This window comes from Hyla sarda, chromosome 7 (assembly GCF_029499605.1).
Source record: "Hyla sarda isolate aHylSar1 chromosome 7, aHylSar1.hap1, whole genome shotgun sequence".
Taxonomy (NCBI): domain Eukaryota; kingdom Metazoa; phylum Chordata; class Amphibia; order Anura; family Hylidae; genus Hyla; species Hyla sarda.
In genome coordinates, this window is record NC_079195.1 from 10977124 (window position 1) to 11048690 (window position 71567).

Below are 71567 nucleotides of genomic sequence, written 5' to 3' on the forward strand. Positions count from 1 at the left end.
ATTGTATGTGACTCCACATCCTAGTGAAGTCACAGACTATGAACATGTAAATTCCAGCGGAATTCTGCAAGCGGAAATACAGAAGTGTGAATGGGAGTGCGGAAGAAGTCTATGGGCTTTAATTTGAGGCAGGATGACTGCACCCTCAGCTCTGCCTCCCAGAGACAGCAGGTGCTGGTCTGCAATAAATATGATGATACCTGGCGCCACTGAACCGAGACCTCTGACCTAACTCAAGAGCTCCCTCTTCTGGCAATTGCAAAAAAATAAAAATTAGGATGGAAAAACAGAAGAGAAAAACACCCCATTTTTTGGGACTGTTCGTAAATTTACAGTAAGTTGGTAAGTTGGGTCTGTGTATGTACCATATGTATGATGTATGATGTGTGTGTATGAATGATATATGTTGTGTAAGCAAGATGTATGTATGTATGATGTGTGGAGATGTGTGTAAGCTAGAAGGATGTATGTATGTATGATGTGTGGAGATGTATTATGCAGGGGGGGGTCTGAAGGTGGCGGGTGTATGAATCATATGTGTTTATGTATTATGTGTGTATGTATTATGCATGTGGGGGGGTGGAGGCGGAGTGTGTTTGAATGATATTTGTGTATGTACTGTATGTATGAATAATGTGTGTGTATGTACTGTATGTATGATGTATGAAACGTGTGTGTATGAATAATAGATGTGTGTAAGCAAGATGTATGTACTGTATGATGTGTGAAGATGTGTGTAAGCTAGAAGGATGTATGTATGATGTGTATGTATGATGTGTATTATGCGGGGGGATCTGGAGGTGGCTGGTGTATGTATGATATGTGTTTCTGTATGATTTATGCGTATGTATGATGTGTGTATGTATGATGTATGTATGTATGTATGATAGATGTGTGTAAGCTAGATGTGTTCATGTACAGTATGTGTGTGTGTGTGTGTGTGTGTAATTGAGATATATGTAAGCTAGGAGGTGATTGGGTATGGGTCCGGACTTTGGGGTTTGGAGAGTTGGGCAGGAGAGCCTGTAGTGGAATTTGTGTGTCGGGGGAGGGGGTAGAGGAGCCTGGAGAGGACTTAGTGGTCTAGGAAGGGGTGAAGAGGAGCATGTAGGAGGACTTATGAGTCTGGGGGGGGGGGAGGGGGATTGGAACAAAGGAGCCGCGAGGAGGACAAAGGGGTCTGGAGGAGGACAGGTGTGATTCAGCTAAACTGAGAAGAAACAGTGTGTAACAGTATTAGTATTATTATTATTATGGAGGGATTATTATATTTGGAAGGTACAATGTGTGGCAGGTTATATGCAGGGGGAACAGTAGGTGGCAGTATTATATTCAGGGGGTTCAGTGAGTGGTGGTTTTATATTCAGGGGGTAAAGTGTATGGTAGTATTAGATGCAGGAGGTACAGTGGATGGTAGTATTATATTCAGGGGGTACAGTGGATGGTAGTATTATATTCAGGGGGTACAGTGGGTGGCAGTATTATATGCAGGAGGTACAGTGGAAGGTAGTATTATATTCAGGAGGTACAGTGGGTGGCAGTATTATATGCAGGAGGTACAGTGGAAGGTAGTATTATATTCAGGAGGTACAGTGGATGGTAGTATTATATTCAGGGGGTACAGTGGGTGGCAGTATTATATGCAGGAGGTACAGTGGAAGGTAGTATTATATTCAGGAGGTACAGTGGATGGTAGTATTATATTCAGGGGGTACAGTGGATGGTAGTATTATATTCAGGAGGTACAGTGGATGGCAGTATTATATGCAGGAGGTACAGTGGATGGTAGTATTATATTCAGGGGTACAGTGGGTGGCAGTATTATATGCAGGAGGTACAGTGGATGGTAGTATTATATTCAGGGGGTACAGTGGGTGGCAGTATTATATGCAGGAGCTACAGTGGATGGTAGTATTATATGCAGGAGGTACAGTGGATGGTAGTATTATATTCAGGGGGTACAGTGGGTGGCAGTATTATATGCAGGAGGTACAGTGGGTGTCAGTATTATATTCAGGAGGTACAGTGGATGGTAGTATTATATTCAGGGGGTACAGTGGGTGGCAGTATTATATGCAGGAGGTACAGTGGGTGGCAGTATTATATGCAGGAGGTACAGTGGATGGTAGTATTATATGCAGGAGGTACAGTGGATGGTAGTATTATATTCAGGGTGTACAGTGGGTGGCAGTATTATATTCAGGAGGTACAGTGGATGGTAGTATTATATTCAGGGGGTACAGTGGGTGGCAGTATTATATGCAGGAGGTACAGTGGATGGTAGTATTATATTCAGGGGATACAGCATATGGCAGTATTATATTAAGGGGGTACAGTATTTAGCAGAATAATAATGACTATTGTCTTCATACAGAGGATGAGGATCTACTGACATAGTGAGGAGCCTATGATGTCTGGGTGTCAGACTCTTCAGAGAAGATGGAGCTGAAAGACGTCCTGACCAGATGGAGAAGAAAAGGCAATGTGGTGGCCCCATACAGGAGTTGCACCCCTGTACCCTTGCTCCCCTGTCAGGCAGACTCCCTACAGTGTCCCCTGGGCCCCATTGCACCTGTTCCCCTTATACAGTTATCTTTATGCCGTGTATTGTATATAAAAGTGTTCTGTCTTAAAGAATAGTTGTCATGTGATTAACCTGTTGTCATGTGATTGTAACCCAGTGAGGTATCAGTGTGACCTAAGGGTGACCTATGGGACCCCTCAGAGTCTCCCCCATATAAGGCCTGGGTGGAGCTAGCTCTCTCTTTTTCTGGTATGCTGAGTTGCAGTGAAGTCAAGTCCTGCTAGAGTGTGTCTGGAGCCCAGAAGAGGCCTAGAGTCAGTCAAGTAGCCACGGATTCTCAAGTTCATTGCCCCACAGGTCAAGTCAAAGCCTGGTAAGCTACAGAAGGGGTGAAGACAGTCATAGTCTGGCATAGTCAAGTGAGTCCAAGTCATACTGTCTCAAGTCAGTGTGGTCTGCGACCAAATTGTCCAAGTCTACAATAAATCCCAGCCAACCCTAAGGTCTCTGAAGTCACTGGTCATCCCCTTGGGCCTAGCCAAGCTGTATAAACTGTTACACCTGTCTGACTCACTAAAGCTGCCGTTGTTGGTGTCGGAGTCATTATTTGCCCCCATGCCTAGCCAAGGATCCAGCGGTATTCCATCAGGTGGAGTAGAGGATAAACCACGCCCTGGCATCACGAACACAAGGGGTTAATTCCATCTGCCCTCATCACACCCTCACCACAGAAAGACAAACAGAGAAAATGTCACTTAGGTCACTGATATCATTGTGTATTCTGCCTGACTGTCCCATCAGAGCCGTAGTCACTGATATAATTGTGTATTCTCCTGACTGTCCCATCAGAGCTGTAGTCACTGATATCATTGTGTATTCTCCTGACTGTCCCATCAGCTGTAGTCTCTTGTAAGTTCCGCAGTGGTGATGGGTGACAATGTACGCCAATCTGGGGCAAAACTACAACTCCTATAATGCCTGAGGCTCTCCAGACATGATGGGAGTTATAGTTTTACAACAGCTGGAGAGCAACTGGAACCAAGTTGGACCCCCCACCAGAAAAATAGGCTTCTTATTCTTAAATGTCAGTATTGTCTGTCTGGCCCTGCCTGTTAGTCACTTATATCGTTGTGTATTCTCCTGACTGTGTCCCATCAGAGCTGTAGTCACCGATATTTTTGTGCGGCCGAGTAAGGGGTTGTCCGGGATTGGGGATTGTGGCAGTTGCTATACATCCAGTGACTACAGGGGGCGTCTTCTCTGAGTGGAATCTTTTACGGTGCATTCACACCATGTTTCCGAGATCCGACTGGGAAATTTCAAAACTGGCCAGCCCCGAATCTGGCGTCAGATAGTGATTCGGCCGGCTAATTTTTGCCCCGTATTCTGTTTTGTTGGCGGACTAAAAACCGTGGTATGCTATGGTTTCCAGTCCGGCCACAAAACCGGACACGGGGCAAAAATGACCCGACCACAGTCACTATCTGACTCCGGTCGGCACATTTAAATGAATGAGGTTCAGCGCCGGTCCGGTTGGGATACGGCAGCACCCGGTTTAGAAATTTCCCAACATGATGTCTTCTTCCATCCACAACTCTTCTCTGCAGTTTGGTGCCTGAACATCTTTAGCTCCCTACTTCTACACCCACACTATTCCCCACCTCTACACCAACCCCCATCCTACTGCCCCGATAACAAGGGGCCAACATACACGGTAACAGACGGCAGCAGCTCCCATTTATATTAATGGCCTGAACGGGTGCAGCGAACGACCGTCTGTCCCGGTTTCACATGGCCGTCTGTCCCGGTTTCACATGGCCGTCTGTCCCCGTTTCGGTTCAGTTCTTGAAGACTGTTAACGGATTAAAAACGGTTTAAAAAAAAAATCTTATTCTTGTCAAAGGGATTTTTTTACAATCCGTTTACATCCCTTTGTACCCGTCTGCACTCATTTCCACATTTCCATTTTTTTTTACAGCAGAAAAAACGGCACATGCAGTATTTTTTCTTCCGTCAAAAAAAACGGAAGAAAAGACGGATACAGTAAATTTAACATTGAAGTCTATAGAAAACGGATGAGCCTTTAATGTCATCCATTTGCATCTGTTTTTTCAATCCGTTTTTTTTTTATCCGCTTTTACTTCTGAGCATGCTCAGAACTCCCCAAAAATTTTTTTGGGTTTATTAACTGAACAATAACGTATCCAAATGGATACAAACAGATAACATCCGTTTGCATCCATATATCTATCAAGAGGCAAAACGCGATAAGAACTGAGCCATAGGCTGGTACACACTGCATGAGGGCTTCCGTCAGACGTATCCGTTGCCATGACACCAAAAATATATAAGCTGATATATACTGTAATGGAGCACTATGGACGCCATTCATTTCATTGGCCCAAAATGAGTCAACGTTCGGGCTGTATGCATTGCAGTATTTTTCAGCAGACTCAAAAGCGCAGTCTGCTGCGTTATCCAGTCCGTTGGAAATAACGCATACATCTCAAACGTTGGCTTAATTCAGGCCATGGAAATAAATGACATCCATTGAGCCTAAGGGTAGATCCCCACTGTGTTCCTGTCCCTGTCAATCGTAATGGTCAGCACTAGTGTTGAGCGGCATAGGCCATATTCGAATTCGCGAATATTCGCGAATATATGGACGAATATCCGTCATATATTCGCGAATATTCGCATATTCGTTATATCCTCGTTTTATTTTCGCGTATGCGAAAATACGTGCATGCGAAAATTAGCATTTGTGGAAATTCGCATATGCGAAAATTAGCATATGCTACTTTTCGCATATGCGAAGTTTCGCACGCCAGTCTGACACAGTAGTATTACGGCCTTCTTTAGGCTGGGTTCACACTACGTTTTTCAACTACGGTTCCCGCATACGGTTTCTATCAAAAACCGTATGGGGAAAAAAACGGATGGAACAGTATGGGAAAAAGTAAACCGTATGGGTTTTTAAACAGTATACTGTTTTTAAAAGTGCATACAGTTCCGTCAGTTTTTACAGAAAAAAAACCCATACGTTTTTGAAATTTTTGTCCATTTTTAATGGGAGGGGTCTTGGGTGGGGACTTTAGTATTCAAATGCGCATGTGCAAAGTAAAAACGTATACGTTTTTCCCGTATGGAACAGTATACATGTGCGTTTCCCATTGACGTCCATGTTAAAAAAAACGTATGCGGTTGCAGTACGGTTTTTAAACCGGAGTCAAAACTGTGGTTGACCACGATTTTGTCTCCGGTTTAAAAACCGTACTGCAACCGCATAAGTTTTTTTTTAACATGGACGTCAATGGGAAACGCATATGTATACGGTTCCATACGGGAAACACGTATACGTTTTTACTTTGCACATGCGCATTTGAATCCTAAAGTCCCCACCCAAGACCCCTCCCATAAAAAATGGACAAAATTTTCAAAAACGTATGGGTTTTTTTTCTACAAAAACGGACGGAACAGTATGCACTTTTAAAAACAGTATACTGTTTAAAAACCCATACGGTTTACTTTTTCCCATACTGTTCCATCCGTTTTTTCCCCATACGGTTTTTGATAGAAAACGTATGCGGGAACTGTAGTTGAAAAACGTAGTGTGAACCCCTTACACCACACAAGCTGGAAGCAGAGAGGGGTGATCACTGTGATGTGTACTGTGAAGAAAAAAAAAAAAAAACGAATATTCGTAATTACGAATATATAGCGCTATATTCGCGAAATTCGCGAATTCGCGAATATGCGATATTCGCGAATAATATTCGAATTGCGAATATTCGCGAGCAACACTAGTCAGCACCCCACCGAAAACAGGATGCTAATGTATACTATTAATGGGAGCAGCGGACCCCATTCACCTCTAATGACTCGTATCTGCTATTTTAAGTGCACTCATGGCGGGGTCGGTCAGCTTTTGAAATAGCGCATACGTCTGGAAAGGGATGCCTACATTCGGCCATAGAAGTGTATGGGGTCCGCTGCTCCCGTTAACAGTTGGAATTCCCTTTTCGGCGGAATGGCGACCGATTCGATTAACAGTGGCAGAACGGTAGCGCGTTCATACCCTCAGCGGACTCAGCTGTTGCACAATTTCGCATATGTCCCAAAAGGAGTCACTAGGGGGGTGGGGGGGGTTGGGGGAATTTATCAAAATCTCTGCAAAGCAAAAGTGGAGCAGTTGCCCATAGCAACTAAACAGAACGCCATAAAGGCCATTTAAAAAAAATAATTGCAGCAATCTGATTGGTTGCTATAGGCAACTGCTGTACTTTTAATTTGCTCAGATTTTGATATACCTCAACATAGGTGTCATCAGAACAGGCCAGAACTGGGTAGATACAGCTGTGTGTAATCTGCCCCACCTGCAGAGGGCGGTATTTATACTGGGGGTGGGGAAAGGTGCAGGATCAGCTGCTGTATGATTCAGGATGAGGGATCTGTGGCTCCTGGTGGTGGCCGCCATAGTTGTGTCTGTGGGAGGTGAGTGTCCTGTATATGGGGGATATACAATGGTTTATACATTACTACCATAGGGGTAAGTGTTCTATATATATATATATATAATTACTACCATAGGGGTGAGCAGTGTCCTGTGTATGGGGATATACAATGGTTTATATATTACTACCATAGGGGTGATGGGTGAGTGTCCTGTATATGGGGGATATACAATGGTTTATATATTACTACCATAGGGGTGATGGGTGAGTGTCCTGTATATGGGGGATATACAATGGTTTATATATTACTACCATGGGGGAGGGGTATACAATGGTTTATATATTACTACCTGACGGGTGAGTGTTCAGTATTTTTTTATTTTTTTGGGGGGGGGGAGGGAGGATATACAATGGCTTATAAATTACCCGACCTGTGTGTTGGATTGGAGGTATTGGGCAAACTGCGCCAAACTTTCAACAGTAGGTGCCAAGAAATACTAATCCCGAACTATTCTACTTTACATGTTGTGTAGACAGAATCTGCCGCATCTTACACAGGCCCCATATAAGATCACAAACCTTTTTTGACTAGTTTAAGAGCAAGTTTATACTTATCCTGTATTATACTCGACCTGCACTTGCTATTCTGCTGGCAGGGTCCTGTGGGTTGGTGTATTGGATGTGACTGGATGAGGAGACCTATTGGACGCCTCAAGGCTGAAGCCTCTGATTCAGTTCCTGTGTATAAAGAGATGATTAACCCTGTAATAGTCTTGTACGGTCACTTATCCCTCTGCCCCGTGTTCCTTCAGCTGGAGAGATCTGCTATGACCAGCTGGGATGTTTCCCCAATGCCCCTCCATATGCCTTCACCCCACAAAGGCCCATTGGCTGGTTCCCGTGGCCACCGGAAAGAATCAACACCCGATACCTGCTGTTCACCAGAGAGAATCCGGAACACTTCCACGTAAGTTAATAAGCGGTGATGGAGTGGAGATCCTTCTGGGTTACAGATTCCCATGTAGGGACGTGCGCACATTGACCAGAAAGGGGCCTGAGCCACTGCCCTTATGAAACTAGGCAGTGGGGCATCATGTGGGCATATAAATAATTGAGGTGCCCTTTTTCACTTCAGGCCTTGGGGGGGGGGGGCCCCCCCCCAAATGTCTGTGCACGTCCCTGTTCCCATGAGAAGCTGAACCTGTAGCTGGATTATTGTTTGGTGTCCTGCGTGTTTCTGGTCTGATGAGCCAATGGGTGTCACTTTGGGTCTTCAGGCTGGGCCTATGTCCACACTACAGACACAAATACACTTGTAATTTGCCCATTTGAAACCAGCCTTAAAGGGGTACTCCACTGGCCAGCATTCAAACTGTTTTTGTGCTGGGAGGGAGGGTGGGGCATTAAGGGGGTGTGGCCATGTCCCAAGGGGTCAGTATAGAACAAAGTTTCCCCTGCATATATGTAGCCAGTGATGTTGCGCATATATAGTTATGCAAATTAGCATGGCCTGTGTGTATATAATATAATTAATAATATAAATAAAATATATATTTATATTGTGTTATCAGATGCGATTTCCTCCATTCAGTGCTATATGGAGGTCATTGCCAACATTTCTAGTCTGGTGCCATAGGGCAGGTTGTACACTGGTTGCGCCCCGCTCACTGTTCTGCTGTACGAGTCCTTATATGTTCTTGTTACCTTAGGAAATCCAAGCACTAAACGTCTCTACAGTCTCAGCTACCAAGTTTTGTCCCAAAAGGAAATCCATCTTTATTATCCATGGGTTTCTGGAGGCTGGGGAGAATAAGTGGCTGGTAGACATGTGCCAGGTAAGTGTGCGGGGTCATTGGGTTAAGCCATGTGATCTCCTGGTAATTCTTGCTATTCACCTCTATTCCAGACCCTGCTGCAGGTGTCTAATGTGAACTGCTTCGCTGTAGATTGGTTTGGTGGGTCGGTCGCTCTGTACACACGAGCTGTCAACAATGCCCGTGTCGTGGGCGCAGAACTGGCCAATTTTATCAACTATCTTTTGGTGAGTTTTTGGAAGTTCTATAATAGTAAAGGGTCTATTGGGATACAATGGGTGGCACGACTTCCTGTCTAATGGCACAAATGTTTACCAAAGCGTGTGGTGTCCAAAAATACAAGGACAGAATATAAAATATTTGGTACAGTCCTAAGATCAGTATCTGAGTAAAGAGATTTAGGGGTCATTTTTCAGAAGACTTAAAGGGGTACTCCACCCCTAGACATCTTATCCCCTATCCAAAGGATAGGGGATAAGATGTCTGATCGCTGGGGACTCCTGCAATATAGCATGTGGCACCCACCTGTTTCTGCGCTGGAGGGTCTGGGTCCCAACCACCAGAACGGAAGTCCGTGACGTCACGACTCCGTCCCATCCCCTCAATGCAAGTCTATGGGAGGGGGCGTGACGGCCATCACGCCCCCTCCCATAGACTTGCATTGAGGGGATGGGGCGTGTTGTGATGTCATGGACTTCCATTCCAGTGATTGGGACCCAGCGCTTCTGGAGCAGAAACAGGTGGGTCCCCAGCGATCAGACATCTTATCCCCTATCCTTTAGAAAGAGAAGTGCTCCTGCCGCTGTACAGAACACTGGTGAGACCTCTCTTGGAGTATTGTGCGCAGTACTGGAGGCCGTATCTCCAGAAGGATATAGATACTCTAGAGTTCAGAGAAGATGGTAAACAAGGTTTTTCTCTGTAAGAATATATGGGGCACCATAGGAGTAAACAAGGATGTAGAAACCTATAGGAATGACCAAGATGCCCACGGCCAATGAAAGCTTCAGGTGCCACCAAGGTGTAGGACAAGAACACGGTGCAGTGTGGCTAATCCACCCCTTGGAGGGTCTTTATGGTCATATTCATCTGTAAATAATGAAACTGTTTTACCAATGTCTTCCATGAGAACCAAAAACATCTTGCTTGTGTCTATTAAAAGCTAAAACAGTCTCATAAAGAACTCAGAACCTATTGTGATGGATTTTGTTTCACTTGTATCCATTACTGATCTCCATAGGGTCACTACAGGTACTCCCTGAGTAACATTTACCTGATAGGACACAGTTTGGGCGCTCACATTGCTGGTGAAGCTGGGAAGAGGCGTCCAGGAATTTCCCGGATATCGGGTGAGTTTTAGTAGTTTGGCTGACCTTATTGCAAAAGATTAAAAAAATGTCTTCGTACAGACTGAGTATTAAAGGAGCTATGGTGGACAGTCCTTATGAATGCATAATTTTGACCATCAGTCTTGTCAAATGTCCTCTGTGCCCCTGGTCTACCACCTCTTGGCTACTAAACATGGTTATCCTCTTGTAGGGTTGGACCCAGCCGGCCCTTACTTTGAGAATACCCCACCCGAAGTGAGGTTGGACCCTTCTGATGCACAGCTTGTGGATGTCATCCATACTGATGGCTCTGACACTATTCTTGGTCAAGGTGGGTATTTTTTAGGATTCTGTGTATTGCAGTGAATGGAGCCGATTTATAATAACACATACAACCTGAGGACAGGGTTGTTTTGTGTTTGCTTTTACGGGGTGTTTTTTAAATTATTTTTTTGGTTCTCTGGAAACACTATCACGCCCCCCCCCTCCCATAGACTTACTTTGAGAGGGCGGGGCTATGATGTCACAAGCTCCTGGCATGAGCGTTCGGAACAGTTTGTTCCAAACGTTGAGCAGCAGAGTACCCCTTTTTAAGAAATGTTGCTGACTCTAGACTGAACTGGTTTGGTTCCAGCACCCTAGTGAGAGGGTGGACTAGGGACTCTTCTCACAGCCTTTTACATAGAAGCTTAGCTGGGGGGCATGTGGTGAATCACTCGTCAGAGCTTGATGCAAATTCTTAACCCTTACATAGCCATTACAGCATACACTTAGTACCCCATCCACAAACTTAGGCTTTCTGAGCCAAACGAGCTTTTTAAAGCTGCTTTACATACTGTCCTAAGCATCACTGTTGCCAACATTAGGGTTACAACCTAGCCCTGTGCCTGCTCTTATGTATTCCAGGACTAAGTGGGTTTGGGATGAGCCAGTTGGTCGGTCATCTGGACTTCTTTCCCAATGGAGGGAGGCACCAGCCTGGGTGTCCTAACTTTTATCGCAAGCTTGGGGACCTGGACCGAGTCATAGAAGGTAATGTCTGACCACATGAAGACTTTGGATTTAGGAGGTGTCTGGGATCTCTAACCATTGTGACATTTATCTTTAAGGACTTGAGGAGATAATCTTCTGTAGTCATCGAAGGAGTGTCTCATTCTTCTTAAATAGTATCCTCCATTCTGATGGGTTTATCAGCTACCCAGGACCCTCCTACAGTGATTTCCAAAAGGTAGTTATGTAGTCGAAGACAAGTGATAGATTGTCCCTAAAACTAAAGGTGAATTTCTAGGGTAGTGATGTTATGGGGAGCTGTAATCTGGGGTTTTGTCCTCTTCAGGGTGCTGGATTCCCCTGTTGCAATGGAAGCTGCACAACCATGGGATACTACGCGGACTCTCACCGCCATGATCATGGAAGTCCAACCTTTTTCTTGAATACTGGTGACCCTGAGAACCTTCTTCGTAAGTGGAATAACATTGTGGGTAGGCAATATGTGTAATGAACCTTAGCTAATGGGAAGGTCTTGTGCTCCAGACCGTGCACAATAACAGTGGGGCACAAACTTTCTAGTCTGGGTACTGAACTCGACTGTGAGTAGATATATTATGGAGATCAGTGGTGTCCATGACCTCAGGCTTCTCGCTTTGAGACTGGAGAGTCTAGCCACGTGGGGGATATGTGTTCTCTTTCCCCCCCCCCCCCTAAATTTAATGGCTTCCCAAAATTCTGAGCATTCTCAATTGCCCGGTGTCCATAGGTTGGAGGTACAAGGTGTCGGTCAATCTTACTGGATCCACACTCTTCATGGGGTCGTTCAGTGTCTCTCTGTGCGGGAAGGACTGTTCTCCTCAGTACATCATACACAGGTCGGTCCTCATTCAATCTGCTCATAGTACCTTTATGGTAGTTGTGTAATGTGATGGTTCTCTGGTTCTGTTTTAGTGGACTTATTCAGTCCGGGAGAACTTACTCCTCCTTCTTTGATGTGGAGATGGATGTTTACCCCGTCATCAATACAGTATTTACCTGGCACAAGGAGGGCATTAATCTCATCCAGCCAAAACTTGGGGCCACAGCTATGGAGGTTCAATATGGACCCAGTGGGGCAATGTAAGTATCTTCTCTGTTTTGGGAGCCACAAACCAGTTTAAGTTTTTAACCCTTAATGGAATCTGCCAGTTGCAGATACCATTGGATAAAGTATAAAAGAAAATTGCCTCTGTCCTGGAGCTGATGGTGGCTGCCAAAATGCCCCTGAGAATGGCCATCAGGCATCTGGGTCTATAGACGATGTTCATTGCCCTAAGCATGGATAGACTTGGTCTGTTCACATGCTGGAATTTCCGCATTCCGAATTTTACCTCAAATTAAAAGGGTACTCTTGAATTTTGGAAGGTCTGGGCACAGAAATCCAAGGGCAGAATTGAGAAGATGTTTGGGCAGTACCTGGGCATAGCCTGGTTTTACATGCACTACATTTGTGGTATATGGGGGTGTGTTGCCGGGCAGATGGCATTAACCCCTTGCCAGGGTGTGGTTTATCCTCAATACCACCCGAAGGTATAATGCTGGATTTTGGGCTTGGCATGGGGGGGGGGGGGGGGGGGCAATAATGACCCGACGTCAAGTTACAGATAACGGTAGTTTTACTGAGGGTAGACAGTTGGTAAAGTCTAAACAGTTCAGACAGGACCACAGAGGTGACCAGTGACTCGGAGACCTTAAGGGCTTGCTGGGACGTGTAGTAGATGAGGTCAATTTAATGCAGACCACACTGACTTGACAAATGACACTGGCTTACTTGCAGGTTTGTAGACTTGTGGCTGCAGACTGGACTTGAGGTCCCCTATGACTCTGGACACTCAGGCTTAACTTGACCTCGGCAGGAACAAGAGAGCGAGCAGAGGCTCCACCCAGGGCTTCCATGGGGAGGCACTAGGGGGTTCCCATTAGTCACCCTTAAGTCACTGATACCTCCTGGGCAACAATCACATGACAGCTCACATGGTACAGTCTGTGACATTTTCTCCACACATTACAGTATAAAACATAATACACATATTTACATGGGGGACCCTGCCTGACAGGACAGCAGGGGTACAGGGTAACACCTCCCGTCCTGGGCCACCACATATTGAAGTGTCCAGTCTCCTGTTCCTGACATCTGAGGATATGCTCACACCACAGAAATTCTGCTGTCTGAATGTTTAGATCAAGCTGCAGTAAATTACGGTCGGAATTCTTCTGTGGAACATACCCCAAGTCTTCAATAAGATGAGGATATCCCATATTTCCAGAACATTGCCTTAATTGTTTTAATTTTGTCTATTCCAGATCCTACTTCTGTGGCAAGGCGTTGACCGAAGACAAAATCCCCCAAACTCTTGAACCTTGTAATATGAACAGCAGAATAAAATCCACATAAAGTGCAACAATGTCTTGTCTGAGTTTATCCTGGAAATGTAAATCTCTGGTCCTGACACGTAAAGGAGTACTCTAAGGGCCAGACTGGGTGTGAAAACGGCCCCATAGTGTTGCGTCATTATACCAGCACATCGTCTGCCATAACAGTAGGTCGTGCCCCCGGAGCGGTGGTCGAACACTGAAGATGATGTGCCGCTGGTCACTTACCATGCATGCGTCCTCCTCACTGCTCTGCTCTGTTCCTACGGGCACATGCATGGGATGTCGGTGACGTTCCTGCGTGCACTACCTCCCAGTGGGCCCCTGCATTTTAAAGTGAACGCAGGGCTGGCAGCCACAGAGGTGACGGGGCAGGCGCTCTATTAATGCCAATGATCCGGCCCTGGCGGCCGCTGGAGAGGAGAAAAAAAATGCGCACAGCCACATCTCAGTGGCCCACCGGGAAATTTCCCGGTAGGCCATTATGGGCCTGACTCTAGTGCTGACTATTCCTTCTCTGTTGTGCCAGGGCTTAAAAAATGGAAACTTTTTTTTTTTTTTTTTTTTTAATCTTCCTCTGCTCCCCCGGAGTGCTGCTATGGCTCATCGGTCCTCCGGTCTGGTCTTTTGCCGCCTTCTGTATGCACAGATCACATGGCATTCAGGCTATCGATGGCCACGGCGGGACATCCGTGCACAGGAAGAAGGTAGAAAATGGGACTGGAAGACCGATCAGCTGTGGCAGCGCTCCGGGCACAACAGAGGACAAATAATCGGCACTAGAGTACTCCTTTAACCAGTCCAAGCAAGGATATTGGGTTAGATCAATGAGGTCCCTGACCTTATTGTGGTCCCTTTTTTCCTCTTTTTATATTTAAATGGCCTTTTGTGTTCCATCCAGTCCAACTACGCCACTTCTGGACGATCAACCATTGTAAGGAGGGTTTCCAATTAGGTGGGAATTTCACATGGTACCTCCATGTTGGCGATCCTGTGATCAGCTGTGGTAGGAAGTGTTCAGTTCTCTGCAGCGCCACCACAGGGGAAATTAAGTATTACAGATCTGTAGAATTCTTTGCTGTGGTTTAAGGATTCTGGGTGATTTCCTTTGTATCATCTACACGACATAAATGTTCATCCTGGTGGGCAAAGTCCCCCATCACATCAGGACATTTGTGTCTAGTGGGGGAGATATAACCTGTGCAGAGGAAAAATTGCCCATAGCAACCTATCGCTTTTGTTTTTAAAAGGTTTAAAGTTAATCCTATTGGTTGCTATGGGCAACTGTTCAATGTTTCTGCACAGGTCTCTAAATCTACCCCATTGTCCTTAAGGGGTTAAGAGGGTTTTTTTTTTTTTTTTTTCCCTTTTAATAAAAGTCCCCATTATAGGACCTGTTCAGATGACTAACTCTAAATGATACGCCATAGTATAGCATTATTCACTCAGAGCCTGTGTATCAGCAGATCGGAGCGGGTGTGTAAATCAATAGGCCCCCCACATACATTTTGCAGGGGTGCAGTTTGGTTAGAGCAGCCATTGCCATAAACTACAGCACCTAAGGGGTGAATGAGATGGCGGTTCTGTCATTGACTGCAGCTTCTGACAGCTCTTGTGCTTGTTTCATAGTCAGAACACATTAGGACAGTGGTCTTCAACCTGCGGACCTCCAGATGTTGCAAAACTACAACTCCCAGCATGCCCGGACAGCCAACGGCTGTCCGGGCATGCTGGGAGTTGTAGTTTTGCAACATCTGGAGGTCCGCAGGTTGAAGACCACTGCCTTTGGACATAAATGTACGTCATTGTGTATTAAAGGGGTACTTTAACTTTCTGGCACTTGTTGTTTGTATTTTTTATTTGTAAATTAAATTCTATTAAAAAAAAAAATGCACTTCCTTCCAGTACTTATCCGCTGCTGTATGATCCACAGAAGTAGGAATTTCTTTTGGATACAGGCAAGAAGGTAGCTGCTCGGTACCAGGGTAGGAGGTTTTTAAATATACTGATTAGAGATGAGCGAACTTACAGTAAATTCGATTCGTCACAAACTTCTCGGCTCGGCAGTTGATGACTTTTCCCCTGCATAAATTAGTTCAGCTTTCCGGTGGGCTGGAAAAGGTGGATACAGTCCTAGGAAAGAGTCTTCTAAGACTGTATCCACCTTTTCCAGCCCACCGGAAAGCTGAACTAATTTACGCAGGATAAGTCATCAACTGCCGAGCCGAGAAGTTCTGTGACGAATCGAATTTACTGTAAGTTCGCTCATCTCTAATACTGAGCGGTCACCAAAGCATAAAACATGTAAATCTTTATTGGGAGTACAAACTATATAGAACATAAATATATATTCACAGTGAACATCGCTGGGCAGACTACAGGATATGTAGACTAAACATTGGTACAAAAGGAAGAGGAAATAGGCATCAACCAAGCCGGATAAAGCACAAATATGAAGTATACAAGCATAGAAAGAATCAATCGGAATGATTGAAATAAAAAAATAAATGGAATATACAAGCAAACCGCTGCAGAGCCAAACACCACCTGCACTTATCCCAACATATGTTTCGTGCAATAGCGTGAAACGTACATTGGGGTGAGTGCAGGTGGTGTATGGCTCTGCGTTGGTTTGCTTGTATATTCATTTATTTTATTTTTTCAATGATTCCGATTGATTCTTTGCTTGTATAATTCATATTTGTGCTTTTTCCGGCTTGGCTGATGCATCTTTCTCTTTTTTGCACCGATGTTTAGTCTATATATCCTGTAGTCTGCCCAGCGATGTTCACTTTACTCATCTTTTATGTTCTATATTTTGTACTCCTAATAAAGATTTACATGTTTTTATACTTTGGTTGCTTTTTAAGTATTTCTCCTGTCGATGGTGACTAGAGATGAGCGAACTTACAGTAAATTCGATTCGTCACGAACTGCTCGGCAGTTGATGACTTTTCCTGCATAAATTAGTTCAGCTTTCCGGTGGACTGGAAAAGGTGGATACATTCCTAGGAAAGAGTCTCCTAGGACTGTATACACCTTTTCCAGCCCACAGGAGCACCGGAAAGCTGAACTAATTTATGCAGGAAGTCATCAACTGCCGAGCCGAGAAGTTTGTGACGAATCGAATTTACTGTAAGTCCGCTCATCTCTAATGGTGACATTTATGGGTTTCCAGCAACAAATTATCATAGTGTTGGGTGCAAATATTCGCATTTAGAATTTTTATTGCAAATTCGCAAATATAGTCACTATATATTTGAAATTGCATATCTGTTTTTTTTTCCCGCATATTCCTTCTTTTCACTTGTGGGCCAATTAGAATGATGCAAATACACTTGTCAGAGGTTATCATCCCTAGCAACCAATAAAGTTGCCCACCCCTCAATACACAAATATAACAAATACTTGAAATTCACGAATATTCATCTATATATTCACACATTCAAATATGGGCAATGCCACTAATGACTTAATTACAGGGAGGGACAGGAAGAACAAACATGGGCTCCTCCGAAGAGCGGCGACGGCTCAGTTTCGCAGCGAACCGGCTTGGTGTGACAACCCCATAGCAAACCTATCCTGCGGGACCGTTCCTGACATGGATAGAGAGCACTGTGGTCAGACAGGAAATTCAAAAAGAAAATAACATACTGTGTATCATACAGCAGAAAAGTACTGGAAGGATTAAGATTTTTTTTTTAATAGAAGTAATTTACATATCTAACTTTCTGGCACCAGTTGATTTAAAAAAGTTTTCCAGAACATATATGTGTCCTGAAGGGGTTAAATCATGTATGGTAATTGGTGTAAAACAATATCAAAAGGAAGTTATGGCTCTTACAAGGAAAACTCATGTTGACTTGAAACTTCCGGATCAAGACAGAGGCACAATTGAAAAGGAGAAGTTCTGGAGCCTCAAGGAGAGGAGCTTCCAAAGGTGCAAGAAATTTAGGATGTCAAAAGCCTGCCTGTAAATGGCCACCCTGATCCCTTTCTTTCCTCCTGGGTTAGACTTAAAAGACATTTGGGTCTTGAACCCAGTGCAATATGCCCCATCTCTACATTTACTACCCCCAGCAAAGTAAAAATTGTTATCCTTAAACTGCATCGGTGTATTAATTACCCTGCACCTTGCCCAGGAGAAGCTATCTCAAGATCAAATAACAGTGCCCTGGCATCACAAACTGATCTATACACCCTGCACACAATCGGAAGTGCGCCACATTTACACATCCCCCCCTCTCATGCCAAAGCCTTAAGACCACTGGTCTGAGAGTTGCTGTTTGAAGAGGAGCTGGTTAGAGGTTTATCAACCAGGATATATCTGCTGTGCCGAGTGATCTGTGGAGTTGGAGTGACTACGTATAGTGTAAGATCATAGATTGACAGTGACAGACTGGGACTGTGCCCTTAGTAATAAAAGTACACAAGCTAAATGGGACACTTTTAAGAACATCCTAAATAGATATTGTGAACAACCTATACCCTAAAAGAGCTAGTAATAGGAGAAAAACTATTTGGCTATCTAAAACAGTTAAGGAAGCAATAAACTATAAGAGGAAAGTGTTTAGACTACGAAAACAATAAGTTAATGGGGAAACACAAAAGAAAAAACAAAAATTGCAGCAGAGAGAATAATTGCTATAGAAAGTAAAAAGAACCCAAAATATTCTTCACCTACATAAATAAATTTAAAATTGAAAATGTTGGCCTATTAAATAATATGGGGCTAATGGTGGAGGAGGATGAGGAAAAGGCCAATCTACTAAATGACTAAATTCTCCAGCAAATCTCACCTGTTTAAACCAAGAAAAGGTGTGGTGCTGCCTTAGTAACATAAAAACACACAAATCACTGGGTCCAGATGGCATCCATCCCAGGGTTTTGCAAGAATGAAGTACCGTGCTACAGACCCTTCTATTTAAAGATTCTATAATAACAGGGATTGTTCCACAGGAATGGCGCTTAGCAAATGAGATACCAATATTTAAATAGGGATCAAAAAGGGATCCAGGGAACTATAGGCCTGTAAGTGTAAATGTCTGTAGTGGGTAAGATTTTTGAAGGTTTTCTGAGAGATGCTCTTCTGGATTATCTTAATGACAATAACATTCTGACACAGAACCGACATGGGTTTATGCAGGATCGGTCCTGTCATACTTATCTGATCAGGAGATCAGTTATAGATTGGATCGGGGTGAAGCTATGGATGAGGGATCGATCAGATTAAACTATCATCTATGAGGAGATCAGTTATAGATTGGATCGGGGTGAAGCTGTGGATGTTGTATATCTGGACTTTTCTAAGGCATTTAATACTGAGCCACACAAAAGGTTAGTACATAAAATGAGGAGCTGGGACTGGGGGAGGACATATGTAAATATATATCTTTTCAATATGTTTATTAATGACCTTGTGCAGGGATTACAAAGTAAAATTTCTATATTTTCATATGACACCAAACTGGGTAGGGTGATTCCCACAGAGGATGATAACATAATATTACAGAGGGATCTGGGGAAGCTGGAGGATTGGGCACATACATGGCAAATGAAGTCATGGGGCAATTGGCATCAGCCTCATGGGGGGGGGGGGGTTTGCCTTCTTCTGGATCAACACAGTAGGGTTTTTGGTTGAACTTGATGGACTCTTATCTATTTTTAACCTTACAAACTATGTTACTATGACCTCAGCCAGTTTATAATAAAGAAAAGGGTTTTGTGTGGAAACCATCAGCACAGTTAGAACTAAAGCACTCTGAGGAAACATGGCATCCCAGACACACACTTGCATGTACCATTATTATCTTGTTCCTGTAATTTCCCCCCCCCCCCCATACTATTATCTTGGTCCTGTAATCCCCCCCATACCATTATCATCTCGGTCCTGTAATCCCCCCTCCATACCATTATTATATTGGTCCTGTAATCCCCCGCCCCCATACTATTATTATCTTGGTCCTGTAATCCCCCCCCCCCCATACCATTATCATCTCGGTCCTGTAATCACCCCCCCCCATACCATTATTATCTTGTTCCTCTAATCCCCCCCCCCCCATACCATTATTATCTTGGTCCTGTAATCCCCCCCATACCATTATTATCTTGTTCCTGTAATTCCCCCCCCCATACCATTATTATCTTGTTCCTGTAATTCCCCCCCCCATACCATTATTATCTTGGTCCTGTAACCCCCCCCCCCATACCATTATCATCTCAGTCCTGTAATCCCCCCCATACCATTATTATCTTGGTCCTATAATCCCCTACATACCATTATTATCTTGGTCCTATAATCCCCCCCCCATACCATTATTATCTTGGTCCTATAATACCCTCCATACCATTATTATCTTGGTCCTATAATCCCCCCCATACCATTATTATCTTGGTCCTATAATCTCCTCCATACCATTATTATCTTTGTCGCCTCCTCTGCACCCTCTCCAGTTCGGCCATGTCCTCCTTATATACAGGGGCCCAGAATTGGACCCAATACTCCATATGTGGTCTGACAAGTGATTTATACAGAGGTAACTATGTTCCCTAGCGTCCCTCAGCAGCACAATGTGGGGTGTCTCCGCCCCTGTGACCTAATAGAACCTGGGATTTTTTTATGAATTAAATAAATAAATGCAAGGACCTCCCTTTAGGGATATGTAAACGCCCTGCTCACATAGGACAGTGACGCTCCTACCTCCCCTTTCAGTTTTTTTTCCCCTTATTTTCTTTTTCCTCAGGGTTTTCATCAGTAGACGCTCCTCGCTTCTGTTCCGGTGCACAACGCCATCTTGAGGAAGACCGGAAGCTGCATAGCCGGAGCTCTAGGGTCTTCTGTCGTTTACGTCAAGGCGCCTTCTTGCCGGAGACCAACCTCTGTAGCATGACGTGCCTTACTTTGACGGTTCCAGAGATTCTTTCACTCCGGGGCTGTGGTGATGTAATTTAGGGGGGCTAAAGTGCAGGGCCAGATCGCTAGTCCTGCAGAATGGAGCAAAATGTATTTAGATCGTTCTTTTTCCAGCATATTATTGTTTATAATTTTTATCTAACTTCCAGACCGGAAGTGGACGGGGCTTGTTTTTGATGGCGCAAACGCCTATTTAACCCCCCCCCCCCCCTTTGTTTGGCTCACTCTCTTGGAGCCATTATAGGTGGTATCAGAGTATATTGCTGCATACTTCTGTCTTTTTCTAAGAGCTTCTATACTAAAGCTGTACGTCTTATCTTTCCCAGGGGGATCTACTTTATCTTGTTTTTCTTTCTACTTGATATTTAATTTTTTATCATATATTCCTTATTTTAGATGTCTTCTATAGATTCTGGTGGATCTGGAGGGTGCAGGGAACCTCATGGGAAATCCTCCCATAAACGCAGACATCTTGAATGCAATACTTCCAAAGTTCCTTTACCAGATGGATATCATTACCCTATCTGTCCATCCTGTCTCCCTCGACTACTGCCAAACCAAGAACTGTCCATGCAGGACATGTTTGTATGAGTCAAGGAATTTGTCGTTGGTTCTATTAAGGAATTGAAGGATTCCCTTTTAGTTGCCCCTCCTCCAAGCAGGAAACATAGAGGAGCAGATACTCCCGTTATTATGCACTCAGACGAAGAATTCTGAGTACTGGATGAGACAGTATCATCCGGTTCTGAAGACGATGAGGTGCAAGGAAAGATGTATTTTTCTTCAGAAAAGTTTCCTAGGTTTATTAAGGCTGTACAGACGGAGGGAGCATCAGCAGATCAGGGAGAGGTCACTTCTACATCCAAGGGCCTTAGAGTTTTTTCCCTGGACGATGCAGTATTAGATCTAATGAAGGAGGAATGGGTTAACCCTGAGAAAGCACCGGTGCTTAATAGAAGATTTAAGACTCTTTTCCCCTAGGATCAGTCTAAATCCAAAGAACGGATAAATCCACCAAAGGTGGATTTTGCTATAGCGGAGCTTTCTAAGAGAACCATCATCCCCTCTGACGATGGGTCCAGTCTGAAAGATCCCATGGATCGGCGATTGGAAGTGACCCTCAGAAGGATCTTACTCTGCATCTTCCAGCCAGTTTATGGTTGGTAATGCTTCGGTAAAGCTATGAAGTCCTGGCTGTCTAAAGTTCAGGATGACACAGATTCTGGGGTTAGCAGACAGGAGATCCTTTAAGTATATTATCTAGGCATAGATTATCTGTATGACACCAACTGTCAACAACTGAAGTTGGCAGCCCGAAATATGGCCTTATCCTCTGCTGCCAGGAGAGCACTTTGGTTAAGACCCTGGCCTGATGACAGCCATTCCAAGTATATCCTCTGCAACCTAGAATTCAATCCTGGCAAGTTATTCAGTCCTGTATTGGATACTATCATGGAGGAACTTTCAAATAAGAAGGGGAAGAACCTTCCTTTGTCAGATAGATCCTTTCGTGGCCGATATTCCCAATCAAGAAGAGAGCGTTCTCCACAGAGAACAAGGCAGAACAGGAACTCCAGACATAGCAGAGAGTCCGGTTCCTCAAGAAGAGGATCTACCAGAGCAGGAGGCCCAAAGAAACCCGAGTTCTGACTCGACCGGTTTGCCGGTTGGCGGCCGTCTCCAGTTTTTACTTCCAGCATGGCAAACTCTAATAAAGGATGTTTGGGAGATAAATATTGGGAAGAGTGGTTATTTCCTTCCCCTAATGTCCCTTCCTCCGGAGAGGTTTCTGACATCCACAGTTCTGAAATCTCCAAAACAAGATTTCTTGAAGGATTCAATATTAGAGCTCATTACAAATTCTGCAGTGGAAACAGTCCCGCTAGCCGAAAGAGGCAGAAAATTCCTGCGGATTGCAGTATATATCCGTAGAGTTCTCCATCACCTCCAGTTCAGAGTCCTTCCGTTTGGCATCTCTACAGCCCCATTTGTATTCACGGAGGTAGTCTCTTCCATGATGGCGGTCCTCAGAGTCCAAGGTATAAGAATAATCCCTTATCTGACCGATTGGCTCATATTAGCCAGGACCAAGGAAGAACTACACCTTCACACTTCTGTGACTCTACAGTTACTCCACAAATTGGAATGGTTAATCAACCTACAAAAATCTTACCTAACTCCTACCAAGGAGATAACATTCTTGGGGTTTCTCTTAGATTCTCACAACATGAAAATCTTCTTATCCCCAGCAAGGAAGGACAGGATATCCAGAGGATATCAATTCCTTCGAGTCCCACGCAAGGTATCTCTGAGAACTCTTATGAGATTCCTAGGCCTCCTATCTTCCTCAGCGGAAGCTGTTCTGTAGGCACATGAGGCCTCTTCAGGCAGAAATTCTTCAAGCTTGGGACAGAAGAATTTCCTCCCTAGACACTCCCCTCAGACTCTCTCCTTCGGTCCACAGATCTCTGAATCGGTGGGCCGTTCCCCGAGACGGCATGTCCCTTTCAGAACCTCAGTGGTTGCTCTTGACAACGGATGCCTTAGGGTCCGGTTGGGGAGCCCACCTGCTGGGGAGGAAGGTGGCTGGGAAGTGGAGTCCAGAAGAACTCCCTCTTTCATCCAATGTCAAGGAACTTAGAGCAATTTACTATGCACTCATTTATTTCACCCACCTTCTTTTAGGCAAAGCTGTCAAAGTGAGGACAGACAACATGTCAGCTGTTTATTATATAAACAAGCAGGGAGGAACGAGATCTGTTCTACTACTTCAAGAAGTGGCAAAGATCTTCCATTGGGCGGAGACTTCCAGATTATGTGCAATCCATATAAAGGGGGTGCAGAATATCCTTGCGGATCGCATGAACAGAGACAGAGCGTTACCTGGAGAATGGGCTCTAAATCAGGAGGTATTCTCTCAGCTCATAGACCTTTGGGGTCTTCCAGAAATAGATCGCATGGCCACAAGAGCCAATCCCAAGCTAGAGCAGTCCTGCTCCCTATATCCTATGGACAGACCCCATTGGATAGACGCCATGACAATTCAGTGGAATTTCAATCTGGCCTATATCTTTCTGCCAACTTCCATGATACCCAGGGTATTAATGAAGATCAGACGGGACCAGGCATCAGTAATTGCATAATCCCTTAGAGCCTGGTTTTCACAGCTCATTCAGATGAGCAAAGGAGTTTATTGGAAGCTCCCTCTTAGTCGGAATCTGGTATCTCAGAGCACTCATCTCTGTCACAACCTCAGAACATTCAATCTGACTGCATGGAGGTTGATAGGTCCTTACTGAAAGCCAGAGGGTTTTCGGACCATATACTGGAGACACTATCTCAATCTAGGAGTGAGGCAACTAACAAGACCTACGCCAGAATCCTTAAATGGTGTGCTCTCAAGAAGATTGATGCTACTTCTCCTTCTACTCTCCTAACTCCATCGGAGTACAGTTAGCCGCTCTATCCGCATCTCTACAAAGATGTCTCACACAGGAGCCGGAACTAAAGTCTTTCATCAAGGCCATCAATAGGATCCATCCTGGATCCATTAAACCTATCGCTCCATGGTATCTGGTGTTGGTCTTACAACAACTCTGTGCTCAACCCTTTGAACCTCCAGAGGAAGTGGAACTTAGGTTTCTCACTCTTAAGGTGGTCCTGCTATTAGCTGTCACAACAGCTAAAAGGGTTAGTGAACTCCAGGCTCTTGCAGCTGATGAACCTTACATTATTTTTCTACCAGGGAAGGTCCTCTTGAGATTTATCCCATCCTTTTTACCAAAAGTTGCAAATACTAATCAAGTAATCAACAGTTTTCTCCAGAATCTGGATCTTCTCAAAAGGACCTTGTTAACCTTGACCTGGTAAGGTGTTTAAGAGTTTATCTTTAAAGAACTAAATCCTTCGGGAAAACCTCCTTGTTATACACCAAGGGTCAAAGAGAGGTGCTAAGTCATCTAAACCCTCCATGTCTAGATGGATCTGTGAGTGTATAAACTTATGCTATACTTCTAAGGGTTTAGCTGCGCCAGAGTTCACTAGGGCACACTCTACAAGATCAGTTTACACCTCTTGGTCTGAGCCTAACTGTTCTCCAGCTTCCCCATATCCCTCTGTAATATTATGTGATCACTCTACCCAGTTTGGTGTCATCTGCAAATATAGAAATTCTTCTTTGTAATCCCTCTACAAGGTCACCATGGTAACCCTTTTCCATATGCCCTCTCCCAGTCCCAGCTCCTCATTTTCTGTACTTTTTTTTTGTGTGGCTCAGTATCAAACGCCTTAGAAAAGTCCAGATATACAACATCCACAGCTTCACCCCGATCCAATCTATAACTGATCTCCTTATAGATGATCAGATTAGTCTGACAGGACCGATACTGTATAAACCTATGTTGGTTCTGTGTCAGGAGGTTGTTTTCATTAAGATATTCCAGAAGAGCATCTCTCAGAAAACCCTCAAAAATCTTACCCACTACAGATGTTAAACTTACAGGCCTATAGTTCCCTGGATCCCTTTTTGAATATTGTTACCTCACTTGCTAAGCACCAGTGGAACAATCCCTGTTATTATAGAATCTTTAAATACAAGGGTCTGTCTAGCATGGTACTTAATACTTGCAAAACCCTGGGATGGATGCTATATGGTCACGTTAATTTGTGTGTTTCTATGTTTCTAAGGCAGCGCATCACCTTTTCTTGGTTTAAACAGGTGAGATTTGCCGGAGAATTTACTTTTAGCCATTTAGTAGATTGGCCTTTTCCTCATCCTCCTCCACCATTACCCCCATATTATTTAAGGGACCAACATTTTAAATTTCTTATTTATGTAGGTGAAGAATATTTTGGGGTTCTTTTTACTTTCTATGGCAATTCTTCTCTCTGTTGCACTTTTCTGCTAGTTTTATTTCTTTTTTACACATTTTATTTCTCTCCCTATAATTCTAGTGTTTCCCCATAAACTTCTTGTTTTAGTATTCTAAATGCTTTCCTCTTATCATTTATTGCTTCCTTAAATGTTTTAGATAGCCAAATTGGTTTTCTCCTATTTCTAGCCCTTTTATTCCTGTAGGGTATAGATTGTTCATAATATCTATTTAGGATGTTCTTAAGAGTCCCGTTTAGCTTGTGTACTTTTATTACTAAGGGCACAGTCTCAGTTTGTCACTGTCAATCTATGATCTTACATTATACGTAGTCACTCCAACTCCACAGATCACTCAGCACAGCAGATATGTCTTGGTTTTTAAAACTTTAACCAGCCCCGCTTCAAACAGCAACTCTCAGGCCAGTGGTCTAAAGGCTTTGGCACGAGGGAATTTTTTTTTTTTACTAAATAAAATGTGTAAATGTGGCGCACTAGTGCTTCCAATTGTGTGAAGGGTGTATAGATCAGTTTGTGATGCCAGGGCACTGTTTGATGTTGAGATAGCTTCTCCTGGGCAAGGTGCAGGATGATGAATACACCGATGCAAGTTTAGGGATAACTATCTTTACTTTGCTGGAGGTAGCAAATGGAGACATGGGGCATAGTGCATTGGGTTCAAGACCCAAGTGTCTTAAGTCTAATCCAGGAGAAAAGAACATGATCAGGGTGGCCATTTGCAGACAGGCTTTTGACATCCTACATTTCTTGCACCTTTGGAACCTTGCACCTTTCCTTGAGGCTCCAGAACCTCTCCATTTCTCTTGTGCGTAGCCTCTGTCTCAATCCAGAATATTCAAGTCAACATGAGATTTCCTTGTAATAGCCATAACTTCATTTTGGCCTTTTGATATTGTTTTGCATTTATTTACCATACAGGATTTAACCCCTTCAGAACACTTATGTTCTGGTACTTAGAGTACTCCACTGGAAAACAAAAAATGTTTAACTTTCTGGCACCAGTTGATTTAAACAGATTTTTTTAAATAGATGTAATTCCCAAAAGTCTTAATCCTTCCAGTACTTAACTGCTGTATGATCCACAGGAAGTGCTTTTGACTTTTCTCTGACCACAGTGCTCTCTGCTGACACCTCTGTCCATGTCAGGAACTGTCTAGCGCAGGATAGGTTTGCTATGGGGTTTTCACACCAAGTGGGTTTAGCTGCGAAACTGAGCCGTTGCTGCTCCTCTGAGCAGCCCATGTTTGTTCTTCCCATCCCTGCATGTTACTAACCGAGATGTCTTTGAAATAGAGAATCCACCAATTTTTGCAACATTGGGGTGAGTGCTATGTTTCATTTTGCTTTTCACATCTGTTTTCTAGATGATTGAGCACCACCTGTTGCCCTGTGTATGGTCTCTACACCGCTCAGTATATGTAAATATTCCTGCCACTTGCTACCCTAATGCCGAGCAGCTACCCTCTTCCTACTTCTGTGGATCGTACAGGAGCTGATAAGTACTGGAAGGATTAAGATTTAATAGAAGTAGTTTATCAACTGGCTCCAGAAATTTAAACAGACTTGTAAAGGGGTACATTTTTCTTCTTCCTTAAACACACAATGACGTACATGTCCTAAGGGGTGTTCTGACTATAAAACAAGTGCAAGAGCTATCAGCAGCTGTACACGGTCAATGACAGAACCACCATCTCATCATTCACCCCAAAAGGGGTACTCCACCCCTAGACATCTTATGCCCTATCCAAAGTATAGGGGATAAGGTGTCTGATTGCGGGGGTCCCACCACTGGGGACCCCCGCAGTATAGCATGCGGCACCCACCTGTTTCTTGTCTGGAAGCGCTGGAGGCTCTGGGTCGCGACCACGGGAACGGAAGTCTGATGTCATGACTCCGCCCTGTGTGACGTCATGCCCCATCCCCTCAATGCAGGTCTATGGCTGTCACGCCCCCTCCCATAGACTTGCATTGAGGGGGATGGGGTGTGACATCACACAGGGCGGAGTCATGACATCACGTACTTCCATTCCCGTGATCGCAACCCAGACCCTCCAGCGCTTCCAGACAAGAAACAGGTGGGTGCCGCATGCTATACTGTGGGGGTCCACAGCGGTCAGACATCTCATCCCCTATCCTTTGGATAGGGGATAAGATGTCTAGGGGTGGAGTACCCCCTTTAAGTGCTGTAGTCTATGGTGATTATGGCAATGACAGTGCTCTAACTAAACTGCACCCCTGCAAAATGTATGTAGGGTACATATTGATTTACACGCCTGCCGGAGGCCTTCACCTGCTCCGATCTGCTGATACACAGGCTCTGAGAAGGTATATGCGGTAGAATAGCATTATTCAGAGTTAGCAATCTGAACAGTGAATAAAGGCCTATATGGGGACTTTTTTAAACAAGCCCTTAAGCCCCAACATAGGTGCAGTACAGTTCCCCCACAGACATACAGCCTATGGCTGCAGGCTGTATGCCTGCTTACTGCCCCACTTCAATGTTCCGACCAGTGACACGATCTACAGCTATGGCCTAGGGGCCATAGCAGTAGGTCCGGGGGAGCGGAGGTCGGAACACTGAAGATGATGTGCCGCTGGTAACTTATCATGCGCACGTCCTCCTCGATGTTCCGCTGTTCTCCTATGGGCGCACAGCCTTGCGTGCGCTACCTCCCGGCGGCCCATGCATTTTTTCAGGTTAATGCGGGGGCCGCTGCAGAAAGGTAACCGCCGGGACATCCTTGTGTCCTGAAGATTTTTCGGGACACAGCGATGTCCTGAGTGTGATGGGGGCCCCTGTGGGCACAGAGCAGGCGCTCCATAGCGCCAATGATGATCCGGCCCTGGCTATGGGCAATTTTTCCTCTACACAGGTTTTAATGCGTCTCCCCACTAGACACAAGTGTCCTGAGACTATGCATCATCTACATGATGTAAATGTTCATCCTGGTGGGCAAAGGAAGTCACCCAGAATCCTTAATAAGCCAATGCATGACCCCCCCCCCCCAACCCAATATCCTTACTTGGACTGGTTAGAGGAGTACTCTAGTGCCGACTATTTGTCCTCCGTTGTGCCCAGAACGCTGCCACAGCTGATCGGTCCAGTCTTCTGCCTGTGCACGGATTGTCACATGGCGCTCGGCCCATCACCAACTGCAGCGATGTCCCGCGCACAGAGAAGACGGAACCGGAGGCCCGATCAGCTGTAGCAGCACTCCGGGGTAAGAGGAAGGTGAGGGAAAGTTTTTCATTTTTTTCAGCCCTGGCCCAACAGAGGAGGAATAGTCTGCACTAGAATACCCCTTTAAGTGTCAGGACCCGAGATTTACATTTCCAGGATAAACTCAGACAAGACATTGTTGCACTTTATGTGGATTTTATTCTGCTGTTCATATTACAAGGTTCAAGAGTTTGGGGGATTTTGTCTTCAGTCAACGCCTTGCCACAGAAGTAGGATCTGGAATAGACAAAATGAAGACAATTAAGGCAATGTTCTGGAAATATGGGATATCCTCATCTTATTGAAGGAAGACTTGGGGTATGTTCCACAGAAGAATTCCGACCCTAATTTACTGCAAAGTGATTTGAATGGGATTCCACATTCAGACAGCAGGATTTCTTAGAGAACACAGAATTCTGCCTTGTGAGCATATCCTCAGATGTCAGGACCAGGAGACTGAACACTTCAATATGTGGTGGCCCAGTACAGGAGGAGTTACCCTGTACCCTTGCTGTCCTGTCAGGCAGACTCACTTCAGTGTCCCCTGCCCTGCGCGCCCCCCCCCCCCCCCCCCCAAGTAAATATGTTTGTTATGTTTTATACCATGTAATGTGGAGAACACATTGTCACATGTGAATAGTCATGTGATTGTTGCCCATGAGGTATCCGTGACCAGGTGACTTAAGGGTGACCAGTGGGGATCTCACAACCCCCCCCCCCCCATGGAAGCCCTGGGTGGAGCCTCTGCTCTTGCTTCCTACTGAGGTCCAGTGTGTCCAGAGTCATAGGAGACCGCAAGTCCAGTCTGCAGCCACAAGCTACCAACCTGCAAGTAAGTCTGTCAGTCATGTCAGTCAGTAGTAAACGTGGCCTGCATTAAAGTGTACCTATCAAAAACTTTATATAATGTAGATAATACAATTATATGTATATTTGTAATATACATTGGTTACAAAAGGTGTATATTTATGGGTGAAAGTGCTGTCCCTGCTGCTATTGCCTGTGTGTGAGGAGTCCAAATACAGGGAGGACAGGACACACTGGACTCTGTGCAGGCTCCTGGCTTGTCAATCATCCTGCTGTGTGAGCCGGGAGCGTGTCAGAGCCTCACTGCACAGAGCCCTGCTTGTCCACCATCACTTCATGTATTTAAACTCATCATAGAGACAGGAAATAGCTGCAGGGACAAAAAAAATAATAATAATTTTACCAATGTATATTACAAATATACATATGGCATTATCTACATTGTATAAAAAGTTAGTTCATGACAGATACACTTTAAATTGACCTCATCTACTACAAGTCCCAGCAAGCCCTTAAGGCCTGAGTGACTGGTCACCTCTGGGGGCCCTGGCTTAACTGTGTAGACTTTACCATTTGTTTACCCTCAGTAAATCTTATTATCCGTAACTCGAGTCATTATTGCCCCCATGCCTAGCCCAGGATCCAGCGGTAAACCTTCAGGTGGTGTTGAGGATAAACCACACCCTGGCGTCATGAATACAAGGGTTTGATGCAATCTGTCCCTAGGGTAACATCTGCCCTGCATCACACCCCCATATACCACAAATATAGTGCATGTAAATCCAGGCTATGCCCAGTTACTGCCCTAACCTCTTCTATAGCTCCTATTCTGCCCTTTTAGGCTCAAGAGGATTGGGCATGTTTGATTTGTGCCCAGTCCCTTCCCCCCCCCCCCCCCTTAAATTTTTTTGTATCAGAGCCCCCCCGATTTTAGGTTTAAATAAAGAAAAAAGCCAACTCTATGGGGGAGATTTAAGAAAACCGGTGCAGAGGAAGAGTTGCCAAGTTGTCTATAGCAGCCAATCAGATCACTTCTTTAATTTTTCAGATGCCTTGTTGAGTGATCTGATCGGTTGCTAGGGACAACTGACTTTTCGTCTGCACAGATTCTCAAATCTCCCTGTGTCTTTAAGTTGGAGACAGATTTCAGTCATTTGCTGCAGTCCACAGGCGATCCCTCCGCTGCATGAGGGGCACAATATACTCCTTGTAGTGACTATTGTACTACAGTACAGAGCTGCCTCGATGTAGTACCGGTCTATTCACACGGTGGAGTCTCTGCCTCAAATTAAAGTCCATAGACTTCTACAGGATGCCGCACTCCCATTCACAAGTGGAATTTCAGAAGTGTGAATGGGAGTGCAAAATCCCAAAGTCGTCTATGGGCTTTAACCCCTTAAGGATGGAGGTTTCAGTTTTTTGCATTTTCAGTTTTTCCTCCTTACCTTTTAAAAATCATAACCCTTTCAATTTTCCACCTAAAAATCCATATTATGGCTTATTTTTTGCGTCACCAATTCTACTTTGCAGTGACATCAGTCATTTTACCCAAAAATCCACAGCGAAACGGAAGGAAAAAAAATCTGATTTTGTGTGACTAAAACAAAAAAAAAAACCATTTTGTAACTTTTGGGGGCTTCCGTTTCTACGCAGTGCATATTTTGGTAATAATGACACCTTATTACTCTGTAGGTCCATACAATTAAAATGATCCCCTACATAGAGGTTTAATTTTGTTGTACTTCTGGAAAAAATCATAACTATATGCAGGAAAATGTATGTTTAAAAATGTCCTGACCTATAACTTATTTTTCCACGTACAGGGCGTTATGAGGGCTCATGTTTTGCGCCATGATCTGAAGTTTATTGGTACCATTTTTGTTTTGATCACTTTTTAATGTTATAAAAAGTGACCAAAAATAAGTTTTTTTGGACTTTTGAATTTTTTTTTCGCGTACGCCATTGACCATGCAGTTTATATATTTTATAGTTCGGACATTTACGCACGCGGCGATACCACAAATGTTTATTTTTATTTACACTTAATTTTTTTTAATGGGAAAAGGGACGATTCAAACTTTTATTAGGGAAGGGGTTAAATGATCTTTATTAACACTACTTTTTTTGCAGCGTTATAACTCCCATAGGGACCTATAACACTGCACACACTGATCACTAGCGTGTATTAACACGCCTGTGATCAGTGTTATCAGCGCTTGACTGCTCCTGCCTGGATCTTGGGCACGGAGCAGTCATTCACCGATGGGACACTGAGGAGGCAGGTAAGGGCCCTCCCGGTGTCCGGTCAGCTGTTCGGAATGCCACGATTTCACCGCGGCGGTCCCGAACAGCCCGACTGAGCAGCTGGGATAGTTTAACTTTCGCTTCAGATGCAGCAGTCAGCTTTGATCGCCGCGTCTGAAGGGTTAATACAGGGCATCACCACTATCTGTGATGTCCTGTATTAGCCACAGGTCCCGGCCGTTGATGGCCGCCGGGACTGACCCGATATGACGGGTCCCTGTGTGACCCTAGGACGTAAATATACATCCTTAGTCGTTAAGGAGTTAAAGGTGTACTCTAGTGGAAAGCTTTTTTTTAGAATCAACTGGTGCCAAAAAACAGATTTGTAAATTACATCTATTTTAAAAAATAAATAAAATAAATAAAAACTTAATCCTTCCAGTACTTATTAGCTGCTGAATACTACAGAGGACATACTTTTTTGCTGACCCCTCTGTCCATAGCAGCATATGTTTGCTATGAGGGGTTTTTCCTCCTGCTTGTGACAGTTCCTAAAATGGACAGAGGTGTCAGCAGAGAGCACTGGTCAGACAAAAGAAATCCAAAAAGAGAAGAATGTCCTCTGTAGTATTCAGCAGCTAATAAGTACTGGAAGGATTAAGAATTTTTCATAGAAGTAATTTACAAATCTAACTTTTTGGCACCAATTAATTCTATAAAAATAAATTAAAAAATACATTTAAAGGGGTACTCTGGCACTTAGGGGATAAGATGCCTGATCGCTGGGGACCCACATGATCTTGCATGCAGCTCCCCAGTTAAAATCAGTCCCTGGAGCTGTCACACCCCCTCCCATAGGCTTGCATTGAGGGGCGGAGCATGACATCACACGGGGGCAGAGGAGTGACATCACACACACCACCGGCCCTGTGATCACAGGTAATCAGACCTGGAGAGAACATGCGCGCAGCACGCCAGTCCCCGGAGAATGTTCTCTCCAGGTCTGATTACCGGCGATCACAGAGCTGGTGGTGTGTGATGTCACTCCTCTGCCCCCGTGTGATGTCATGCTCCGCCCCTCAATGCAAGCCTATGGGAGGGGGCGTGACAGCTCCAGGGACTGATTTTTAACTGGGGAGCTGCATGCAAGATCATGGGGGTCCCCAGCGATCAGGCATCTTATCCCCTATCCTTTGGAAAGGGGAAGATCCCTAAGCGCCGGAGTACCCCTTTAAATTATATTATATTAATACACATACTTTCCAAAAATTCAGGGCAGCCCTCTAGCGATCCAGAATAATCTTGATTTTAGTCAAGCATGCTTGAAAGAGACCTCATTGAGCAGGTTGAAATGTCTATTTTCTTTGGGTGAATAAAATCACTATTATACTGGATCACTGCCCTGAATTTTTGGAATTGTACTACTGGGGATTTTTTGGTTGCATCATATGTCATATTTTATATATACATTTTCCACCCCTTTAATTTGAGGTGAAATTTGGAAATTCCGTGTGAATAGACCAAGTCCATCTATGCTTAGGGCAATAAACATTGTCTATAAGACCCAGATGAACATTTACTGGACATTCTCAGGGGCATTTTGGCAGCCACCATCAGCTCCAGGACAGGGGCAATATTCTTTTATACTCTATCCAGTGGTATCTGCACCTGACAGATTCCATTAAGGGTTTAAAAAAAAAAAAAAAAAAAAAAAAGTGTAAGAAAAACAGGTTTGTGGCTCCCAAGACACAGAAGATACTTACATTGCCCCACTGGGTCCATATTTAACCTCCATAGCTGTGGCCCCAAGTTTTGGCTGGATGAGATTAATGCCCTCCTTGTGCCAGGTAAATACTGTATTGATGACGGGGTAAACATCCATCTCCACATCAAAGAAGGAGGAGTAAGTTCTCCCGGACTGAATAAGTCCACTAAAACAGAACCAGAGAACCATCACATTACACAACTACCATAAAGGGACTATGAGCAGATTGAATGAGGACCGACCTGTGTATGATGTACTGAGGAGAACAGTCCTTCTTCCCGCACAGAGAGACACTGAACGACCCCATGAAGAGTGTGGATCCAGTAAGATTGACCGACACCTTGTACCTCCAACCTACGGACACAGGACAATTGTTTGACAATACTCAGAATTTTGGGAGGCCACTAAATTTAGGGAGAAAAAAAAAAAAAGCCACACATCCATGTGTCTACACTCCCTAGTCTCAAAGTGAGAAGCCTGAGGTCATGGACACCACTGATCTCCAGATTTTATCTACCCCCACTCACAGTCGAGTTCAGTACCCAGACTAGAAAGTTTGTGCCCCACTGTTATTGTGCACGGTCTGAAGCACAAGACTTCCCCATTAGCTAAGGTTCATTACACATATTGCCTACCCACAATGTTATTCCACTTACGAAGAAGGTTCTCAGGGTCACCAGTATTCAAGAAAAAGGTTGGACTTCCATGATCATGGCGGTAAGAGTCTGCGTAGTATCCCATGGTTGTGCAGCTTCCATTGCAACAAGGGAATCCAGCACCCTGAAGACGACAAAACCCCAGATTACAGCTCCCCATAACACCACTCTACCCTAGAAATTCACCTTTAGTTTTAGGGACAAGTTATCACTTTCTCTCACTTGTCTTCGACTACATAACTACCTTTTGGAAATCACTGTAGGAGGGTCCTGGGTAGCTGACAAACCCATCAGAATGGAGGATACTATTTAAGAAGAATGAGACACTCCTTCGATGACTACAGAAGATTATCTCCTCAAGTCCTTAAAAATAAATGTCACAATGGTTAGAGATCCCAGACACCTCCTAAATCCAAAGTCTTCATGTGGTCAGACATTACCTTCTATGACTCGGTCCAGGTCCCCAAGCTTGCGATAAAAGTTAGGACACCCAGGCTGGTGCCTCCCTCCATTGGGAAAGAAGTCCAGATGACCGACCAACTGGCTCATTCCAAACCCACTTAGTCCTGGAATACATAAGAGCAGGCACAGGGTAGGTTGTAACCCTAATGTTGGCAACAGTGATGCTTAGGACAGGGCACGACATACCAAAATTCTCAAAACTGACCACTTGTCCACCATGATGGCTCCAGCAGGCACTTCGAAAGCCTTTTAAGAAGGTCCTAGAGTCTGTATCCAGCTACAGTGTGTAAAGCAGCTTAAAAAAGGTTGTGTGGCTCAGAAAACAGTTGACTTGCCCCACTGTTGGGTTATTATACCGAGTGTATGCTGCAATGGCAGATGAGCGATCACATGCCTCCAGCTAAGCTTCTATGTAAAAGCTTCCAGAAAGGCTGTGAGAAGAGCCCCTAGTCCACCCCCTCTCACTAAGGAGCTGGAATCAAATCAGTTCAGTCTAAAGTCCGCAACATCTCAACTTTGCTCGGCAAACATTAAAAGGGGTACTCGGGGGGCATTCTCATATGAACTGGTGCCAGAAAGTTAAACATATTTGTAAGTTACTTCTATTAAAGAAAATACTGGAAGGATGAAGGTTTTTTTTTTTTTTTTTTTTTTTTTAAATCAGCTGCTGTATATTACAAAGGAAGTTCTCTTTTTAGATTTATTTTGTTTGACCACAGTGCTCTCTGCCGACACCTGTCCATAGCAGCATACCTTTGCTATGAGGATTTTCTCCTGCTCTGGGCAGTTCCTGACATGGACAGAGGTGTCAGAGCACTGATCAGAGAAATCAAAAAAGAATTTCCTCTGTAGTATACAGCTGCTAATAAGTACTGGAAGGATTAAGATTTAATAGAAGTAATATCAAATCTGTTTAAGTTTCTTGCACCAGTTGATGAAAAAGATATAAAGTTTTCCACTGGAGTACCCCTTTAACCTCTTCATATTCTGCATCCAGTTCAAGTCAAAGCCAGCTACAAGCAAGTCACAAGTTCAGTACCAGTAGCAAGTGCCATCTAAATCGGGACAGATCTGGGCCACCGCATAATTTTCTCGTGTCCAACTTTAAGAAAGTATTTACCAACTAGAAGAGGAGAACGCTGAACAAAGACCCCTCTGCATACAGTAATCTATGGTTGGGGTAAGTACTGTGTGGCTCAACACATCACAAGTTTAGTGTACACCCTGTGCATAGGGCCACAAAACTCATACAAGCATCTGCACCACAGTAAGGTTTGTTTCACACTACAAAAAGTCTGTTTTTAAACATCCGTATGAAGTTCCGTCTGAAAACGGCAACAAAAATCCTATACGTCCGTTAGAAGAATCCCATAGACTAAAATGGGATTTTCTAATAGCTGTTTTAACCCGTTATTGATAACGGCCATTATTTTGTGATGGAAGAAGATAGTACATGTAATATCTTCCGTCACAAAATAACAGCCGTTATCAATAAAGGACTTAAACGGGTTAAAAACGGCTATTAGAAAAATCCCATAGACTAAAATGGGGATTTTCTAACCGACGTATAGGATTTTTGTTACTGCCGTTTCCAGACGGAACTTCATACGGATGTTTAAAAACTAAGAATTTTTGTAGTGTGAAAAGGGGCCTAAGCCAACCTGTGTAGGCCCTTCACCAGTACAAAGCATCTAATCTACAGCTGTAATCTAGCTCGGATTTGCACAGATTTAGTGGAGTTTCAAGTTGTTTCCACATATATTCGGATTTCGCACTTTACGCCATGGGAAAATCTCCTTTAGTGAAAGTGCATGGGATCGGGTTAGCAACACCATCTTTATTCCCAAGGGGCAACTTCTCCAAACTGCTACAATTCTTATGAGCTGCACCTGAATGGAAAAGGCCTTAAAGGGGTACTCCACTGCCCCAGTGTTCAGAATATTTTGTTCCAAACACTTGGTGCAGGTGTCATGATGTAAAACCTGGCCACCTCCCATAGACTTGCATTGAGGGGGCTGTGACGTCATGATCCCACACTCAGTGTTTTATACAAAATGTTCTGAACACTGGGGCAGTGGAGTACCCCTTTATAGATTATATGACAACTCGTCAGACTAGCCATTCACAAGACCTCTTAAAGGGATACTCTGTTGGAAACATCACCTATCCTTTTAACAGGGGATAAGATGTTAGATTGTGGGGGTCCGGCTGCTGGGGACCCCCACGATCTCCAGGTTGGCACTCCTGTCTTTTGGTGCACGGAGTGAACGCCGCTTCGGGCCCGATGACTGGCGATGCAAGCTGCCACGCCCCCTTCATTCAGTTATGAACTAGCAGTCACACCCCTTCCCATAGACATGAATGGAGGGTGCGCGACGCCATGAACACGGAAGCTGCAATGTTCCACGTTCCAGATGCTGCCGGCCCGGAGATCGCAGGGTTCCCAGTAATCTAACATCTTATTTCCTACCCTTTGAATAGGGGATAAGATGTTTCCAACAGAGAACCCCTTAAAGTAAAAAATTATGAGAAAAAGCCGCACACACCACCTGTCCTCATGCTGTGTGGTGTTGCAGCGGATGGAGCAGAGTTGTAATACTACATACAACCTGAGGACCAGGGTTTGTTTATGTTTTTTTAACTGACAACTCTTGTTTCTGGAGGACCCCTTAATCCCAGAATCCAAAAAAAATAAATAAAATAAAATACCCACCTTGGCCAAGAATAGTGTCAGAGCCATCAGTATGGATGACATCCACAAGCTGTGCATCAGAAGGGTCCAACCTCACTTCGGGTGGGGTATTTTCAAAGTAAGGGCCGGCTGGGTCCAACCCTACAAGAGGATAACCATGTTTAGTACCCAAAAGGTGGTAGACCAGGGGCACAGAGGACATTTGAAGAGACTGAAATAGTCAAAATTACGCATGTGTAAGGACTGTCCACCATAGCTCATTTAATGCTCAGCCTGTACGACAGACTTTTTTGTAACAAGGTGAGTTATGATTGAGTTTCCCCTATATGTTACTGCTATTTGGAACTTCCATTATCTTGAAGTGCAGAAGCCAACCTACTAAAACTCACCCGATATCCGGGAAATTCCTGGACGCCTCTTCCCAGCTTCACCAGCAATGTGAGCACCCAAACTGTGTCCTATCAGGTAAATGTTACTCAGGGAGTACCTGTAGTGACCCTATGGAGATCAGTAATGGACACAAGTGAAACAAAATCCATCACAATAGGTTCTGAGTTCTTTATGAGACTGTTTTAGCTTTTAATAGACACAAGCAAGATGTTTTTGGTTCTCATGGAAGACATTGGTAAAACAGTTTCATTATTTACAGGTGAATATGACCATAGAGACCCTCCAAGGGGTGGATTAACCCCACTGCACCGTGTTCTTGTTCTACACCTTGGTGGCACCTGAAGCTTTCATTGGCCGTGGGCATCTTGGTCATTCCTATAGGTTTCTACATCCTTGTTTACTCCTGTGGTGCCCCATATATTCTTACAGACAGAAAACCTTGTGAGAATCTTTATACATTTATATATTGGTGTTACTCACATACATAGGTTGTAGCAGAAGGAAGGCGGCTGACTTAGTACCATACTGATTACTGCTGACCCCACCCCTCTATATAACACCATGTCCTCTTACTTGAGTTTCTCCTATATATAAATCTGTTTGCCTCCTTTATAGTGTTTATTTATATAAAATTCTCTCATATCCCTCTGTCTCTTTCTTCTATACATCTAAAGGTCCTTTAACCTTTCCTGGTAAGTTTTATCCTGTAACCCATGGAGTTTTTAGTATCTTCTCTGATCTTTCTCCAAAATATCTATATCCTTCTGGAGATACGTCCTCCAGTACTGTGCACAATACTCCAAGTGAGATCTCAGTGTTCTGTACAGTGGTATGAGCACTTCTCTCTACTGCTTATACCTCTCCCTATACACCCATGAGCACTTCTCTCTACTGATAATACCTCTCTATACACCAAGCATTCTGCTGCTCTATGACATTGTCTTCCTATTGTGGTAGGCCTCTGGGGTAGGGGTAGTGTAGTCAGGGTTTTGCTTCAGTATATCAGGGGTTAAGGTTAACCCTATTGTTTGTGACGCCAGGCTGAGGGCTAGTATGCTGAGGTAATTCTCCAGCCTATCGCCGCCCTTCCCAGTAACGATTGGTGCATGCATAAAATGACTGATCCACAAGAAAGAACTATAGAGTCAAACTATAGAGTCTTTGGAACGCATCACGTGACCCGCAGGTCCTGCGACGCTAACTAGGCAAGTACTCTTACTATATAAATATATACATTCAATTTAAATAATTTTATTTACAAAAGGGGTGACAAGGGGCTAGCTAAGGATGAGGACCCCACCAACACCTAGGGACCTCACCACAAGGCAGCGGACGCAATCCGGTGCCGGGACACCACACCATCTTTAAGGCTAGGTTCACACTATGGAATTTCCTCCTGCAATTCAGCTTTGAAATTGCAGCCAGAAATTCCGCTTACTAAAAATGTATAATATAGCGAATGGGTTTCCGTTCAAAAATTCTGCTTCACAAACTCTGAAGTGTTAATTTGAATTGAAAAATCAGCTTTAAAATTTCCGCCTGAAGAACGGCGTTGCTCCTTCTTCAGGCAGAAACTCACAGAACACATTGCAGTCTATTGAATCAGTCGGCACTCGCTGCACTTGGAATCTCCGGGTGGAAATTTTCTGCCCAGAGATTGCGCAGTGTGAACCTAGGCCAAGTCTTCTGAAATAATGACTCCTAAATCTTTCCTCAGATACTGATATTAGGACTGTACCAAATATTTTATATTCTGTCCTTGTATTTTTGGACACCACACGCTTTGGTAAACATTTGTGCCACCCATTGTATCCCAATAGACCCTTTACTATTAAAAGAACTTCCAAAAACTCACCAATAGATAGTTGATAAAATTGGCCAGTTCTGCGCCCACGACACGGGCATTGTTGACAGCTCGTGTGTACAGAGCGACCGACCCACCAAACCAATCTACAGCGAAGCAGTTCACATTAGACACCTGCAGCAGGGTCTGGAATGGAGGTGAATAGTGAGAATTACCAGGAGGTCACATGGCTGAACCCAACGACCCCGCACACTTACCTGGCACATATCTACCAGCCACTTATTCTCCCCAGCCTCCAGAAACCCATGGATAATAAAGATGGATTTCCTTTTGGGACAAAACTTGGTAGCCGAGACTGTAGAGACGTTTAGTGCTTGGATTTCCTAAGGTAACAAGAACATATAAGTAGAGTCTGACATGTTTGTCCTGCAGATGCCAAGAGATAGCCATGGCGGTCTGATCCGGACGGAAAGACGCAATTGTGAGTCCCAAAATGTAATTGATCACTTATATGGTATACACATCCTGTGTACAGCTGATATCTACCACCATATGGTCCTGTATATAATCACTTAGACCAGTATACTATACAGGATCTGTATACAATATGTGTATAGTGGTTTTATTCAGTACAGCATGTCGGTATTATCCAGTTAGTGTGGTGGTATATATTTACCCTTTGTATACTAGTATTATTGGTCATGGAAATTTACCTACATTAAAGCGTACCCGTCAGATCCAACCAAATTTTCTCTCTTTTAAATTATATTAAATATAAACACCCAGTACCTAATCCTGACCATGTACATCAATTTTTTATGTGTCTAGCACCTTTATTTATTTTTTTTTTATACACTTTTAATTTATCTCACTAGTTGAATTCCTCTCAAAAGGGAGGGGGCGTGGCCTCACTGTGCAGGGGGCCCCCCTTGCCTTTTTTTTGGTCTGGGAGTGTGAGTTGTCAGTCCGCCCCTGGCCATGACAGAGTCAATCCCCCCTGCCCCATATACTGCGACGCTTATCTGCCCGGCGCCTGCATCTGTGGAGTCAGAGCAGCAGGGGGAGGAGCACCAGCGGTTGGACGGGGGCATCATCAAAATGTAAGTAAAAAATTCTATGTTAAGGCGAGGGGGGTGTTAAGGTGTAAAAAAAAGTTTGTGCGTGTTTTTGCTTTTTTGGGTTGGGGCAAACAGGGTCCGCCCCAGGTGCCAAATGCTCTGGGTACGCTCCTGGGATATTAAAAGTTCTGATCCAGGGTCTAGGTGTACAGTAGAGCCATTATTTGAGCACTGGCCCAACCAGAGAACAGTGGTCAGAGGGATGGTTGTACCACTCCTTCTAGAGATCATGGGGTCTGTACCCACAGCACACAACAGTTATGTAACAAATAATATTGGGGACCCCTTATAGAATTAGGCTCAGCCATACCTTTTTAGTTTATTGGGGAGAGGGTACCCATGTGCAGATTGAACTGTTCTCAGTCCGGGTTCCAACAGCCCCATAGAACCCCTTAGATATGTTAACTTTTAGTTAGGAACCTGTTTATGGGAAGCACATGGGCCTCTGCATGAGGGTAAGATGAGGTGGTGAGTTAGACCAAAATTTGAGGCAATTCTGCAGCGAACAACATCTCACTGATACAGCTTGAGTAAAAGGGGTACTCCACTGGCCAGCGTTCAGAGGTAAATGTTTTGAATGCTGTGTGTGGGGTTGGCCACACCCCCTCAATGCAAGACTATGGGAAGGGGTGTGACAGCAGTCACACCCCCTCCCGTAGACTTGCATTGAGGGGGCATGGCCATGACATCACAAGGGGCATTGCCAACAGGGCACAAAAACTGTTTGAACACTGGCCAGTGGCGTACCCCTTTAAGGCTGGTTTCAAATGGGCGAATTACATGTGTATTTGTGTCTGTATTATGGACATAGGCCCAGCCTGAAGGCCCAAAGTGACACCCATTGGCTCAGACCAGAAACACACAAGACACCAAACTCAAGTATCCGGCTACAGGTTCAGCTCCTCATGGGAACAGGGACAAGCACAGATATTTTGGGAGAGGGGGGCAGGGCCTCAAGAGAAAAAAAAAAAAAGGCACTTAATTCTTTAAATGCCCACATAATGATGCCCCACTGCCCAGTATCAGAGGGGCAGGGGCTCAGGCCCCTTTCTGGTCAATGTGCGCACGTCCCTACATGGGAAGCTGTAACTAGTGTTGCTCGCGAATATTCGCAATGCAAATTTTATTCGTGAATATAGCACTATATATTCGTAATTACGAATATTCGTTTTATTTTTTTTTTTAACTTAATTTTTTTCACAGTACACATCACAGTGATCATCCCTCTCTGCTTCCAGCTTGTGTGGTGTAAAGAAGGCTCTAATACTACTGTGTGAGACCGGTGTGCGAATTTTTGCATATGCTAATTTTAGCATATGCGAATTTTCGTTTATGTTAATTAAGGTATATGCTAATTTTCGTATATGTTAATTTTCGCATGCGCGAATTTTCGCATATGCGAAAATAAAATCGAGAATGTTACGAATATGCGAATATATGACGAATATTCATCCATATATTCGCGAATATTCACGAATTCGAATATGGCCTATGCCGCTCAACACTAGCTGTAACCCAGAAGGATCTCCACTCCATCACCGCTTATTAACTTACGTGGAAGTGTTCCGGATTCTCTCTGGTGAACAGCAGGTATCGGGTGTTGATTCTTTCCGGTGGCCACGGAAACCAGCCGATGGGCCTTTGTGGGGTGAAGGCATATGGAGGGGCATTGGGGAAACATCCCAGCTGGTCATAGCAGATCTCTCCAGCTGAAGGAACACGGGGCAGAGGGATAAGTGACCGTACAAGACTATTACAGGGTTAATCATCTCTTTATACACAGGAACTGAATCAGAGGCTTCAGCCTTGAGGCGTCCAATAGGTCTCCTCATCCAGTCACATACAATACACCAACCCACAGGACCCTGCCAGCAGAATAGCAAGTGCAGCTTGAGTATAAGTCATGTAAATACAGAAGGCACATGTTGGGGACCTTTAAAAACTCAGACAAGGCAGTGGAAAAGGTTTGTGATCTTATATGGGGCCTGTGTAAGATGCGACAGATTCTGTCTACACAAACATGTAAAGTAGAATAGTTCGGGATTAGTATTTCTTGGCACCTACTGTTGAAAGTTTGGCGCAGTTTGCCCAATACCTCCAACCCAAATCACAGATCTGGTAGGAATTTATAAACCATTGTATAGCCCCCATATACAGGGTACTCACCGCTATGGTAGTAATGTATAGACCAGTGGTCTCCAACCTGCAAGCCTCCAGATGTCGCAAAACTACAACTCCCAGAGGTCAGCAGGTTGGAGACCACTGGTATAGACCATTGTGCAACCCCCCCCCCCCCCCATGCATATACAGGACACTCACCCCCTCCCCTATGGTAGTAATATATAGACCATTGTATATCCCCCCCTATACATATTCAGGACACTCACCCATCACCCCTATGGTAGGAATGTATAAACCATTGTATATCCCCCCCCCCCCCCCCCCCATATACAGGACACTCACCCCCTCCCCTATGGTAGTAATGTATAAACCATTGTATATCCCACTATACACAGAACACTCACCTCTCACAGACACAACTATGGCGGCCACCACCAGGAGCCACAGATCCCTCATCCTGAATCATACAACAGCTGATCCTGCACCTCTCCCCACCCCCAGTATAAATACCGCCCTCTGCAGGTGGGGAAGATTACACACAGCTGTATCTACCCAGTTCTGGTCTGTTCTGATGACACCTGTGGAGAGATTTAATACAATGGCCCATGTCGGGTTGTGCACCAGAAATTCTGTCTGTGCCAGAATTGAATTGCAATTATTTTTAAAATGGTCTTTAAAAAAAAAAAGTCTGTTTGGTTGCTATGGGTAACTGCTCCACTTTTCCTTTGCAGAGATGTTGATAAATTCCCCCAACCCCCCCTAGTGACTCCTTTCGGGACATATGAGATATTGTGCAACTGCGCAACTGCCCCAGTTTTTGAGTCCGCTGAGGGTATGAACGCGCTACCATTCTGCCGTTGTTAATCCAATCCATCCCCATCCCGCCGAAAAGGGAATTCGGACTGTTAGCGGTGAGCAGCGGACCCCATTCACTTCTATGGCCAAATGTAGGCATCCCTTTCCAGATGTATGCGCTATTTCAAAAGCTGACCGACCCCATCATGAGTGCGCTTAAATAGCAGATACGAGTCATTAGAGGTGACTACATTCGGCCATAGAATTAAATGGGGACCCCTGTGATCTCCCTGCTGCACCTGGTGTTCGTTTAGAGTGTTAAGGTGCAGCGCCAGAGGCTCGTGACATCACGACCGCGTCCCCTCAATGCAATTCTATGGAATGGGAGGGGGTGTGAAGGCCTCCCATAGACTTGCATTAAGGGGGCGTGGCCATGACATCACAAGCCTCCACTCCGCAGCGCCAGTCATCCTGCACAGAGCGAAGTTCGCTCCGTGCACCAGATGTCTGGAGTGCCGCAGCTGAGATATCGGGGGTCCCCAGCGGCAGGACCCCCGCGATCAGACATCTTATCCCCTATCCTTTGGATTGGGGATATGATGTCTAGGGGGCGGAGTACCCCTTTAAGCCAACGTTTGAGATGTATGCACTATTTCCAACGGACTGGATAACGCAGCAGACCGCACTTTTGAGTCTGCTGAAAAATACTGCAGCGCATACAGCCCGAACGTTGAATCATTTTGGGCCACTGAAATGAATGGCGTCCATTGTGCTCCATTATAGTATATATCAGCATATATATTTTTGGTGTCATGGCAACGGATACGTCTGACGGAAGCCCGAATGCAGTGTGTACCAGTCTATGGCTCAGTTCACATCGCATTTTGCCTCTTGATAGATATATTATGTATACTGCAGCGGCGACAATTTATATCAATGGCCCAAACAGTCACCTAGTTGTTTAGTTTGGGGTGTATGCGCTATTTTAAGGTCTGTTACGTTGTCCAGTCTGCTTAAAATAGCGTATACATCCCCAACTGAGGGGGACATTTATTATTGTGTTTATGCCTTTTTTTCGGCATCAAAAGGGCGCATCTTTAGGCGCAGTGTTAAGTTGCGCCTATTTTGTGCTCTTTTTTAATATATGCCCTTTTTGCAAACTGTCTGTGAAATCCTGCGGTGCACTTTTTTCCATGCAGTGGACGTAATTTATTATGTGCGCCTTTTTGCAAAAGGAAGCATGAAAAGACGCATCTACCTAAAAAAGCCACAGGTTCATTTAACGTCGAGGCAACTTTTCTATTGTGGCTGGAACCAGCGAAATCTGAGCCAAAACTCAAAAGGTGCAACCTTTATGAAGGACGTGTGCTTAAAGGGGTAAAGGGACGGAGCATAGTGATGTCACTGCTCCGCCCCCTCAATGGAAGCCTATGGAGGGGGCGTGGTAGCTGTCTCGCCCCCTCCATAGGCTTCCATTGAGGGGGCGGAGCCGTGACGTCACTATGCTCCGTCCCTGTGATCGCTAGTAATCAGACCTGGAGCGATCATGCTCCGGGGGCTGATTATAACAGGGTGCGGCGTGGAAGATCATGGGGGTCCCCAGCGGCGGGACCCCCGCGGTCAAGCATCTTATCCCCTTTGGATAGGGGATAAGATGTCTTAGAGCCGGAGTACCCCTTTAATAGTTAATTTCCCGCAAGTTAGCAAAAAAAAAATTCTGCCAGGGAAAACGGCATCCTGCAGCCAACATTGATAAATGTCCCCCTAAGTCATTCGCTGCACCCGTTCAGGCCATTAAATGAATGGGAGCTGCTGCCGTCTGTTACCGTGTATGTTGGCACCTTGTTAAGGGGGCAGTAGGATGGGGGTTGGTGTAGAGGTGGGGAATTGTGTGGGTGTAGAAGTAGGGAGCTAAAGATGTTCGGGAAACAAACTGCAGAGATGAGTTGTGGATGGAAGAAAACATCAAATTGGGAAATTTCAAAACCACACGGTCCCATGTCCCAGCCGGACTGGCGACAAATCTCATTCATTTAAATGTATCGATCTGAGTCAGATAGTGACTCCGGTCAGGTCATTTTTGCCCCGTGTCCGGTTTTTTATGGCCGGACTGAAAACCATAGCATACCGTAGTTTTCAATTCACAAAACCGTATACAGGACAAAAATGAGCCGACCGAAGTGATCTGACTCCGGTCGGTGCAGTTAAATGCGTGAGATTTGGGAGCGTGGTGTGAATGCACCGTAAAAGATTCCACTCAAAGAAGATGCCCCCTGTAGTTACTGGATGCATAGTAACTGCACTGTAATCACTTATATGGTCTGCAGACAGGGTTGCCAACTTACATTAAATTTACGGACAGTCCACAAAAATGAGGTGTTTGTCTAGACTGTTGAGACCCAATTAGCTCCTAGCAGGCTATAACTACCCCTCCCCCTTATTACAATAATGAATTAAATAATAACTGACACAACAACAATTCAACTTTTTATGGGTGGGGATCGGCCACAGCTTTATTTTGTAAAATTACTTATATAAATAACAATTTAACTGTAACAAAGACACCGATTGGCTTCTTGCCAACCCGAGAGGTGCTGCCACACCGTCCTGTGTGGAGGTCTACCCCGGGTTGACCCCGCTTTCGACGTCTTCTTACCGCCAAGCTGTGACTTACAATAAACAGAGATACAAAAAGGGAGGGAGGAAGGGCAAAACTCCGGTTCCTGGGCAGATTGAGGGGGAAGGGAGGCACCACAGCTATAAATACCCAGGGGAGGGCCCCTGAAAGCCCGGGAAACTATTACACCACTGATTGGTGCACTCCTTCCCCCCCACCCATGGGACATACCACTATAGTTACCAACAAGTTTTTACAGACGGGGGAGGGGGCTAAAAACCTTGCCTGTATATTTCTTAACCCCTTAACTGCTCACCAGTCAGGGGGCAAGCTAGTTATGCAGAGCTTGCCCCTCCAGACTGTTGAGACCCAATTAGCTCCTAGCAGGCTATAACTACCCCTCCCCCTTATTACAATAATGAATTAAATAATAACTGACACAACAACAATTCAACTTTTTATGGGTGGGGATCGGCCACAGCTTTATTTATAAAATTACTAATATAAATAACAATTTAACTGTAACAAAGACACCGATTGGCTTCTTGCCAACCCGAGAGGTGCTGCCACACTGTCCTGTGTGGAGGTCTACCCCGGGTTGACCCCGCTTTCACCGTCTTCTTACCGCCACGGAGGAGACCAGTTAGCCCTACACTGGGCTCCGACCTCCACCCAAGAGATACTGGATAGCCAACACCTGGGGCCACTTCAGCCCCCCGGACACACCCAACACATTTCCTCTCCAGGAAATCCGCCCAACACATTTCCCCTCCAGGAAATCCGCCCAACACATTTCCTCTCCAGGAAAACCGAGGTACCTGCCGTCAGGACCTATTTCTTATATAAATTTGTATTCATTCTTTTTATTTATTAATCTTTTTATTTATTTTTTTTTTTTTTTAATAACTCTTGTGCGAACACATCTCTCAGACTCACCCATACATCGAAGAGAGCCGCAGCACTCGCACCACCTTGCGGAAAAAAGCTCGCAAAACATAACACATATGGGAAACATCAAACTGGGCGAAAATAGCAACGCAACATGCAGATCGCCAGCGCCCCACGCGCTGCGCTACCCTCTCCGGAAACCAAGCCATCTCCGCCAGCCCCGATACAAAAGAGGGCGAATCTCCAACTCACAACACCCCATCCTATCAAAGAAAAGCAAAACTCAAAACAGACAAAAAACTCGAAACTGAATAATCGGGGGCGTGGAGCAAAAAAGAAAAAAGGGGGGGGGGGCGCCCCACAGCCGCCCCGTTAAGCAATAGAATGACAACCGGAAAGAACAGTCATTCGCTGACCCCCATGCAGCACAGGCTGCGCTACCTGGATCGCCGAAGCAGTCTCGGACAAAAGAGGGGGCCTTTAATTTTTATAATTTTTTTATTTTTTTTTAAATACTGTGTCGCAAATTGCACAAAATACGCACCCAAAAAACAGACACCCCAGTGCCAGATGAGGAGAAAGGAAGTGCCCCATCCACATAGCCCCGAAAAAAGCCAGTGCAAACCTTGGATGAGCAAAACGACGCAAAAGCGACAACCAAAAATCCGACCCGCAGCTCCCACCAAGTGACCCAAAACTGATAGGAAAAAACGGTCGCCGACAGCAAGGCCACCCACTCGCGGGCCCAGCCCCTAGGTACGCACCAACATCCCACCAACCGCAAAGTAGAAAAGAAAAAATTACCCCCCGCCATGCGCCAACCGCACCCCACTGGGTCGCAGCACAGTGGGAAAGCCACCCACCTGTTTTCTCCTTTTTTTTTGAATAGAAGGTGATTCACATGAACAGGTGAAGATACCCGGCGTCATGTACTAAGAATGTTATTTGGATGCACAGAGAACACAGCCCAAATCTCGAACCTCCTTGGAGAGGTGACACAGCAGTCAACTTCCGTCATCACATCATATGAAAACGAAATAGGAATAAACATCAGAGCCCGGAAGGTTACTACAAAGGGCATTCCAGGTACGAAAAACAAATCCCCTATCCACAGACACATTTGGAACCTCCGGGACCCACCTCCACTGTAGACATCCCGGCCACCACACCACCAACCACTCGCAAACGCCTTACCGTGAGTGTGACCAAGTCGCAGGAGCCACCAAAGCGGACCAAGAAATACACACCAAACTCCACGATGACCCACGGGCCAGCCACACAGGCAAACCTTCCGACTCCGCTCAAGGGAGCAACCTCCGGAACCACTGCCAGAGAAAAACGAGACAAAGCGTCAACACCCAATACCGACCCCAGGGAGTACAACCCCAAAATAAATAGTAACTCCAAACAGCGAAGCACTAGGCACAACAAGCCGAACACAAGAAGAAATCCGCAAGAGTAATATCAGTGACAACTCCCCAAATGTCAGACCGACAACACGCCACGATCACTCAAAGCACCCCAGAAAAGAAGAAAAGGAACACCAAATTAGAGCGCTACCAAGCGCAGGGGCCAAGCCAACCCACACAGTATCGTTACAAGTCCAGAACATGAGCTGCCGAAGCAAGCACCCAAAGTCCCACAACCAATACCAAGGCAAAAGCGCTAACAAAACCGAAGCATGGCAGAAACCCACTGACTACCAAGACCCAGGACTAAACCACCCAGCAGCACCACAGGGAAACCAAACCACACCAACAACCAACCAAACCGGCCACATCCGGAAACAGAGCGAGCTTCCCGTGAGCTGCAACGGGGGACAGAAAGCAGGCCTGTCCACTGCACGACACATGAAAAAACCCCAACCAGCCGGAACGTCAGCCCTTAGTGCACCCGGGGCACATATGCGGGGGCACAGATACCACACACCCTCGGCGGCCAGAGACAACCTGGAGGAAAAAACTCCACCCGGAACCATATTCCACATGGAACAATCAGGAAACCAGCAAGGACCGTAACCAGGGCACCTAGCGAGCCCTGAAGAAACCAAAACAGAGAAAAACGCAATCACACCCTGACCACAGGAAAGCAGCAGACCAACGCCAACGCGGCATGCGGAACCCACATACTCAGTATTGTTCCAATTTTAACATATGTACTGCCGAAGTGAGCACCAAATATGGAACGCTTCACAATTTGCATGTCAGCCTTGCAACAACGAACCACACCCCCACAAGCGCAGAGCACAGGAGAATCACCCTCCGGAATACCACCACGAACAGAAGAACTCACAAGGCAAGGCAAACAGAGACTCAAGCGAACCTACCCCCGGAGACTCAAGCGAAACCTACCCACCGAACACATCAGCTAAAGCACCCAAAACGACATACAGAAGTCCCATGCCTACCAGAGATTGGGAAAATTCGGAGAGATAAACCAAACAAAAGGGGGAGAAAACCAAAAGAAACAAAACCGTAACTGGGCGGCACCTACCGAATCAGGAAAAGGAACAAGCCGCAGGAGCCAAGTCTGCCAAACCCGGCCACCCAGAGCGTAAGGCCAAAAGAGCACTCACCGCAGAAAACATTTTTTTATTTTTTTATGATACCCTACCAAAGCACCCTGAAATAGAGGAGGAAAGCAGGATTAGAACTCTGGTCTCCCACACAATACACATTCAACTGATGGCTGCTCAGACCACTGACCTACAGCCAGAACCCAAGAAGAGACGTACTCAACTCCCAACCAGAGACCAAACTCAACATACACACAGAAACAAAAGGACGAACACTGCACAGAACGCAGCCATAAGCACACTAATCGGGGAAGGGGCCAAGCCCCGCATCAGAAAACCCACCAATTCCAGAAGATGGAGAAGCCAACAGCCGGAAGAACCACTTCACCACCGCCGCAGGCGTGGGACAAGGCAAGTTGGAGACCGCCGGGTCGCGGGCACTCCGCCACCACACTCACTACCCCTCCACGGGGGGCATTGGAGAGGCAGGAGGAAGAAGGGGGAGGAGATCTGGGAACACGGGGCGGAGAGGTGATGGGGGTGGGGGGGGGCAGACGCAGTGGGCAGGGGTGTGTGGTAAGGGGAGAGGTGCCAGCGTGGGCGGAGTGAGAAGCTGGGTAAATGAGAGGGGACGATAGGAGAGCTCACTCAAATAGTTTGCGCCGTAATCCGAAAGAGCCCGCAGTACCCTTGCCCTTTTCTCGGATTGTTTTTTTTTTTTTTTTTTTTTTTTTTTGTGAACGCCGTTTGTTAATACTTACAGTAGAAAAATTGACCGAATATGCTAAACAGAAATGTCATATGTGTATTAAATTACCAATATTATTTATTATGTATATCATGTGTATAATGAAATTTAATATTTATTTATTTCTTTTAATTTAAAATAATTTTATTTGAATTATTCATTTATTTATATTTGCGTGCACACCATAGACGGAAAACTTCAAACAACGACATATTGTTATACCCCAGACATGCACGCATGAGGAGATACCACATACGAGCATGTCTGCAACACACATATTTTTTTATTTATTTATTTATTTATTTATTTATTTATTTCTAGTTATACCTATATATACATACATACACTTTTATTTATTTATTTATCGATTTTAATTTTTTTTTTCCATTTATTTACACACATATATATATATATATATTTTATTTTTATTTTTTTTTATTTTTTTTTGTATTATTTATTTATTTATTATTTTTTAATGTTTTTTTTTTGGATGGGGAGAAGGGGGCAAACCAAACTTTTATTATTGAAGGGTTAAATGACCTTTATTGACTTAATTCTTTTTTTTTTTTTGTTTGCAATGTTATAGCCATAACCCTGCACACACTGCTCCTAACACTGATCACTTGCCATGTATTAACATGGCAATGATCGGTGCTATCAACGATCGATTAAGCCTGAATTTCAGGCTTGGAGCAATCAATCAACGAGCGGACGCGCAGGAGGCAGGTAAGTGACCCTCCTGCTGCGTCCCAGCTGATCGGGACAAGGCGATTAGATCGCGATTGTCCCGGTCAGCCCGACTGAGCAGCCGGGATGCTTGAAAGTACATCTTCAGACGCGGCGATGAACTTAGATCGTCGCATCTAAAGATGTAATGCCGGACATCTGCCTGATCGGCGATGTCCGGCGTAGCATGGGTCCTTGTTGCTAAGAGCAACCGGGACCCCACGGATATAACGCGCGCTCACCTTGTGAGCACGCATTATATCTGAAGGAGCGCAAATGGACGTTAATAAGCGTTCATTTGCACATAGGGAGTTAAAACAGCAGCAGCCCCCCAGGGGCCGCTGCCTCCAGAGCCAGGGTGGGAAACGGAGGGGGGGGGGAAGAGACGGAGGGGACCGCAAAGAGGAAAAAGAGACGGAGGGGGACAGGGGGGGGACAAGGAAAACAGCAGAGCATGCTCATAAGGAGCATGCCCATAGGGAGGGATACAGGCACAGGCAGGGGAGAGGGCTTTGGCCACGGGCAGGGAAGAGGGCAAAAGGAACGGGCGGGACAGGGCTCACAGGGGCCATAGTGGGTAGGAGAGCGGGACTGTGAGAGGTCCGCCAGCCTCCCAAACCCGCCTCGGGTGCAACAGGAGGGGAGGCCAGCTCAGCCACAAGGGAGCATGCCAGCCCTCACCCTCCTGCTCCATCCAGGCCACAAATAAAAGGAAGACACATACCAGCCAGCAGTCAAAACTCTGGGTCCTGGGCAGATTGAGGGGGGAAGGGAGGCCCCACAGCTATAAATACCCAGGGGACGGTCCCTGAAAGCCCGGGAAACTATTAAACCCCTGATTGGTGCACTCCTTCCCCCCCACCCATGGGACATACCACTATAGTTACCAACAAGTTTTTACAGACGGGGGAGGGGGCTAAAAACCTTGCCTGTATATTTCTTAACCCCTTAACTGCTCACCAGTCAGGGGGCAAGCTAGTTATGCACAGCTTGCCCCTCCATTCTGATTTTGTTTTGTGCACTTCACTGCCCTCTTGGTTTTGAATTTTGGGTTTGCCCCTGGTTACCCCCTTGGCTACTGATCTTCTACCTATTCTGCCCGTGTGTTGCTGATCTGAGCTGTTTGACATCCCTTGATTCTCCATGCACTTATTTAAGTGTAGGGACTGTCACCCAGTTGAGGGTCTGCGTTTAGGGTGGATTTTCCAAGAAGGTATGGACAGTGGTTGGGGCAAGTTCAGGTGACAGAGGTATTATGGATGTGTTAAGATTAACATTTTATTCTGTGCTTCCACCACTGGTGAGCTGTATATGTATGTGTGAGACTGCCAGAGGGAGGGGTCAGGGCCATTCCCAGAGTAGGATACAGACACCGCCTGTCTGTTTTATCTGTTTAAGTATAGTTTGTTTTATCTGTTTAAAAGCATGCACTAAGCCCTGGCCAGAACATACAGGTCTTGTTGCTAGAATCTAACCAGAGTCAGATGTGGATCAGATTGTGGAGATCACTGCCCCATGCAGCGATCAGGAGGTTTTCACCCAAGACAGTCAGCTCCAAAATCCTATTGTCATGCTTCCAGCTTTTATTAAAGGAATACTATAGTGCAAAATAACTTATGAGTCATAGATCATGGGGGGTCTGACTGCTGGGACCCCCCACAATCTCGGCAGTCCCCATGAAGAGAGCGTACTGTCCCCGCATCACCCAACAGCTGACACGCACCCTCCATGTAGCTCTATGGGATACATGGAGGAGGGGGCGTGTCGGCCGTCACGTCATGCTTGGGATGGAAACGCTATCTTTCTGCCGACTGTCGGCATGAGATCGTGGGAGGTACATGAGATCGTGGGCGGTCTCACCAGTTGGACCCCCGCAATCTATCATTTGTAAATTATTTTTGCACTACAGTACTCTAATGTATGGGTTTCCATGTGTGTAATTCTCCGTTCATGGCGTAACAATATATCAGTGTTTTATGTTACTGACATGTCCTGCACATGATTGTATTTGCATTGCCTTGTTCAGTTATGTATTATACGCATTGTTATATGTCAGTGTGCATTATGTTTCTGTTTCTCAGTTTCATCACATATATCCTTGCAATAAAAGTTGAACATGGCTCCTTTGTCAATGCGTTGCCGGGGAAGGTTTAGCTGTCTGTCATGTTATGTACCCTTACACATGAGGACAGAACACCTGTTGCCGGCTCCAAGAAGGAGAATTGTCCAGTCAGAAGTACGAAATGGCAGAACAAGGACTCTTCTGCATACACTTAACTCTGTGGGTTTCCAGACTGAGATCTTCTGTACAGGGGAACGTCATGAAAATGCCGGCTCAGTGTTTTGTGCCTTGACTAAGCCGGCATTTTTCATTTTCATGAAGTTCAGAGAAGTACTGAAGGTCTTAGCCTGTCCGGTATAGAAAGTGTGTGTCCTACAGCAAGAGACTGAGACATGCACCGCAATCTTACTAACAGGAAAACCAGCTGCATCTTCCTGTGCCCCCAATTGTCCAAATCCATTTTACAACATTTCCACCAGACCCCCGCATACCACAATACCATTACCACATCTTTAAAGAGTTTTTCAATGATAAATAAATATATTGATAAATAAGGCTATTTTACTATCTCTTGGTGATCTTTAATGTTTTTCCTCTGATTTTTGTCACGATGCCGGCTGGCGGGTAGTGGATCCTCTGTGCCAGAGAGGGATTGGCGTGGACCGTGCTAGTGGATCGGTTCTAAGTCACTACTGGTTTTCACCAGAGCCCGCCGCAAAGCGGGATGGTCTTGCTGCGGCGGTAGTGACCAGGTCGTATCCACTAGCAACGGCTCAACCTCTCTGGCTGCTGAAGATAGGCGCGGTACAAGGGAGTAGACAGAAGCAAGGTCGGACGTAGCAGAAGGTCGGGGCAGGCAGCAAGGATCGTAGTCAGGGGCAACGGCAGGAGGTCTGGAACACAGGCTAGGAACATACAAGGAACGCTTTCACTGGCACAATGGCAACAAGATCCGGCAGGGAAGTGCAGGGGAAGTGAGGTGATATAGGGAAGTGCACAGGTGAAGACACTAATTGGAATCACTGCGCCAATCAGCGGCGCAGTGGCCCTTTAAATCGCAAAGACCCGGCGCGCGCGCGCCCTAGGGAGCGGGGCCGCGCGCGCCGGGACAGGACCGAGGGAGAGCGAGTCAGGTACGGGAGCCGGGGTGCGCATCGCGAGCGGGCGCTACCCGCATCGCGAATCGCATCCCGGCTGGAAGCAGAATCGCAGCGCCCCGGGTCAGTGGATCTGACCGGAGCGCTGCAGCGGAGAGAGTGTAGCGAGCGCTCCGGGGAGGAGCGGGGACCCGGAGCGCTCGGCGTAACAGTACCCCCCCCCTTGGGTCTCCCCCTCTTTTTAGGGCCTGAGAACCTGAGGAGCAGACTTTTATCTAGGATGTTGTCCTCAGGTTCCCAGGATCTCTCTTCAGGACCACAACCCTCCCAGTCCACTAGAAAAAAAGTTTTCCCTCTGACCTTTTTAGAGGCTAAGATCTCTTTGACAGAGAAGATGTCCGAGGAGCCGGAAACAGGAGTGGGAGGAACAGATTTGGGAGAAAAACGGTTGAGGATGAGTGGTTTAAGAAGAGAGACGTGAAAGGCATTAGGGATACGAAGAGAAGGAGGAAGAAGAAGTTTGTAAGAGACAGGATTAATTTGACACAAAATTTTGAAAGGACCAAGATAGCGTGGTCCCAACTTGTAGCTAGGGACACGGAAGCGGACATATTTAGCGGAGAGCCATACCTTGTCTCCAGGGGAAAAAACGGGAGGAGCTCTTCTTTTCTTATCCGCGAACCTCTTCATGCGTGATGAAGCCTGTAGGAGAGAATTTTGGGTCTCTCTCCATATAATGGAAAGGTCACGAGAAATTTCATCCACAGCGGGCAGACCAGAGGGCAAGGGGGTAGGGAGGGGGGGAAGAGGGTGACGGCCGTACACCACGAAAAATGGGGATTTGGAGGAAGATTCAGAGACTCTGAAGTTATACGAGAATTCGGCCCATGGAAGGAGATCTGCCCAGTCATCCTGGCGGGAGGAAACAAAATGTCGCAAATAATCACCCAAGACTTGGTTAATTCTTTCTACTTGTCCATTGGACTGGGGATGATATGCAGAAGAAAAATTTAATTTAATCTTGAGTTGTTTACAGAGAGCCCTCCAGAATTTAGACACGAATTGGACGCCTCTATCCGAGACGATCTGCGTAGGCAATCCGTGAAGACGAAAAATGTGTACAAAAAATTGTTTAGCCAACTGAGGCGCTGAAGGAAGACCAGGAAGAGGGATGAAATGTGCCATTTTGGAGAATCGATCAACGACCACCCAAATAACAGTGTTGCCACGGGAAGGGGGTAAATCAGTAATAAAATCCATACCAATCAGAGACCAAGGCTGTTCGGGGACAGGCAGGGGATGAAGAAAACCAGCGGGCTTCTGGCGAGGAGTCTTATCCCGGGCACAGATAGTGCAGGCTCGCACAAAGTCCACAACATCCGTCTCCAGAGTCGGCCACCAATAGAAGCGGGAGATGAGTTGCACAGATTTCTTGATGCCCACATGACCAGCGAGATGGGAGGAGTGACCCCATTTGAGGATTCCGAGGCGTTGGCGTGGAGAAACAAAGGTCTTTCCTGGAGGAGTTTGCCTGATGGAGGCTGGAGAAGTGGAGATCAGGCAGTCAGGTGGAATGATGTGTTGCGGAGAGAGTTCAACTTCTGAGGCATCCGAGGAACGAGAGAGAGCATCGGCCCTAATGTTCTTATCGGCAGGACGAAAGTGAATCTCAAAATTAAATCGGGCAAAGAACAGAGACCACCGGGCCTGGCGAGGATTCAGCCGTTGGGCAGACTGGAGGTAGGAGAGGTTCTTGTGGTCGGTGTAAATAATAACTGGAAATCTTGATCCCTCCAGCAGATGCCTCCATTCCTCAAGTGCTAATTTAATGGCTAGAAGCTCTCGATCCCCGATGGAGTAGTTCCTCTCCGCCGGAGAGAAGGTCCTAGAAAAAAACCCACAAGTGACAGCATGCCCGGAAGAATTTTTTTGTAAAAGAACAGCTCCAGCTCCCACTGAGGAGGCATCAACCTCCAATAGGAAGGGTTTGGAAGGGTCAGGTCTGGAGAGCACGGGAGCCGAAGAAAAGGCAGACTTGAGTCGTTTAAAGGCGTCTTCCGCTTGAGGAGGCCACGACTTGGGATCGGCATTTTTTTTGGTTAAAGCCACGATAGGAGCCACAACGGTAGAAAAATGTGGAATAAATTGCCTGTAATAATTGGCGAACCTCAAAAAGCGTTGGATAGCACGGAGTCCGGAGGGGCGTGGCCAATCTAAGACGGCAGAGAGTTTGTCTGGATCCATTTGTAGTCCCTGGCCAGAGACCAAATATTCTAGAAAAGGAAGAGATTGGCATTCAAACAGACATTTCTCAATTTTGGCATAGAGTTGATTGTCACGAAGTCTCTGAAGAACCATACGGACATGCTGGCGGTGTTCTTCTAGATTGGCAGAGAAAATTAGGATATCGTCCAGATATACAACAACACAGGAGTATAGCAGATCACGAAAAATTTCATTGACAAAGTCTTGGAAGACAGCAGGGGCGTTACACAGGCCAAAGGGCATGACCAGATACTCAAAGTGTCCATCTCTGGTGTTAAACGCCGTTTTCCACTCATCCCCCTCTCTGATGCGGATGAGGTTATAGGCGCCTCTTAAGTCCAATTTAGTAAAGATGTGGGCACCTTGGAGGCGATCAAAGAGTTCAGAGATGAGGGGTAGGGGGTAGCGGTTCTTAACCGTGATTTTATTAAGACCGCGGTAGTCAATGCAAGGACGTAGGGAGCCATCTTTTTTGGACACAAAGAAAAATCCAGCTCCGGCAGGAGAGGAGGATTTACGGATAAAGCCCTTTTTTAAATTTTCCTGGACATACTCAGACATGGCAAGAGTCTCTGGGGCAGAGAGAGGATAAATTCTGCCCCGGGGTGGAGTAGTACCCGGGAGGAGGTCGATAGGGCAATCATAAGGCCTGTGAGGAGGTAGAGTCTCAGCTTGTTTTTTGCAGAAAACATCCGCGAAGTCCATATAGGCCTTAGGGAGACCGGTTACTGAGGGAACCACAGAGTCACGGCAAGGGTTACTGGGAACCGGTCTTAGACAGTCCTTGGAACAAGAGGGCCCCCAACTCTTGATCTCCCCAGTGGACCAATCCAGGGTTGGGGAATGGAGTTGAAGCCAGGGAAGTCCAAGGAGAATTTCCGAGGTGCAATTGGGGAGGACCAAAAGTTCAATCCTCTCGTGATGAGATCCGATGCTCATTAGAAGGGGCTCCGTGCGGAAGCGTATGCTACAGTCCAATCTTTCATTGTTTACACAATTGATGTAAAGGGGTCTGGCGAGACTGGTCACTGGGATGTTGAACCTGTTGACGAGAGAGGCCAAAATAAAATTTCCTGCAGATCCAGAGTCCAAGAAGGCCACGGTAGAGAAGGAGAAGGCAGAGGCAGACATCCGCACAGGCACAGTAAGACGTGGAGAAGCAGAGTAGACATCAAGGACTGTCTCACCTTTGTGCGGAGTCAGCGTACGTCTTTCCAGGCGGGGAGGACGGATAGGACAATCCCTCAGGAAGTGTTCGGTACTAGCACAGTACAGGCAGAGGTTCTCCATGCGGCGTCGTGTCCTCTCTTGAGGTGTCAGGCGAGACCGGTCGACCTGCATAGCCTCCACGGCGGGAGGCACAGGAACAGATTGCAGGGGACCAGAGGAGAGAGGAGCCGAGGAGAAGAAACGCCTCGTGCGAACAGAGTCCATATCTTGGCGGAGCTCCTGACGCCTTTCGGAAAAACGCATGTCAATGCGAGTGGCTAGGTGAATAAGTTCATGTAGATTAGCAGGAATTTCTCGTGCGGCCAGAACATCTTTAATGTTGCTGGATAGGCCTTTTTTAAAGGTCGCGCAGAGGGCCTCATTATTCCAGGACAATTCTGAAGCAAGAGTACGGAATTGTACGGCATACTCGCCAACGGAAGAATTACCCTGGACCAGGTTCAACAGGGCAGTCTCAGCAGAAGAGGCTCGGGCAGGTTCCTCAAAGACACTTCGGATTTCCGAGAAGAAGGAGTGTACAGAGGCAGTGACGGGGTCATTGCGGTCCCAGAGCGGTGTGGCCCATGACAGGGCTTTTCCGGACAGAAGGCTGACTACGAAAGCCACCTTAGACCTTTCAGTGGGAAACAGGTCCGACATCATCTCCAGATGCAGGGAACATTGGGAAAGAAAGCCACGGCAAAACTTAGAGTCCCCATCAAATTTATCCGGCAAGGATAGGCGTAGCCCAGGAGCGGCCACTCGCTGCGGAGGAGGTGCAGGAGCTGGCGGAGGAGATGACTGCTGAAGCTGTGGTAGTAACTGTTGTAGCATAACGGTCAGTTGAGACAGCTGTTGGCCTTGTTGCGCTATCTGTTGTGACTGCTGGGCGACCACCGTGGTGAGGTCAGCGACAACTGGCAGAGGAACTTCAGCGGAATCCATGGCCGGATCTACTGTCACGATGCCGGCTGGCGGGTAGTGGATCCTCTGTGCCAGAGAGGGATTGGCGTGGACCGTGCTAGTGGATCGGTTCTAAGTCACTACTGGTTTTCACCAGAGCCCGCCGCAAAGCGGGATGGTCTTGCTGCGGCGGTAGTGACCAGGTCGTATCCACTAGCAACGGCTCAACCTCTCTGGCTGCTGAAGATAGGCGCGGTACAAGGGAGTAGACAGAAGCAAGGTCGGACGTAGCAGAAGGTCGGGGCAGGCAGCAAGGATCGTAGTCAGGGGCAACGGCAGGAGGTCTGGAACACAGGCTAGGAACATACAAGGAACGCTTTCACTGGCACAATGGCAACAAGATCCGGCAGGGAAGTGCAGGGGAAGTGAGGTGATATAGGGAAGTGCACAGGTGAAGACACTAATTGGAATCACTGCGCCAATCAGCGGCGCAGTGGCCCTTTAAATCGCAAAGACCCGGCGCGCGCGCGCCCTAGGGAGCGGGGCCGCGCGCGCCGGGACAGGACCGAGGGAGAGCGAGTCAGGTACGGGAGCCGGGGTGCGCATCGCGAGCGGGCGCTACCCGCATCGCGAATCGCATCCCGGCTGGAAGCAGAATCGCAGCGCCCCGGGTCAGTGGATCTGACCGGAGCGCTGCAGCGGAGAGAGTGTAGCGAGCGCTCCGGGGAGGAGCGGGGACCCGGAGCGCTCGGCGTAACAATTTTGATGCAAACCATCTGCTATGTTTTAAGCCCTATGTCATGTCCTGTGTACATCCTGTAGCAGATTTGCTGTTTATGTTCATGTGGGAGGGTTATAGTGGAAGATGTTAGTGGGAGGGAGTTGGTTGAATTCCCGGCTAGAGTGTACACAGGAGCAGTAAGGGTAGGTTCATACTACATTAGTCGTATCCATTTACTGTTAACAGAAGCATCAGACCTTATTGCTTTCTATGGCTGAACTTAGTCACCTAGTGACCGGGACCTGTGTGCCATTTCAAAAGGGCAGGTCACGCTTTTAAGCTTAAAAAAAAAATGGAGGTTTAGAATGGAGTCTCTAGGGGGCTCCATTCGGACATTAAAAGCAATGGGGCCAATTGCTCCTTTTAACTATATGTTGGCATGCCGTATTCTGTAGAATTCAGATGGATACAACTAACGGGAGCGTGAACGTTGTATAAACCTACCCTAAGTCCATTACAGCTTGTACGTTAGACAGGACATTGGGCTGAAGAAAACAGAAAGATAGCAAAAATAGCCTAATTTATCAACATACAGATATGTTCACTTAATAGCATCCCTGCCGCAAAAAGATAAAAATGTATTGTGCCATAGTGGAGTTAAGGAGGTTGTACAGCAACATGTTAATTTTAGAACTGCAGTTCACCATTTGACCAGTAGATGGTAATAAAACAAAAAGGGAAATTTGTATATACAGTAGATGAGTGTTTGAAGTGTGACAGTGTAAGGAGGGGTCTGATGAGGAAAGAGGGGTCATGTAAATTTAGGAAGCCCCTATGGTGCCAGGACAGCAAAAAAAAAAAAAACACATGGCATACCATTTTGGAAACTAGACCCATTGAGGAACATAACAAGGAATAAAGTGAGCCTTAATACCCCAATTATATTTTTTTTGACTAAAATGTGTGTTTCCCCCCAAATTTCACATTTTTGCAAGGGTTAATAGCAGAAAATACCCCCCAAAATTTGTAACCCCATCTCTTCTGAGTATGAAGGTACCCCATAAGTGGACCTGAAGTGCACTACGGGCGAACTACAATGCTCAGAAGAGAAGGAGTCACATTTAGCTTTTGGAGAGCAAATTTTGCTCGGGGGGGCATGTCGCATTTAGGAAGCCCCTATGGTGCCAGGACAGCAAAATAACCCCCGCATGGCATAACATTTTGAAAACTAGACCCCTTGAGGAACGTAACCAGGGGTACAGTGAGCATCTGTCAGATCTGTCAGATCTTTGGACCAGTGGGCTGTACAAAATTTTTAATTTGAACAGCCCACCGTTCCAAAGATCTGTCAGACACTAGTGGGGTGTAAATTCTCACTGCACCCCTCATTACATTCCATGAGGGGTGTAGTTTCCAAAATGGGGTCACATGTGTTTTTTTTTTTTTTTTTTGCGTTTGTCAAAACCACTGTAACAATTAGCCACCCCTGTGCAAATCACCTCAAATGTACATGTGCACTCTCCCTTCTGGGCCTTGTTGTGCGCCCCCAGAGCACTTTGCGCCCACATATGGGCCCACGTATCTCCGTAGTCGGGAGAAATTACATTACAAATTTTGGGGGCTTTTTTCCCTTTTACCTCTTGTCAAAATTAAAAGTATAGGGCAACACCAGCATGTTAGTGTAAAAAATTTATTTTTTTACACTAACATGCTGGTGTAGACCCCAACTTCACCTTTTCATAAGGGGTAAAAGGAGAAAAAGCCCCCAAAATTAGTTAGGCAATTTCTCCCGAGTACGGCGATACCCCATATGTGGCCCTAAACTGTTGCCTTGAAATACGACAGGGCTCCAAAGTGAGAGAGCACCATGCGCATTTGAGGACTAAATTAGGGATTGCATAGGGGTGGACATAGGGGTATTCTACGCCAGTGATTCCCAAACAGGGTTCTTCCAGCTGTTGCTAAATTCCCAGCATGACTGGACAGTCAGTGGCTGACTGTTTTGCAACAGCTGGAGGCTCCGTTTTGGAAACACTGCCGTACAATACCTTTAATTTTTATTGGGGGGGGGGGGACAGTGTAAGGGGGTGTATATGTAGTGTTTTACCCTTTATTATGTGTTAGTGTAGTGTAGTATTTTTAGGGTACATTCACACTGGCGGAGGTTTACAGTGAGTTCCCTGCTAGGAGTTTGCGCTGCGGCGAAAAATTTGCCGCAGCTCATACTTGAAGCAGAAAACTTACTGTAAACCTGCCCATGTGAATGTACCCTGTACGTTCACATGGGGGGGGGGGGCAAACCACCAGCTGTTTCAAAACTACAACTCCCAGCATGTACTGACATACCATGCAGGCTGGGAGTTGTACTTTTGCAACAGCTGGAGGCACACTGGTTGGAAAACCTTCAGTTAGGTTCTGTTATCTAACTCAATATTTTCCATCCAGTGTGCCTCCAGCTTTTGCAAAACTACAACTCCCAGCATGTACTGATCACCGAAGGGCATGCTGGGAGATGTAGTTATGCAACAGCTGGAGGGATCGCAACTACAACTCCCAGCATGCTGGGATTTGCAGGTTTGCAACATCTGGAGAGCTACAGTAGAGAGACCACTGCAAACTGTGGCCCTCCAGATGCTGCAAAACTACAAATCCCAGCAGGCCCAGACAGCAAACAATCCAGCCGCACGTCATCGCCGCCCGCAGCCTCCGTCGCCCGCCCGGATCGGTAAGTGGATCTTCGGCGCCGGTCCCCATCGTTTCCCCATCCTGCCCCTCATATTGTGGGAGGGCAGGACGGGGAAAACGAAAGTTAACCCCTCGCCCCCGATCTCCTATTGGTGGTCGCGTCTAGACCACCAATAGCAGGGATAGGAGGGGTGGCACCCGTGCCACCTCACTCCTATCGCTTCAGGGGGATCCTGGGTGTCTTAGACACCATCCCCCTTACATTCCGGGTCACCCGGAATCGCGGAAATCGCAAGTGTGAATTCACTTGCGATTTGCGCCGATCGCCAACATGGCGGGGTCTGATGACCCCCCTGGGCATTTGCGCGGGGTGACTGCTGATCGACATCAGCAGTCACCCCGGTCCGGTCCCCGCCCGGCGTGCGGCAGGGGCCGGAATTCCCACGGACGTATGAGTACGTCCCTGGTCCTTAAGACCCAGGGCACAGGGACGTACTCATATGTCCGTGGTCCGTAAAGGGTTAAAGGGGTATTCCAGGCCAAACCTTTTATTTATATATATATATATATATATATATATATATATATATATACATATATATATATATATATATATATATATATATCAACTGGCTCTGGAAAGTTAAACAGATTTGTAAATTAGTTCTATAAAAAAATCTTAATCCTTCCAATAGTTATTGTTACGCCGAGCGCTCCGGGTCCCCGCTCCTCCCCGGAGCGCTCGCTACACTTCCCTCACTGCAGCGCCCCGGTCGGTTCCACGGACCCGGGGCGCTGCGTTACCACCTCCGGCCGGGATGCGATTCGCGATGCGGGTAGCGCCCGCTCGCGATGCGCACCCCGGCTCCCGTACCTTACTCGCTCCCCGTCAGTTCTGTCCCGGCGCGCGCGGCCCCGCTCCCTAGGGCGCGCGCGCGCCGGGTCTTTGCGATTTAAAGGGCCACTGCACCGCTGATTGGTGCAGTGGTTCCAATTAGTGTTTACACCTGTGCACTTCCCTATATCACCTCACTTCCCCTTCACTCCCTCGCCGGATCTTGTTGCCCTAGTGCCAGAGAAAGCGTTCCTTGTGTGTTCCTTGCCTGTGATTCCAGACCTTCTGCCGTTGCCCCTGACTACGATCCTTGCTGCCTGCCCCGACCTTCTGCTACGTCCGACCTTGCTTCTGTCTACTCCCTTGTACCGCGCCTATCTTCAGCAGCCAGAGAGGTTGAGCCGTTGCTAGGGGATACGACCTGGTCACTACCGCCGCAGCAAGACCATCCCGCTTTGCGGCGGGCTCTGGTGAAAACCAGTAGTGACTTAGAACCGATCCTCTAGCACGGTCCACGCCAATCCCTCTCTGGCACAGAGGATCCACCACCTGCCAGCCGGCATCGTGACAGTAGATCCGGCCATGGATCCCGCTGAAGTTCCTCTGCCAGTTGTCGCTGACCTCACCACGGTGGTCGCCCAGCAGTCACAACAGATTGCGCAACAAGGCCAACAGCTGTCTCAACTGACTGTTATGCTACAACAGTTACTACCACAGCTCCAGCAATCATCTCCTCCGCCAGCTCCTGTACCTCCTCCGCAGCGAGTGGCCGCTTCTGGAATACGACTATCCTTGCCGGATAAATTTGATGGGGACTCTAAGTTTTGCCGTGGCTTTCTTTCCCAATGTTCATTACACTTGGAGATGATGTCGGACCAGTTCCCCACTGAAAGGTCTAAGGTGGCTTTCGTAGTCAGCCTGCTGTCTGGAAAAGCCCTGGCTTGGGCCACACCGCTCTGGGACCGCAATGACCCCGTCACTGCCTCTGTACACTCCTTCTTCTCGGAAATTCGAAGTGTCTTTGAGGAACCTGCCCGAGCCTCTTCTGCTGAGACTGCCCTGTTGAACCTGGTCCAGGGTAATTCTTCCGTTGGCGAGTATGCCGTACAGTTCCGTACCCTTGCTTCAGAATTATCCTGGAATAATGAGGCACTCTGCGCGACCTTTAAAAAAGGCCTATCCAGCAACATTAAAGATGTTCTGGCCGCACGAGAAATCCCTGCTAACCTACATGAACTCATCCATCTTGCCACTCGCATTGACATGCGTTTTTCCGAACGGCGTCAGGAGCTCCGCCAGGATATGGACTCTGTTCGCACGAGGCGTTTCTTCTCCCCGGCTCCTCTCTCCTCTGGTCCCCTGCAATCTGTTCCTGTGCCTCCCGCCGTGGAGGCTATGCAGGTCGACCGGTCTCGCCTGACACCCCAAGAGAGGACACGACGCCGCATGGAGAATCTCTGCCTGTACTGTGCTAGTACCGAACACTTCCTGAAGGATTGTCCTATCCGTCCTCCCCGCCTGGAAAGACGTCCGCTGACTCCGCACAAAGGTGAGACAGTCCTTGATGTCTACTCTGCTTCTCCACGTCTTACTGTGCCTGTGCGGATGTCTGCCTCTGCCTTCTCCTTCTCTGCTGTGGCCTTCTTGGACTCTGGATCTGCAGGAAATTTTATCTTAGCCTCCCTCGTCAACAGGTTCAACATCCCGGTGACCAGTCTCGCCAGACCCCTCTACATCAATTGTGTAAACAATGAAAGATTGGACTGTACTATACGTTTCCGCACGGAGCCCCTTCTAATGTGCATCGGATCTCATCACGAGAGGATTGAACTGTTGGTCCTCCCCAATTGCACTTCTGAAATCCTTCTTGGACTTCCCTGGCTTCAACTCCATTCCCCAATCCTGGATTGGTCCACTGGGGAGATCAAGAGTTGGGGGCCCTCTTGTTCCAAGGACTGCTTAAAACCGGTTCCCAGTAAACCTTGCCGTGTCCCTGTGCTTCCTCATGTAACCGGTCTCCCTAAGGCCTATATGGACTTTGCGGACGTTTTTTGCAAAAAACAAGCTGAGACTCTACCTCCTCACAGGCCTTATGATTGTCCCATTGACCTCCTCCCGGGCACTACTCCACCCCGGGGCAGAATCTATCCTCTGTCCGTCCCAGAGACTCTTGCCATGTCTGAATACGTCCAAGAAAATTTAAAAAAGGGCTTTATCCGTAAATCCTCCTCTCCTGCCGGAGCCGGATTTTTCTTTGTGTCCAAAAAAGATGGCTCTCTACGTCCTTGCATTGACTACCGCGGTCTTAATAAAATCACGGTTAAGAACCGCTACCCCCTACCCCTCATCTCTGAACTCTTTGATCGTCTCCAAGGTGCCCATATTTTTACCAAACTGGACTTAAGAGGTGCTTATAATCTCATCCGCATCAGAGAGGGGGATGAATGGAAAACGGCATTTAACACCAGAGATGGACACTTTGAGTATCTGGTCATGCCCTTTGGTCTATGCAACGCCCCTGCCGTCTTCCAAGACTTTGTTAATGAAATTTTTCGTGATCTCCTATACTCCTGTGTTGTTGTATATCTGGACGATATCCTGATTTTTTCTGCCAATCTTGAAGAACACCGCCAGCATGTCCGTATGGTTCTTCAGAGACTTCGTGATAATCAACTCTATGCCAAAATAGAGAAATGTCTGTTTGAATGCCAATCTCTTCCTTTTCTAGGATACTTGGTCTCTGGCCAGGGACTACAAATGGACCCAGATAAACTCTCTGCCGTCTTAGATTGGCCACGCCCCTCCGGACTCCGTGCCATCCAACGTTTTTTGGGGTTCGCCAATTATTACAGGCAATTTATTCCACATTTTTCTACCATTGTGGCTCCTATTGTGGCTTTAACAAAAAAAAATGCCGATCCCAAGTCTTGGCCTCCTCAAGCGGAAGACGCCTTTAAACGACTCAAGTCTGCCTTTTCTTCGGCTCCCGTGCTCTCCAGACCTGACCCATCTAAACCCTTCCTATTGGAGGTTGATGCCTCCTCAGTGGGAGCTGGAGCTGTCCTTCTACAAAAAAACTCTTCCGGGCATGCTGTTACTTGTGGTTTTTTTTCCAGGACCTTCTCTCCGGCGGAGAGGAACTACTCCATCGGGGATCGAGAGCTTCTAGCCATTAAATTAGCACTTGAGGAATGGAGGCATCTGCTGGAGGGATCAAGATTTCCAGTTATTATTTACACCGATCACAAGAACCTCTCCTACCTCCAGTCTGCCCAACGGCTGAATCCTCGTCAGGCCAGGTGGTCTCTGTTCTTTGCCCGATTTAATTTTGAAATTCACTTTCGGCCTGCTGATAAGAACATTAGGGCCGATGCTCTCTCTCGTTCCTCAGATGCCTCTGAAATTGAACTCTCTCCTCAACACATCATTCCTCCTGACTGCCTGATTTCCACTTCTCCAGCCTCCATCAGGCAAACTCCTCCAGGAAAGACCTTTGTTTCTCCACGCCAACGCCTTGGGATCCTCAAATGGGGTCACTCCTCCCATCTCGCAGGTCATGCGGGCATCAAGAAATCTGTGCAACTCATCTCTCGCTTCTATTGGTGGCCGACTCTAGAGACTGATGTGGTGGACTTTGTGCGAGCCTGCACTATCTGTGCCCGGGATAAGACTCCTCGCCAGAAGCCCGCTGGTTTTCTTCATCCTCTACCTGTCCCCGAACAACCTTGGTCTCTGATTGGTATGGATTTTATTACTGACTTACCCCCATCCCATGGCAACACTGTTATTTGGGTGGTCGTTGATCGATTCTCCAAAATGGCACATTTCATCCCTCTTCCTGGTCTTCCTTCAGCGCCTCAGTTGGCTAAACAATTTTTTGTACACATTTTTCGTCTTCACGGGTTGCCTACACAGATCGTCTCGGATAGAGGCGTCCAATTTGTGTCTAAATTCTGGAGGGCTCTCTGTAAACAACTCAAGATTAAATTAAATTTTTCTTCTGCATACCATCCTCAATCCAATGGACAAGTAGAGAGAATTAACCAGATCTTGGGTGACTATTTACGACATTTTGTTTCCTCCCGCCAGGATGACTGGGCAGATCTTCTACCTTGGGCCGAATTCTCGTATAATTTCAGAATCTCTGAATCTTCCTCCAAATCTCCGTTTTTCGTGGTGTACGGCCGTCACCCTCTTCCCCCCCTCCCTACCCCCTTGCCCTCTGGTCTGCCCGCTGTGGATGAAATTTCTCGTGATCTTTCCACCATATGGAAAGAGACCCAAAATTCTCTCTTACAGGCTTCTTCTCGCATGAAGAGATTCGCAGATAAGAAAAGAAGAGCTCCTCCCATTTTTTCCCCTGGAGACAAGGTATGGCTCTCCGCTAAATATGTCCGTTTCCGTGTCCCGAGCTATAAGTTGGGACCACGCTATCTTGGTCCTTTTAAAGTTTTGTGTCAAATTAATCCTGTCTCTTACAAACTTCTTCTTCCTCCTTCTCTTCGTATCCCTAATGCCTTTCACGTCTCTCTTCTTAAACCTCTCATCCTCAACCGTTTTTCTCCTAAATCTGTTCCTCCCACTCCTGTTTCCGGCTCCTCGGACATCTTCTCTGTCAAAGAGATTTTGGCCTCTAAAAAGGTCAGGGGAAGAACTTTTTTTTTAGTGGATTGGGAGGGTTGTGGTCCAGAAGAGAGGTCCTGGGAACCTGAGGACAATATCCTGGACAAAAGTCTGATCCTCAGGTTCTCAGGCCCCAAGAAGAGGGGGAGACCCAAGGGGGGGGGTACTGTTACGCCGAGCGCTCCGGGTCCCCGCTCCTCCCCGGAGCGCTCGCTACACTTCCCTCACTGCAGCGCCCCGGTCGGTTCCACGGACCCGGGGCGCTGCGTTACCACCTCCGGCCGGGATGCGATTCGCGATGCGGGTAGCGCCCGCTCGCGATGCGCACCCCGGCTCCCGTACCTTACTCGCTCCCCGTCAGTTCTGTCCCGGCGCGCGCGGCCCCGCTCCCTAGGGCGCGCGCGCGCCGGGTCTTTGCGATTTAAAGGGCCACTGCACCGCTGATTGGTGCAGTGGTTCCAATTAGTGTTTACACCTGTGCACTTCCCTATATCACCTCACTTCCCCTTCACTCCCTCGCCGGATCTTGTTGCCCTAGTGCCAGAGAAAGCGTTCCTTGTGTGTTCCTTGCCTGTGATTCCAGACCTTCTGCCGTTGCCCCTGACTACGATCCTTGCTGCCTGCCCCGACCTTCTGCTACGTCCGACCTTGCTTCTGTCTACTCCCTTGTACCGCGCCTATCTTCAGCAGCCAGAGAGGTTGAGCCGTTGCTAGGGGATACGACCTGGTCACTACCGCCGCAGCAAGACCATCCCGCTTTGCGGCGGGCTCTGGTGAAAACCAGTAGTGACTTAGAACCGATCCTCTAGCACGGTCCACGCCAATCCCTCTCTGGCACAGAGGATCCACCACCTGCCAGCCGGCATCGTGACAGTTATTAGCTTCTGAAGTTTTCTGTCTAACTGCTCAATGATGATGTCACGTCACGGGAGCTGTGCATGATGGGAGAATATCCCCATAGGAACTGCACAGCTACCGGGACATGAGTCATCAGAGAGCAGTTAGACAGAAAACAACAACTCAACTTCAGAAGCTAATAACTATTGGAAGGATTAAGATTTTTTAATAGAAGTAATTTACAAATCTGTTTAACTTTCCTTAGCCAGTTGATATATAAAAATAAGTTTTGGCCTGGAATACCCCTTTAACAAAAAGGAGAATATCGTCTGCATAAAGTAATTTTTTTTCCCTTGAGCCGTTAATCCCGAACCCTTCAAATCTATTTGCACTTCTAATAATCTGAGCCAGAGGCTCAATCGCTATGGGGAGCAGAGTGGGTGAGAGGGGGCATCCTTGCCTAGTACCTCTTTCTAGAGTAAAACTTGTTGACATCTTGCCATTAATTTTAATTTTTGCAGTGGGGGAGTCATATATTACTTATATTGCTCTCCTTATTAAATCACCCAAATTCATTTCCTCCACCACCTTCTCAAGGTATCCCCACTCTACCCTGTCAAACGCCTAATTGGCATCTAGTGACAGGATAGAGTTGACACCCCCCAAATCCCCATAGCAAACCTCCTCTAAACTGGGCGGTTACCAAGACAGGTGTCATCAGAGAGCACTTAGACAGAAAAGAACAACCTTAACTTCAGAAGCTCATAAGTACTGAAAGGATTAAGATTTTTTAATAGAAGTCATTTACAAATCTGTTTAACTTTCTGGAGCCAGTTGATATATATATATATATATATATATATATATATATATATATATATATATATATATATATATATAAAAGTTTTTTTCTGGAATACCCCTTTAAGCTCTTCTAAACTAATTTATTTCTTTATTCCCTGTTTTTGTGCCTCCGAGATTTTTGCTAAATTTAATTTACTCAAATATTTTTCAATTTCACAGTTTAGCTTTTTGTCTTCACTTTTGTATAATTTTTTATAATATTTAAGAATAGTCTGTTCATTTTCTTCCTTAGTGTAAACCAACCTGTTATTTTCATCCTTAATTGCTCTGTCTTTACTTTCCCTCTGATTTTTGATTATATTCATTAGCCACTTATTAGTTTTTCCCCTTCTACATATTGTTTTTGACTCTTAAAAAAAGTGCGTGTTGTGTAATCTCTATATCTGTTTTGTGCTAAATTGAGTCTCTCCCAGTCTTTGATCTGATTAGTATGTGCATATAGTGTTTCTATGTCTTTAAAGGGGTACTCCACCCCTAGACATCTTATCCCCTATTCAAAGGATAGGGGATAAGATGTCTGATCGCGGGGGTCCTGCCGCTGGGGACCCCCGTAGTATAGCATGCGGCAGCCACCTGTTTCTTTTCCGGAAGCGCTGGAGGCTCTGGGTCGCGACCACAGGAACGGAAGTCTGTGATGTCATGACTCCGCCCCCGTGTGACGTCACACCTCGTCCCCTCAATGCAAGTCTATGGTTGCAAAGCAAGCAGCATCTCTCTTGGGTTCCGGACTAGCAGAGAGAGAGAAGTTCCGTGTAAACCTTCAAGACAAATCTAGGCCTGAAGCCAAATGCAAAACCATGAGTTCAATCTAACTCAATCCTAATCCTACGTGACTGCTAAACCTAAACAATTCCCCTAAATCCAGTGGAACAGCGTAAAGCAATTACTTCAAGCTTAGTCCCTACAAGGTCCCAACCAAACCTGTGAGGAGCCTAAAGTCCGGTCCTCTGTAAAGACTGTTACTACGTTTAACCTGCATAAAATCTGCAGTAAAGTTATCTTCAGTTTACTAAAACTCCGGTTGTGGACAATCCTTTATTCCTTCCTATCGTTCCTGGTAGGATATAAATACAGAGAGGAACCCGCACCCTGGCGTCACGACAGTTAAGGGTTAATCCAACACTGCACAGCTACACACTACCTACCCTACATCCCCAAGCTATGACACTGAGTTGCCCATAGCAACCAATCAGATCGCTTCTTTCATTTTATAACAAGGCCTCTGCAAAATGAAAGCAGCGATCTGATTGGTTGCTATGGGCAACTCAGCAACTTTTCCTCCGGACGGGAATCTCCCCCTAAGTCACTAGATGACTCCAGTGTTTTCGGGGTGCCAACAGATACCTCTGACAGAAGCTGTAACGCAGTGCAGACATACCCTAAGGGTACGTTCAGACGAGCAGATTTAAAGCGTATTTTACGCTGCAGATCCGCCGCTGGAGGACCTCTGCATGTTGCCTTTACATGTGCCTGCTTGGAGCGGCAATACACCGCTATGTGCAGACAGATTGAGGCCGCTCCCCCTGCTCAATGAGCTAGGCCGAGAGCTGCGCCGGTGTGCGTGTATACTGTGCATGCGCGCGGGACTCGCACATCGCAGTGTGTCTGCTCGTAGCGGCGTATTGCCGCTCCAAGCAGGCAGATGTAAAGGCAACATACAGAGGTCCTTCAGCGGCGGATCCGTAGCAAAATAAGCGCGGAAAATCCACTCATCTGAACATACCCTAAGGCTGGGTTCACACTTGCTTGTTTCTGTTGCAGTCCATTTCATTTAGCTGGATGCAAAATTATAGTCAACTACGCCATTGTATACGCCAAAAATATGGATACATGACGATCTGTGTATTTTTTATAATGCGAGTCAATAGGAATTGGATAATTTTGTATGGTATACAGCAGTGTCCGTTTTTAGCATCCATAAACGTCAGTTTTTTTGTGTTTTTTTTTTCGTATAAACGAACAGCAATAACGTGGTGTCAACGAGCCCTAAATCAGTATTTTTTTTTTTTCGAGGGGGGGGCGGTGGGTGTCCAACGTTTGCTGGTTGTACGCTGTGTGTGCTTCCTCCAAATGTATCAAACAAAGTGCATGTTCTTCATAAACAGCTAAATAGCAGAGATTCCAAAGTACGGTTCAGGCTGAAGTGAGTTTGCGCCAATGATTTGTAACAATTATAAATGGTCTTGTTTCACGTTTGACTTTATCCAAAGGAGTTTTGCTATAAATAACTTAAGCAAAAAAGTTGCACAATATATGCAAAAATGTACAACAAATATACAAATAAAAGGTGTGTTACTACAATGAGAAATTCCCCCAAAGAATTTAGGTCTGTTTTTTGAGCCAAAATTTTTATTTTTATATTGCGTTTTAACTTTCCATTACAGGTGTCTGTTGATATTGCGCCGACAACATGATGCCAACATATACTGTGGCGGAGAGCAGTGGGTTCCAGTGTGGTACAGGATGATAACACTTGGGGTACAGGATGATGACACTTGGGGTACAGGATAATAACACTTGGGGTACAGGATAATAACACTTGGGGTACAGGATAACACTTGGGGTACAGGAT

The 71567-nt window shown here is 46.1% G+C and overlaps 3 protein-coding genes across 4 annotated transcripts; 1 reads left to right on the forward strand and 2 right to left on the reverse strand.

Moving 5' to 3' along the window:
• Positions 1-6889: 6889 nt before the first annotated feature.
• LOC130281772 (pancreatic lipase-related protein 2-like) lies at positions 6890-13551 on the forward strand. Of its 2 annotated transcripts, none has more exons than XM_056529369.1 (12): positions 6890-7018; positions 7791-7945; positions 8688-8813; positions 8885-9019; positions 10033-10141; positions 10332-10451; positions 11027-11152; positions 11230-11348; positions 11457-11580; positions 11877-11985; positions 12062-12229; positions 13454-13551. In XM_056529369.1, the coding sequence occupies exons 1-12, from the start codon at positions 6967-6969 to the stop codon at positions 13542-13544; spliced, it is 1434 nt and encodes a 477-aa protein (XP_056385344.1). In that variant the 5' UTR covers positions 6890-6966; the 3' UTR covers positions 13545-13551. The 2 variants fall into 2 exon arrangements, with proteins under 2 accessions (XP_056385344.1, XP_056385345.1); XM_056529370.1 differs by having other exon boundaries at positions 8897-9019.
• A 15134-nt stretch (positions 13552-28685) lies between these two features.
• On the reverse strand, positions 28686-34121 carry LOC130281756 (pancreatic lipase-related protein 2-like). Its single transcript, XM_056529345.1, has 4 exons — positions 34019-34121; positions 33605-33716; positions 33361-33528; positions 28686-28783 (listed from the first exon to the last, which is right to left on the reverse strand). Exons 1-4 carry the CDS (start codon positions 34101-34103, stop codon positions 28693-28695), a joined length of 456 nt encoding a protein of 151 aa, XP_056385320.1. The 5' UTR covers positions 34104-34121; the 3' UTR covers positions 28686-28692.
• Positions 34122-34250: 129 nt separating this feature from the next.
• Positions 34251-43161, reverse strand: LOC130283086 (inactive pancreatic lipase-related protein 1-like). Its single transcript, XM_056532276.1, has 8 exons — positions 43010-43161; positions 42039-42193; positions 39624-39749; positions 39418-39552; positions 37562-37670; positions 37194-37313; positions 34459-34584; positions 34251-34381 (listed from the first exon to the last, which is right to left on the reverse strand). The coding sequence occupies exons 1-8, from the start codon at positions 43059-43061 to the stop codon at positions 34251-34253; spliced, it is 954 nt and encodes a 317-aa protein (XP_056388251.1). The 5' UTR covers positions 43062-43161.
• Between the last annotated feature and the right edge of the window lie 28406 nt (positions 43162-71567).

Coding starts and splice junctions, on each gene's coding strand:
- LOC130283086 (XM_056532276.1), bottom strand. CDS start 43,061: ATGAGGGATCTGTGGCTCCTGGTGGTGGCCGCCATAGTTGTGTCTGTG. Junction 39,750..42,038: donor AGAATCCGGAACACTTCCAC/GTAAGTTAATAA, acceptor TTGTTACCTTAG/GAAATCCAAGCACTAAACGT. Junction 37,671..39,417: donor ATTTTATCAACTATCTATTG/GTGAGTTTTTGG, acceptor TGATCTCCATAG/GGTCACTACAGGTACTCCCT.
- LOC130281772 (XM_056529369.1), top strand. CDS start 6,967: ATGAGGGATCTGTGGCTCCTGGTGGTGGCCGCCATAGTTGTGTCTGTG. Junction 11,581..11,876: donor TGACCCTGAGAACCTTCTTC/GTAAGTGGAATA, acceptor CGGTGTCCATAG/GTTGGAGGTACAAGGTGTCG. Junction 12,230..13,453: donor TATGGACCCAGTGGGGCAAT/GTAAGTATCTTC, acceptor TGTCTATTCCAG/ATCCTACTTCTGTGGCAAGG.
- LOC130281756 (XM_056529345.1), bottom strand. CDS start 34,103: ATGGGATACTACGCAGACTCTTACCGCCATGATCATGGAAGTCCAACC. Junction 33,717..34,018: donor TGACCCTGAGAACCTTCTTC/GTAAGTGGAATA, acceptor CTGTGTCCGTAG/GTTGGAGGTACAAGGTGTCG. Junction 28,784..33,360: donor TATGGACCCAGTGGGGCAAT/GTAAGTATCTTC, acceptor TGTCTATTCCAG/ATCCTACTTCTGTGGCAAGG.